The 72,089-nt window shown below is 31.2% G+C and overlaps 5 protein-coding genes and 1 non-coding gene across 8 annotated transcripts in view; 2 read left to right on the top strand and 4 right to left on the bottom strand.

Moving 5' to 3' along the window:
* LOC106766428 (transcriptional corepressor LEUNIG) overlaps window positions 1-13,604 on the top strand; it is a 15,488-nt gene extending 1,884 nt beyond the window's left edge. Inside the window, exons 5-18 of the mRNA XM_022783671.1 lie at window positions 1-39; window positions 152-233; window positions 328-403; window positions 1,807-1,856; window positions 2,225-2,524; window positions 2,630-2,794; window positions 2,876-3,073; window positions 9,694-9,793; window positions 9,901-10,010; window positions 10,164-10,313; window positions 11,044-11,196; window positions 11,580-11,696; window positions 12,913-13,116; window positions 13,228-13,604. The exon at window positions 1-39 is cut by the window's left edge and continues 53 nt beyond it. Of these exons, the coding sequence (XP_022639392.1) occupies window positions 1-39; window positions 152-233; window positions 328-403; window positions 1,807-1,856; window positions 2,225-2,524; window positions 2,630-2,794; window positions 2,876-3,073; window positions 9,694-9,793; window positions 9,901-10,010; window positions 10,164-10,313; window positions 11,044-11,196; window positions 11,580-11,696; window positions 12,913-13,116; window positions 13,228-13,383 (1,900 nt within the window). The 3' untranslated portion in view covers window positions 13,384-13,604. The remainder of the gene's footprint in view (window positions 40-151; window positions 234-327; window positions 404-1,806; window positions 1,857-2,224; window positions 2,525-2,629; window positions 2,795-2,875; window positions 3,074-9,693; window positions 9,794-9,900; window positions 10,011-10,163; window positions 10,314-11,043; window positions 11,197-11,579; window positions 11,697-12,912; window positions 13,117-13,227) is intronic.
* A 761-nt stretch (window positions 13,605-14,365) lies between these two features.
* Window positions 14,366-25,316, bottom strand: LOC106768389 (ABC transporter G family member 32). The gene is made up of 24 exons (XM_014653532.2): window positions 24,850-25,316; window positions 24,524-24,644; window positions 24,346-24,434; window positions 22,897-22,981; window positions 21,981-22,140; window positions 21,825-21,901; window positions 21,690-21,743; window positions 20,610-20,700; window positions 20,224-20,525; window positions 19,853-20,134; window positions 19,247-19,563; window positions 19,003-19,163; window positions 18,817-18,920; window positions 18,519-18,678; window positions 18,276-18,395; window positions 18,111-18,202; window positions 17,700-18,032; window positions 17,327-17,617; window positions 16,907-16,990; window positions 16,669-16,802; window positions 16,313-16,540; window positions 15,739-15,910; window positions 15,393-15,647; window positions 14,366-14,881 (listed from the first exon to the last, which is right to left on the bottom strand). Exons 1-24 carry the CDS (start codon window positions 25,122-25,124, stop codon window positions 14,612-14,614), a joined length of 4,257 nt encoding a protein of 1,418 aa, XP_014509018.1. The 5' UTR covers window positions 25,125-25,316; the 3' UTR covers window positions 14,366-14,611.
* Window positions 25,317-33,969: 8,653 nt separating this feature from the next.
* LOC106765841 (protein PGR) lies at window positions 33,970-37,514 on the top strand. The gene is made up of 5 exons (XM_014650598.2): window positions 33,970-34,269; window positions 34,356-34,469; window positions 35,114-35,336; window positions 36,632-36,880; window positions 37,094-37,514. Exons 1-5 carry the CDS (start codon window positions 34,127-34,129, stop codon window positions 37,223-37,225), a joined length of 861 nt encoding a protein of 286 aa, XP_014506084.1. The 5' UTR covers window positions 33,970-34,126; the 3' UTR covers window positions 37,226-37,514.
* A 1,511-nt stretch (window positions 37,515-39,025) lies between these two features.
* LOC106767930 lies at window positions 39,026-39,685 on the bottom strand. The gene is made up of 2 exons (XR_002668414.1): window positions 39,542-39,685; window positions 39,026-39,359 (listed from the first exon to the last, which is right to left on the bottom strand). It is a non-coding gene; the product is annotated as an uncharacterized LOC106767930 (transcript).
* Window positions 39,686-42,725: 3,040 nt separating this feature from the next.
* On the bottom strand, window positions 42,726-46,816 carry LOC106768956 (serine/threonine protein phosphatase 2A 57 kDa regulatory subunit B' kappa isoform). Of its 2 annotated transcripts, XM_014654366.2 has the most exons (4): window positions 46,649-46,816; window positions 45,979-46,463; window positions 43,753-44,935; window positions 42,726-43,587 (listed from the first exon to the last, which is right to left on the bottom strand). In XM_014654366.2, the coding sequence occupies exons 3-4, from the start codon at window positions 44,911-44,913 to the stop codon at window positions 43,210-43,212; spliced, it is 1,539 nt and encodes a 512-aa protein (XP_014509852.1). In that variant the 5' UTR covers window positions 44,914-44,935; window positions 45,979-46,463; window positions 46,649-46,816; the 3' UTR covers window positions 42,726-43,209. The 2 variants fall into 2 exon arrangements, with proteins under 2 accessions (XP_014509852.1, XP_014509853.1); XM_014654367.2 differs by having other exon boundaries at window positions 45,979-46,816.
* An 8,599-nt stretch (window positions 46,817-55,415) lies between these two features.
* Window positions 55,416-59,888, bottom strand: LOC106768841 (palmitoyl-acyl carrier protein thioesterase, chloroplastic). 2 transcript variants are annotated; one of them, XM_014654198.2, is made up of 7 exons: window positions 59,506-59,888; window positions 57,983-58,489; window positions 57,675-57,808; window positions 57,244-57,357; window positions 56,727-56,898; window positions 56,563-56,631; window positions 55,416-56,037 (listed from the first exon to the last, which is right to left on the bottom strand). In XM_014654198.2, the coding sequence occupies exons 2-7, from the start codon at window positions 58,472-58,474 to the stop codon at window positions 55,768-55,770; spliced, it is 1,251 nt and encodes a 416-aa protein (XP_014509684.1). In that variant the 5' UTR covers window positions 58,475-58,489; window positions 59,506-59,888; the 3' UTR covers window positions 55,416-55,767. The 2 variants fall into 2 exon arrangements, with proteins under 2 accessions (XP_014509684.1, XP_022639391.1); XM_022783670.1 differs by having other exon boundaries at window positions 57,983-58,486.
* Window positions 59,889-72,089: the final 12,201 nt, after the last annotated feature.

Genomic DNA, 72,089 nt, shown 5'->3' with positions numbered 1-72,089 from the left:
GTTGAAAGCGGCTGGGACATCTGGTGAAATGGCTTCAGGGTACCTACCAATTATTTTCTTTGATGGGAAAATTCATTGTTCATGTCATCTATTATTGATTAATTATCTCAATTTGGGCTGAATTTGCTAGTTGTCAAATTTCTGTTTGCAGGCAAACATTGCTCAATTCTCCTCCTGGCATTTTACCGGGGAACCTTCCATATCTGAACCAGAAGCTTCCAGGGTCTACGCAAGTAATTATGAACATCTTTACTGTATTGATTTGTGTACAAACTCATTCCAACTTTATAATATTTTTGTATTTACTTGTCTTGGGTCCTTAAACAGGACGTAAAGAGTGAGATGAATGCATTGGAGGGGTCTCAAGATGATATTTCAGAAGGATCCTTTATTGGTTGTCTTGGTACGGATTTGTTTTCTTTAAATTTACATTCACTATTCGAAAATAAGAAAGAATGGAGAGAAAATAAAACTGTCTATTCAATATCCGAGTGTTTACAAGTGATCTCAAGCTTCTGTTTACAGCAATTATTTGTGGACTGCAGAAGCTCATCTAACAAATAATCCTGACAGTGACATCTGTAACTGAGAAACACAAAACAGAAGAAGATAGCTATAATGAAGTAACAAATTACAACTAAAACTCACTCATATCTCATTCACTTGTTTGTTTTTAAATATATACTTGGTAAGTTCAATAGAGAATTGACTTTGTAATTAAGTTCAATAAGGAATATTTAAATGTATTCCTGTTTACTATAGATCATTGTACATAATATCTATGCCCGCTAAGAGTTTACTTGTAACGTTTCTTTCATGAGGATATCAATTGTGTTTGGATGCTAAAGAAATCCAAAATATTTTATTCTTATTGGGTATGGATGCATCGCTATTATAGAATAAAAGAATGAAATAAAGTACTTTACTTTGAATACTTTTATTTGTTTCTCGTATTTGTTGAAAGCTTTTTGTCAAATGTCAGAAATTTGTTCATGATACAAAGCTTTTGAATGGCTGAGGCAATTGAAGCATTAGCTTAATAGCTTCAGATCTGTGATTTACTTCAACTGCCTCTAGTTTTCTTTTGTCAACCAACAATGTTGTAAATTTGCCTCCTTGTTATCACTAACGTAATTTGATAATTATACCCTTTGGCTATTGGTGGCATGGTTAAAATTAAAAAAACAAAACACATTCTAAGAGTCTGGTACATCATGCCAGAGATACAAAATCATTCACTGGTAGACCTTCCCCTGGCAACCTAATATTTTCAGTGATGTGGTGTTTTGATTGTTAGTTCTTTTATAAATGGTTATTACTAGAGTAGAAATTATGATGAAATATGAAAGTTATAGAGTCCAAAGTTAAATTCATTTATCTTCACACATATGGTTCTTGAACCTTACAAATTGTAACAGTAAATGGACGTCAAGGAACTTTACTTATCCAATGACATGATGTTATTTTCTAAGTTAAAGAATATTATAAATATAATTATGTAAGAATAAGATGTGGTGCATGGCTTTTATGTTCCTCATTACAATGAAAATGCCTTCCTTTTCTCTTTAATGAACATCAAATCACTTGAGTGTCTTGCAGACATTTCTATGTTCTTTAAGCTATTGGAGTGGATACCTCAACACAAATATGTCAGCTTTGATATCTTGAAACATTTAACATTTCCTACTAGGGCTCATAGTTGCTTTAGAGGCCCTTCAATAATGACATCTCTTGATTATATTGTAAATTTAATGGGTTAATTTATGATTTGCATTTGACTTTTCATGATAATCATTGTCATTTCAGGATCTAATCCAGGTGCTAGCATTTTGACTCTGAAAGGATGGCCTCTAGCAGTAAGAGTCACATTGACCTTATTCTCCCTAACAAAATTAAAATTACGATTCTGGCTATATGTTTGGTTTACTGAATCCATCTTTCTTGGATCATTGATTTGTCACTTTAAAATTTCAAACCATAAATCTGAATATAAATAGGAAATAGTATGTGCTGTTAAGGTAATCTTTTTTAGCTGGTTTGGGTATAACTTTACTATTGGCCTCTATTGAAGTTTTAACTTATAACATGAGATGTACTTGTAAAATAAAATTGCCAAGATAGCTAGTGACATTGATATTTTTGGTAATTTAGGTGCATCAATGTTCTTTCTACTGTATATCACCATATATCAATCCTATATATGATTTAGTTGTAATTGTTTTAGGGGCTAGATGAGCTTCGTTCTGGCATTCTCCAGCATAATAGTTTGATGCACTCTGCACAATCCTTAAACCAATTTTCTCTACGGCAAAAACTTATGCTTCAGGCACAACAAAATTTGATTTCACCTTCTGTCATTGATATGGAGAGAAGAAGACTTGATATGCTTTTTAATGATCGAAATATGAGTCTTGTGAAAGATGGCCAGTCAAATTCCGTAGATGATTTGGTTCCCAGTAATGGATCACCTTCACAAGTTGGTTCCCCAATGTTGCCCCATCCAGACTCAGATGTGTTCTTTAAGGTATCATCTGGACACTTAATCCACATTAATAATTCAATAAATTGCTGCCTTGGCATTTACCAAATTATTTGCGACAATTTGTATATATTAAATTGTCTTTCACAGCAACAAATTCAAAATAGTAGCCAGCAGCTTCAACAATATTCTCAACATCATCTTCCTGGCCAACCGTCTGAGAATCTCCAGCAGCAGCAAGAAAAAATTGGTCTTGGTCCTGGAAGCATGACTATGGAGGGAAATGTGTCCAATTCCTTACAAGGAAACGATCAGGTTTAAATCTACTACATTTCTACAGTATTTATGAGCTTCAGTGCATATCTATGTATTTTAATCAGCTTGTTTGTATTTAAGGCTCCAAAAGGTAAACTAGTGCGAAAGCGAAAGGCAGCATTGTCTTCAGGTCCTGGTAATAGCTCTGGAACTGCAAACACCACTGGACCACCTGCCAGTTCACCTTCAACACCATCTACACAAACACCTGGAGAGATGATAACAGCGTCAACTCTGCAACAGAATGCTCCTTCCTCTAAGTCATCACAAAATCAATTGGTCAGAGACTCTTCATTCTTTTTTTTTTTAGGATAACTGAATATATCCTTTGCCCGATTTGAGATAAACATCTTTCAAAACTTGTTTGTGGTATCCTAATACTGCACCTTGTTTTGTTGATAACTAAACTATTGTTTCTCTCTGTCACATGAAAAATTCTTTTTATTTACTGTACTAACTGGACTAAAAATATTTATTTTTAAATGTTTGCATGTGTCTTACCCCTCAATAAATAGAACATGGGAAGATAAGTGCAAATAAATCAGTACCACTGGGTATTGGTCATCTTTGAGATTGGCATTCCTTTACTATAGTGGACACAAGGCCTATTACTAAAGACATAAGAGCAAAACAGACCCAACTGACCCACAGTCAGTTAGGTAGGCAGCTATAGTGTATAAATAGCAATGTTATTACTGTAATAAGGGTATTTTTGGAAACTCATTTTGGGGGAGAGCGGAGAGTCTTACATTCTCAGTAATCAATACAAATTCTGTGTTCACCTTTTTCGGTCTCCGTTACGTATCCAAGTAGGGAACGTAACAGAAATGCTTCCTCACACGGTCTCACAGGTAAAGAACAATAGAAAGTTGCTGAATAAAACCTCTTTTATTGAATGCAAATAACTGAATCAAAGGGACAAACAATAACTAGGAGCAGGATTTCCGTTAGTTATTTGAGAGCATAACTTCTCTTACAAAATTCACAAATCAAAAGCATACCTTTAACCTTAGACTCTTTCTTTATTTATACTAATTATTTCTTGTCCAAATGTACTGAATATTGTCTTAGAAAATAACCCTAATTGCTATAACTATCATATACGAAATATATTTACTATAATTAACTTATATCAAATATTCTACTAAGATATGGCCTAGTTTACTCTAATTATCCCTTGCTGAATATCCTCTCTCCTTATTACTCTAATTAGTTTCCCACCCATCCTAACCGGTGTGGCAGTTAGGATGCTTCTTCGTTGTTTCCAACCGTTCGGTTTAGTTGCTCCTTGTCTTCTGCCGCTCGGCCAGTTCACTCCCCGCCTTCCATCATTTGGCTTGGTCGCTCCCTGTTGTTCACCGTTTGGCCAGCTTGCTCCCCACCTTTTACCGCTCGGTCCCCTTCTCTCTCACTCCTATCTCTCCTTTCTACCGTTCAGTCCCCTTCTGCCTCACTCCTTTCTACCGTTCGGTCTCCTTCTCTCTCTTTCCTATACCTCCTTCTCTCATACACTTTCTAGTCCCTAACAGTCTCTATCTCTACCTTTGTGTGTTGTGGTGCAAATTCTTTTAATTCTTGGTACTGGTTGTATCAAATGGTATCCGAGCTTTGATCTCAGAGTTGTGAGTATCAAGAATTAACGCAAGTGAGGAAAATAGAGGACTTCAATGGCTAAGAAGAAAATGGACGGAAGAATGGAAGTTATAGAGAAAATGTTGGAATTTGAGTTGGAAATTATAGAGAAAAATGGCGCAGAAGATAGATAATCAAGTGTGGGGAAGGTTATGAGGCTTGAAGAACAACTAGAGGTGATAGGATCGAGTCATAAGCAGAGTGGGTTTGCCTGGCATTGCACGATTGCTGGAAACAGTCAGATATACCTTCATTTAGTGGGGAGGTACTTCCCAATTACAGGAGCCTTAGAGAACAGTAAGATGGAAGCAGTACTGGTTTCTTTTAAGCAGGAGCACTTAGTTGGTTCCTTTGGTGGGAATCTTGCAACCAAGATCAATTTAGATGGTTTTCAAGACTGCCACTGTGGACAGGTTTCAACCAGTTTCGCAAATTCCCCTTTTGCAGTGCTGTTAGGGCTAAAACAAGGTGGAAGTGGCTAATTTTGTTGATCATTTTGAAAAGTATGTGGCAAGATGTGTTCTTGAATTGGCCTCAGGGAAGATGTGCGTGCAGAAGTTGTGCTATATGTACCAAAATCATTAGTTGGATCCATAAATAAAGCATTTGTGGTAAAATAAAAGAACATGGTAGTAACCAAAATGATGTGAAATGGTGGGACTAGACTGACTAAATAACGCATTTTGCAAGATCATAGGCTGTTGACAGATGACTAGCTCGGATGGGCCAACAAATTAATGGGGTATGATTTTAACATTAAGTATAGAAGCAGAAAATATATCGTGGTCGTAAATGCACTCTTCAGGAAAATGATTAGTTGGTTATAGTTTGATGATTGGGAAGAGTGGGATAAGGAGGTTCAACTAGCTGAAAATTTCAGAGCTGTTATGCAAGATATGATTGCAAACCTGGATTCATATGTGGATTTTTGTGTTAAAAGGAGGACGGTTATTTGTTCAGGGGAAATTAGTTTTGTCCAAGCTATTTGTCCACGTCCCCTCTCTGCTAGCACAATTTCATATTTTTCCATGTGGTGGGCATTCTGGTTTCTTCAGAATCTTCAAGAGGATATCCTCAGTTGTGTAATGGGAAGTAATGAGAAAATAAATAAAAAAGTATGGTAGCAGTTGTGAGGTCTGTTGACATTAAAATAGAGAAATATATTTCTAAAGGGTTTAATGGGCCTTTCTCATGTTCTACGATTTATATTGATAAAGAGTTGATACAATAGGGAGATGGAAGGTCAAGGAACTGTCCTAGACTGCTAGGTACAATCATTAGAGATAACCAACACATTACTCCCTACTTTAGTCTTACTGACTACACTAATATAGGTAGACTTAGTAATTATTCTACCATTAAGCTCATACACACAGCTCACACACACTAACCAATAATTCTAACACTTCCTCTCAAGCTGGAGCATACAAATTATATGAACCAAGCTTGGAATAGATAAACTCAATTTTGAACTAGATGATTTGTCTTCAAGAGTGTGAGGCAAACAGATGTGTTATCACATGTCAATGAACAACTAACAACAACTTATGAAACTTCAAAAGTGGATGACAGAGAGCAGTGGTGGACAATGACAAACTGCAAGGACTGAATCCCCATCTTTGAGATGGATGGGTGATGGGGCCTGTAGTGGCTGAAAGCTACAAAACTACAGGGACAACCATACTTATGTGGCTTGAACTCCCCATCTCTGAGATGGATGGGTGATGGGGCCTGTAGTGGCTGAAAGCTACAAAACTACATGGACAACCATACTTATGTGACTTGAATTGCCATATTTGGCTTGCAGTGTCTTGGAACCATACTTCCCCTCACTATGAACGATGGAAACAGTGAAATTGTTGACTGGAATTGGAAGCATCACAATTGCTTTGGGTAAACACACATAAATGAAGTCGACAAAAGAGATTGACGTCTTGCAGCAACAAACAACAAATCTGCAAGGACTTAACTGTCCTGATCAGCAATAAATCTGCAGGAAATAACTATTCTGCATAGGCTTAACAGCAACAAGCCTGCAAGGACTACACTATCCTGCAGCGGCTTAAACTTTCTCCCCCTCACGACTAAACGACATGATCGTGAAGGTGGAAGAACTGGTGAGAACCAATCTGTATGAGGGTTTGGACAAATCTGAAACCCATAACTTCGAAAGATTCAATTCAATGGGTGGTCTCAAAGAACAACTCCAAATGAGCTGTTACAACAAGGCATATGCGGTGCAAAGAGCTTTTCACATGAAAACACCAAAGATTGGGACTAATGGCATCAAAAGGCCAAATATAGGTTGGAGGTCCAAAGTCCTTTGCTGGACAACTCCCAACAGGTGATACTTAGTACTGTATCACAAGAAGTATGGGTTAAACTTTGAACCCAAGAAGAAAGTGACAACTATACAAGAAGGAGGTGAAGCAATAGCAGTAGCGTTGAGAGAGGTTTGTTGGGATACTCATAACGTCATTGTTGAGAACAACAGTACCCTGGTTCGGTTTCTTGAGAACAAGTCCGAATAAGAAGAAGAAACCCATGGCAGAAAGCCCTTCAGGAGAGGCTACACAACAACAATACTGGTTGCTTTATAAGATTTGGGGTTTCAATATTAGAAGCCTCATGCGAGACCAAGATTGGCACATGAGAGAGTTTGCAATATGAGTTTCCTTACTGGAGAACAAAAAAAAAAAAAAAAGAGAATATGGCAAAGTGGAACTGAGAGGTGAAACCCAAAGAGTTGGTTTGGTTCCTCTCTTCCCTACGGTAGAGCTAGATCGTCGTCGACCCGCAGCGGAAGCATGGTGCGGATATTGTGATATGGGTGCGAATCTAGGCGACAGTACATCGGCGACACAAGCGTTGGAGACAACGGCAAGATGGACCGATCAGTTATGCACAAGAAAGGGAAATAGAACCCATTGATGGTGACAGAAGCCAGAATACAATAACCAGACGCACCAAACCAGAACACAGAAACGAGAGGTCCGATGATGCGGAAGCTTGCGGCGAGAAGACAACAATGGCTGCTATGGAGGGTTAGAACAGAGAGAGGAGGCCCGGGCGACAGCTATGGAGGTGTCGTGGTGACTTTCTGACGAGCAGAGGGCGGCGCATGAACTTCACGCGCCTGTTCGCGGTGCACAAAGGAGCGGCGCGTGGAGGAGAATTAGACTCCGGCGCTGGTGGGGGTGGTCGTCGCGTGACGAGACGAACCAGATCCAGTGGTCTCCGGACGAAACAGTGATGGTGGCCGGCGGTGGACGGTGGTTGCTGGCGGCGGACGTGGCCGGCGATGGTTGGCAGCGGAGACCGATTGGGTCGTGGCTGGCGACAGTTGGTTCAGTGGAGGCAGTTTCCTTTCTAGGGTTCCCAGAAGACTTTTGGTCTTGTTGATTCTGGGTACAGAGGAATGGAAGCCAATGAGAATGGCAATGTTTGGGCATTAGAGGACTCATTCTAATTTTACTGAGTCAAAGTCTGGGAGAAGACCTTCTTTAGCTGTTAGGAAACAAAGTGTTGGTGATATTGGAGAAAGGCTAAGTTAGGCAGTAGAAGCCTCACCTTCTAGCTGAGAAAGACATAAGTCTTAGAAACACAGGCTAAAAGACTAAACTTTTAGGGGGCCGTTAGCGGCCATAATGGTCGGCCGCCGACAAACAATTTAGGCAGGCAATAGAGAATCAGAGAACCTGCTTTGATACCATGTTGAGATTAAAATAGAGAAATATATTTCTAAAGGGTTTAATGGACCCTTCTCATGTTCTACTATTTATATTGATAAAGAGTTGATACAATAAGGAGATGGAAGGTCAAGGAACTGTCCTAAACTGTTAGGTACAATCATTAGAGATAACTTAACACACTACTCCGTACTTTAGTCCTACTAACTACACTAACATAGGTAGACTTAGTAATTATTCTACCATTAAGCTCATACACACAACTCACACACACTAACCAATAATTCTAACAAGGCCTGCCAAGGTAACTAGCATAAAGCTGTCTCCTGCTGGTTTATTACAACCTTTGCCACACAACTATGGTAAGATATTTCAATGGATTTCATTGGGGGCCTGCCTAGAGCTAAGGGAAAGGGCTCTATTTTGGTAGTGGTGGATAGGCTTACTAAATACACTCGTTTTGTTTCCCTCAGCCACCCTTTTATTGCAGCTGAAGTTGCTGCCACTTATATTAAATGAGGAGTTCATTTACACAGATTTCCCTTAACTATTGTATAAGATCGGGATTTATGAGCCAATTTTGGAGACAACTCTTCAAGAGAGAGCAGGAACACTTTTGAAGTGTAGTTTTGTATACCATCTACAAACAAATGGCCAGGCTGAAGTGGTTAATTGATGCTTAGAGACCTATTGATGGTGTACTGCAGGAACTAAACCAAAGGCTTGATCAGATGTCAAGTTAATAAGGTTTTTGTTCAACACTGCATCCAGTGCAATGACACCTTTCAAGGCATTGTATGGATGACATATACCCTTGTTGAAAGGGACAGTCATTCCTGCAAGCATGCTGGCTGAAAATCCTCACCAAAAGCTGTCCTCGATTTTATGGTCCTTTTCAAATTTTGAATAGAGTTGGTTAGGTAGCCTATAAGCTGAATTTACTAGAGGATTGCAGGATTTATCCAATATTTCATATCTCTCTCTTTGAAGAAGCCTTCAGCTCACCACAGCTTGTTCAACCTCTACCCATAACCTTGGCTGGTGATAGCTCCAGGTTCAACCCGCAAATGTGTTGGATCAGACAAGCAGCAGCAAATGATTTATCTGGTGGTACAACCTCCCTCCTTGTGAAGATAGCCCGAAGGCAGCATCTACTCTACAACAAGCCTTCATCATTTTCGGCATGAGAACATGGTGGATCTTTTAGGAGGGGGAAGCGTACGGTTAGGAATACAATGCTTATTACTTAAGTGTACTCTAGAAGAAATAAGAGCAGAACAAATCCAACCGACCTACAAGTCAGTTAGTTAGGCAGTCATAGTGTATAAATAGCAATTTAGTTTACTCTGTAGTAAGGGGTTTTTTGGAAACTCATTTTGGGAGAGTGCTGAGACTCTCAAATTCTTGGTAATCAATACAAAATCACATTTTTGCTCTCTTAACGTGTTATCTTTGTATAAATTCTGTTAATTCTCAGTACCAGTTGTATCGTAAGGCTGTAAGCATAGAAATATCTAGACACAGTCTAAATGGCAATATTGAGACATTCTTATCTCTTGATGAATCACCCTTTTGCAGGATGATATGGATCATCTTGTGGGTGATGGATGTTTGGGTGACAATATTGAGCCATCCGTATCTCCTGATGACAATGACATCAGAGAAAAAGTTGGTAAAGGTATGGTAAATCTGATAGATGAACAAATGCTTTGTGGTTTGAATTTTCTTATATGACTGTATAGAATAGCCTAAGAATTCAAATTCAAATGATTGATTGTGCACTAGGATTAATTTTCAAGGAGATCAAGCATATAATGGCAGGTTCACATAAAGTTGAGTGTTGTCACTTCTCCTCAGATGGAAAACTTCTTGCTACTGGTGGCCATGATAACAAGGTAAGTGCTAGATTGATCTGACTTAACTATGAAATGATCTCCATTTCAATAGAATTGTTGCATTTGGTGGTTGTAGGGAGAAGCTTTTGTTTTTATTTGAACCAGCCAGGTAATAACATTGATGAAATCATTTTTCTGCTTTGTCTGGTTCAGGTTTCTCTGTGGTGCACCGAATTGTTTAACCAGAAATCTACTCTTGAAGAGCACAGTGAATGGATAACTGATGTTCGATTTTGCCCAAGCATGCTTCGTGTTGCTACATCCTCAGCAGACAAAACTGTTAGGGTTTGGGATATTGATAATGTAAGACAATTTTCTCTTCAACCAAATAAAACAAAATTCATGTTTGTTGTGTGTTTTCTTTTCTCTTTCATTTTTCATTGTTAGAAGTCTCACATTGACTAAAGATAAAATCAATTTACAGTACATAAATAAATGTAAATTTTACCTTACAAGTTGATTTGTGAGTTTGAGATAAGTTTAAAGTTCACTTCTTAACATCTAAAACAAAACATTAGTCTAATTTCACTTCTTAGATGTCTTACTGTAATTAAACACATTACACCCTATTTTTTCCATCAGCGTTCTATTTCTTTAATAACCTCCAGTGTATGAAATGCTATGGCCTATAATTATTAATGAATTTGATATGATAATTTGTTTGGATCAATCTGAGAATTAGGTTATGGTCATAGATGATAAAAAGTAGAGGAAATAGGTCAAAGATGGGGATTAGGTGTCATGTTTTCTATTAAATTGTTAGAGTTGGTCCCTTGCCATTTCCTGTATGTATTTGTTTTCTATTAAATCTTCTTTCTGGGCTCCTACTTGTATGGGAACTTAGATGGGGGAATTTTACTTCGCCAGTATTAGTTGAAAGTTGACTAGCTTAAAAAAGTAATTCTTACGTTTTACCATTTTTTTAGTCTAAAGGGTGCATCAAAGATTTTTCTTATGAGTTTAGGTGCTATTTAATTAGGTGATCCCTTCTCTTTTCTCAGATATGTGATGGAATTTTGATTATTTTTTGCAGCCAAGTTATTCTCTTCGAACATTCACTGGACATGCTTCGACTGTGACGTCGCTAGATTTTCACCCTAGCAAAGATGACCTTATTTGCTCATGTGACAATAGTGAGATAAGATACTGGAGCATTAAAAATGGTAGTTGTACTGGGGTTTTCAAGGTACGAAATCTAACATGAATTGTGAAGCGCGTCTCGATTCCCATTGTATTCTTGCAATTTGGTTGAGAATAACTTTGATTAAATTACACTAACACTATCGAAGTTTTCTCAAACTAAACTGACATCTTAATTTTTTAAAAATTCTATATAAATCTTCCCATTGTTTTGAAAACATTACATTGTTCTCCCTTTTTATATTACACATGCACCCCCTTGAGTTTTAAGAATATTACACATGCACCCCTTTTTAACATCACAAATGCACCCTCTTAAGGGAGGTCATTCTTATGATGAAAAAATTTGGGGTGTATGTGTAGTTTGAGAGAACCAGGGGGGCATGATTGTAATTTACTCAATAACTTTATTGTCCAGTTTTTTATCAGGGTGGTGCAACTCAAATGAGATTTCAACCTTGTTTGGGAAGGCTTCTTGCAGCTGCGGTTGATGATGTTGTATCCATTTTTGATGTAGAAACCCTGGGTTGCAGACTTAAATTACAGGTTTGCTGTGAATTTTGTATTTACTTGTATGTCTTACATTTTAATTTCTAGTATACTGCTCAAGTTTGTATTAACCGTGAACACACGCTGTAACATTTTGATAACTATTGATAGCAACTCTTTATTCACATATACAATCTCTCTCTGTCGGATTATTTTGTTCTGTAAGTAAAACTTTAAGCAGATCAATGAGTGACATTTTTTACCTAGATTTAACGTGGCTGAACAGCAAAAACTCTTCTATGCAAATCTGCCATTAATTTCTGGTTGACATACATGTCATCATTGTAAATGAGATAGTATGCCGTTGAAAGGGTGACCAGAAGAAGCAGTAGTATTCTAGAAAAAAGGAAGGAAAGACAAAACGTAGGAAGAAAGTTCGTTTAATTTTTGGACGGTTTTGATGAGTCAAAATTGATAGCTGCACAAAGTGGGTAAATTTTTAATGATCATTCACGGTTGCTCTTTTATGAATATCCCTCTGTGGCTTTTCTCTTGTTTTCTTTACCTTTGGCTTTTATCCACCAAGGAAGACTTCAAATTAGGTGACACCATTAAAAGTGATTTAATGTTAAATGATATTGCTGAAGGATTTATTTGACAAAATATAATGGCATCATTAATTAGTATAACAACCCCAGTTTGTAGGAAATGCCTTTAGTTTTTATACTTATATGAGAGGAAATTCAATACACAGTTGTTGGTTAAATATAGTTTTGCCTGTCTTTTGTAGTACAATAATATGGTCAATAATTGGAATTTTTATGTAATTTATGTAGCTGTTGGTTTGATTGGCCTGTTTGAATGAAACAGAACATGACTTGCATTCTTATCTGTTTGGTATATATTTTTATGAATAAAACTGAACTGCATTTAGACTTAAAAGAATGGTTTGGTTCCATGAAAAAGGGTGGACTCAGACGGAATAGAATAAAATCAGTGCATTAATTTTTTTTGCTTCGATACCATTTATATCTTTCATACTTTTCTGCCTTGCCTTGTGTGATTTCTACTGCATGTTGAAGGTGTAGTGATACTGGAAGGAAAAGAAATAAGAAGGATGAGTAATTACGGAAAGAGAAATAAAAATGAAAAAAGAAAACAATAAAAAAATGTCATCCATTAATTTTACTTGTTATCAGATCTAATGGTTGAAATTGACTTTCTCACTTGGTGGGAGGACATGTTTGAATCTTGTTCTGGTGCTTCATTTTAGGGCCATAATGATGTTGTGCGTTCTGTGTGCTGGGATTTTTCTGGAAAATATGTGGCTTCTCTGAGTGATGATATGGTTAGAGTATGGAATGTTGGAATTGGCAGCAAAGGGGAAAGCATTCACGAGTTGGCTGCATCGGGGAACAAATTCAACACCTGTGTTTTCCATCCCATCTATCCTTGGTTGGTCATTGGCTGCCACAAGGTAAGTTGTCTTCTGTATTGTAAGCAATCATAGTATCAGAATAAAACATGTTAATTATCATCCTTTCTTTTTTACTTGTAACTTTTGTATGTGGAATCACGGTAATTGCAGACTATTGATGTGTGGGACTTCGGTGAGAACAAGACATTGACCATGCCTGCACACGAAAAGCTTGTATCTTCCTTGGCAATATCAAATGCTAATGGCTTGCTGGCTTCAACTAGTCATGACAAACATTTGAAGATCTGGAAGGGACCAGCATTTTAGCCTTTTGTTACGTAAATAAATAGATGCTGAAGGATTTGTTTTCCCCGTTTTTTGTGCCTTCTTATATTGGTCGCCCTCTTTCACAGTAAAAAACATGTTTTGGATTTTGGCCGTCCTTTGTTGCTATATAGGTCATACAACTTCTCTGGAACGTTTCCTTAAACTTTGATTTAAGAATAAAAAAGGGTATTCAATGAAAGTGGTCACACTGATAAATGTTTTGAAGATTTTGGAAATATTGTTTTCTGTTTTGCCCCTGCATTCTTGGTCGTGTTCATATTTTTGTACGTCTATAAGAGTGTGCTTGAGAAAGGACCATTGCTTTCTTTTCTATTTTTCATTTCTTCTAATATGGTATTAGAGTAAGATAATGAAGGTAGAAATCACATGTGTAGAAAAAATGAATTATTTTCTTCCAGCTAAATTTCTGAAATATTCGACAAAATTTGGAAACAACACAAATGTTCGTATTTTGGGAAAATGCCAAATTACATATACTGTTTTAGTACGCAGATAACATTATTATAAATAAAATCATTATTATTGTTGTTTTTTCAATTATAATTTTGTTATCATATATAGAATTTTTTTCTTACTTTTCTGCGTTTGAAACATAGACTATGGAGGAATGAAAATTTACTGAACCGTTATGCTAACATATAATTATTTGCTTAATTACTAAGCTTTCAGAGTTGCTTTCTTACCTTGCTATGAAGTTGAGATATTAGTATTTTATTTATAAACTTTGTTATATCAGATCAACAATGGTCTGCATCTTGAAGAATCAATTCTTAGTGAAATCAGGTAATTAAAATCTTCAATCACTTTCGCAGTGGTATTCGAGGATGTTCTTTTTATTTCATTGTCTACATCTTAAAAAAAACCTCACATCCTCAATATACAAATGAGAATAGAGTTCTTAAAAGCATTCAATAAGAGATTAAAAAAAGAACAGAAGTATAAGATGTAGGATAGGATCAGGTGGCAGAATAAGGAAATAATTATATAAATTTATTGTTCACTTTCACCAAAATCTGTCTTTACCAATGAGTAATATCGGATTCTATATCTAACAAAAACCTTATGAACCAATAATAGGTCACTTTACAATAAATATGTCCCTGAATCATGTAAAAGCAGAGGCTATTAATGCTATGCTATGATTATATCGCTATACAGATGTCACGCTTATTTTTTGAGGTATTAAAAAACTAACAAGTCTAACCCATCATCTCCTTTGGAAATTGAAGGATTTAATTGCGAAGGCAAATATAACTGCGAAAAATATGCAGAAACCAGCCACCATAACAGCTGTAACACACAAGAAATCATGTTTGTACCCAAACACTGCTTCAAGTAATTGTCTTATGCTCATCTTGTTCCCATCAGAGAGCTTCACCAAATGATTGTCACCACCGTACTGTGACGTCAGGAGACCATTAAGACTCCAGGCTACTGGATTTGCCCAGTAATACCATCTCCACCAAATAGGAATTCTCTGAGAAATTAAACCAGAAAAAGTTTATACATGACAGAATTTAGTGCACAAGTTGATGGATTTCTAAATACACATAAAAATTTCATTGTAAAAGGATATGAAAGCATGGAATAAATATGCCTACGTAGAGTCGGATGCTGTCTTATTGCAGTGTGAAATTAGATCCTTTGTTTTCGGGTGGAAATATTTTGTTAGATTAACGAGTTAAAACCTAAAAAACGTTAACCATATAAAACTCTTAGAGAATCACAGAGCACATCATGTTAATAGTCACTTTTAGTAACAATTTTTAAACTTTTTGGTATATCAGTTTATTTGAAAGATTTTACTGCAATGTAATACCCGACTATATATGTTTGACTTCAGAATAGTCCAGAAGTTAATTATTCATTGGGTGCAAATAAATCAATGCAATCAATGTAAACAATTTATCATTTGATATTATCAATCCTTACTTCGAATACTAAATTTAGTATTGAGAAAGATAGCAATGAAGTATCAATTTCCATACCTTACGAGGAATCATAAAACCACTGAAAAGGTTCCACAACATATAAAATGGAGCAGCGATGATGGCAGCAACATTATGATTTGGTGTGATAGCCGTTGTCATCATTCCATAGAAGGTAAAATATAACATCGTAAAATACATGAAGAATAAGTACCAAATGAACCTATCAACAGTCCAGATAAAGGAACCCATGGAATAGAATATGGAAGAGTATATAATAGCCTGTGCGAACACATAAGGGAATTCAATAACCACCTGCACATCGTAGGATCACGAGTGAGTTAACTTACGGAAACCTTCTATTCCCGTACACTAATTCTAAATTATATTATGTCTGAAAAAATACCTGAGCAAATGCAAATGATAATGCCGAATACATCCCTGCAGCTCTTTCTCTATAAGAAACAAATCTTTCCACGGAAACAACAGGCTGAACAGCTGTGCCATTTGTAATACCGATGAAGAGGATTGCCGAATACATGGATCCCATGGCATTAAATATATCTTGCTGCGTCTCCCTGAAAAAGAAAAACAAGGTTCTTACATAAAGTCTGATGGTTAAAAAACAGAAAAATACGTCAGATTCAGTGACAGTATAAATAAACTAAATTTAGCATATAGTCTAACTACTCCGATAATCTCAAATAAAAAATGTAAAGTAATCTACTTGGCACACCAACTAAAACTAATTCAACAAGAGGATAGATGGCTCTGTCAATAGCTAATGTCTAGCAGGGTTTTGTCAATACAGTTTACAAACGGGCATGGGTCCATACCTCTAGCAGGGAAACATTGCAGCGATGTACCAAAAAATTAGAAAAATTGGAAAGTGTACGGCTCCCCAAATTTGAAGCATATGAGCCAAAATGTTACTTGAAATCGAAGATCCATATAATAAAGGAAAAATGAGAGGAAAAGACCTTTTAGCACCAAATCTCCAGCATATCGTACCGAGCATCAATGAGATGATGACGGTGTAAAAAAAGCGAACAGCAGTGTACTGAGGGTTACGCCAGTAAGAAAGATTTTGCTTCCACAGACAAGTTAGGAACTGCTCAAAAGGTGAACGACTGTACTTGGTTGGAAAATGTAATTCTTTTGAATTACTACTTGGCTTGCTCAACCTTTCAACCAACTCTTGGTTATATCTGAAGAAAAACATGATATGTTTATATAAAAACCAAACAAAAAAAAAATATGAACAAAATTTACCATAATATATATATATATATATATATATATATATATATATATATATATATATACACACACATACTGGTACAAGCTTGATCCTCTGTAGATTTCGGCAAAGTCCACTCCCAGTCGGTTTTCTTCAGCCGACGATGTAACCTCTAGCATCCACGTAGCAGGGTTATATCCAGGCCTGATCTTTGGAACTCCTTCTATTGCCTACAAAAAATATAGATATTATGAATAATTGAGGATTATATTGCTTCATTACCATCCAACCATATACCATATGTTCAGTAAGAGCTAAGAGTGCACCAGCTTACTTCAAAATAACTGATCAGTTCACTAGATTTAGGACCAAGTGGACCAGCATAAATGAGCTCTCCTCCCCTTTTCATACACAGAAGCTGTAAACGAAGTTGGGATTTCGTCAGACCAGTGAAGAAAAGACTGTTAAAAGAGAAGGTCAAATAGAAAGATAAAATATGATGCTCCGTTTTAGAAACCATCAATCTTTTCGAATTATAGACATGGTCGGGAAAACCAAAATATAAAAATTAAAAGGCCAGGCCACCTTTTATACGCACACGGCCATAATTGAAGTAAATTACGGTATAACAACAATATAATAATGTCAGCTAAAAGTAAAAAGTTGGTTGCTCCATGAGAGAGAGGATATATTTCCTATTGATAAAGTAAACTTCCAAGTATCAATGCTTAAAATACCCTCATAAAGAGAATACCTCATCAAATGATTCAAAAATGTCAATGCTAGGCTGATGGATCGTGCACACTATTGTTCTCCCAGTATTAACTATATTCCTCACAGTTCTCATCACAATGGCTGCGGCACGGGCATCCAATCCAGAAGTGGGCTCATCCATGAAGACTATAGAAGGGTTGGCAACCAGTTCCACTGCTATAGTCAACCGTTTTCGTTGTTCAGTTGACAAACCATCAATTCCGGGTAGACCCACTAGTGCTCCACGTAACGGGGTGAGTTCCACAAGCTCCATTATCTCCTCAACGAAGGCCTAGCCGTCAAAAGGGGGAAGTTATGTACTTATTTTTATCAAAACAATACAAGAAGGTGTCTATAAATACTATGTTTCACACCTTTTGTGTCTCCAAGTCAACATCTGAAGACAATCGAAGCCAAGCAGAGAACAGTAAGGATTCCCAAACAGTCAAACAAGGAGAATGAACATCAGTCTGCTCACAGTAACCAGAAATTCTTGCAAAAGTGTCTTGTCTTTTGGGATAACCAGATATATATACACCCCCTTCTATGACTCCACCAGTTTTTCTTCCAGCTAGTACATCCATCAGCGTCGTTTTTCCGGCACCGCTTACTCCAACCAATGCTGTCAACACACCAGGTCTAAAGGATCCAGTAACATTAACAAGCAGCGGTAACCTGTCCTCTAATATCCCTTGCTGTTTCAATTCCTGAAGCAACAATTGAATAAATTAGCATTTACCGTAAATTAAATTTTACAAAATAAAAATAACGATCATTTTACATACCAAAGGAACATCCACATAATAATTGATATTGCTGAAAACCATGGATAGTGGTTGAAATGGAAGAACCATTCCTTTTTGCTTAAAATGCTTTCCTGGGAGAATATGACAATTAGATGAAATGACACTATTCAACACACACACGTGAACAAGTTATAATTTACAAACCACTTGATGCCGATCGCTGCAAGTACTCTCTCAGCTCAATAACAACACTTTCACCTATTCTTCTCTTTTCTCTTTCTTGAAGCTCATCCTTTGAAACTACAGCTTGTTGTCTTCCCATGGCTGAAGTGAAGTTTAGGAATATATCATAAAAATATTACTAAACACAAGTTCATTTTGGTCTATAAAGCACCAGAAGGCACCGTAACATTAGAACGGGATTATATGGAGAATGACGTGTCTTACGATTAAGGTAAGCCAAGAATATTGTAAACAGAACGTTGAACAAAATTGTGTATCCAACCATTGCCCCAAGACCAATCCAATACCAATAGCTTTCTGCATACAAACTCCGCTGTTTTAGTACTTCCAAACCCAATGAGTGGGTCGTCTGATTTCCAGCTTTCTGTAAGAAGATTAAATAGTGAGTACATTTTCAAATGCAGTAAGAAAATTAACATTATTATCCTCGTTTTGCAACTAGAAAAATAGTTACAATGGTTATCAAAGAATCTCGTTCCTATAATCACAAGAAGGATTATACCTTATCCCAAGAATGTCCAAGAAATTCGTTCACTGAAGCTGAATTTTGTGCATACATCAAAGGAGAAATCCAAAAACCCCATATCCACCAAACAGGTATACGGTCTGCCCAAAAATAAGATAGAAAGTAAGAAAAACTACTTTATCAAATCGACTTTAGAAACATGAAAATATACTCCCGTTCAACCTCTTGAAATTATATATCCGCCAAGAGCCATTACAACCAACATGGCAAAGGATCCAAAGGTATTGGATACTATCATATTTCGGCCCAGGGATCCTATCAAACGAAACAGACCTATAGACATCTGGTGCAGAAAGAAGAAAAGCAAGAACTGCTGAAAAAATCTGCAAATCCCGAAGTAAACAAAAATATCAGGTAAGAGAAACACTGAGAATAAACGAAATCACTGAGAGAATATAAGAGTTACCTAGTAATCGAAGGATCATATCCAATTGCATAGTATGTGACAGCCACCCAACATCCAGCCTCTATCGCGGAAGTTGGGATGCTAAGGAACCAAGAAGGCAGTGTATATGCCCAGCTAGGATAGAAGTGCAGATCTCTGTGCTTGTAAAGAACTGGAAGTTTTGCAACTAACATTGACACCTCGGTAAAACCATTGAAAAGAATAATAACCATAGAAAAGTACAGTGCTCCAAGATATAGGCCCCCATCGTCAATTGTATTATGGTGCATTGTTGTTCGGAAGAAAACACTCATTGTAATTAAGGCCACCAAAAGTAGCTGAAAATAATACATACGGGTCAAGATCAGCTCCATATAATCCTTACATTGTTACATATCCATCTTAGAACCAATAAAAAGTCAAAATTTTCCACAGCTATGTACAAAAAAAAAAAAAGAGAGAGAGAGAGACTACGATATATGACTACAACATATTTTCACATCAAATTAAACGAACAATTATCTAGATTAAGGGACTACAAGACTTATTGTTTTATTTTCTTAGCTCATTTTTTTTATCACGAGAATTGCTTTAAAACAATCATAAATTAAGGGACTATAAGATTACCTGAACAAACTTAAAAACATAGATAAATGAATTCCGTTTCATGAGAAGCTTCTGCCACTGATAATTAGTCTTGAGAAGTTCAAGCCTTTTGGCGCCATAGCTAAGAGTTGCCAAGGCGGCTGGATGATTACGGCGTCTATCGAAAGGTATATTTAGTTGCTCAGACAAAAGCCTGCCCTCACGATATAAGGAAAATGCTTCGGCGAACTTTCCAACAGGTACATATCGGTAAGGGCGATCGAGAACAGACCAGTACTGCTCTTGGTCCTTCTTAGACGTTACCTGTTCAGAAGAATTTGAAGTCTGAAGTGAACCGTCACTAAATCAAATATAGCCGAAACATAAATTCCAATATGGTTACTAGTACTCACTTCTTGCAAGAAATCTGCTACATTTTTCCGCTCTGGACAACTGAATCCCATTTGTCTGAAAAAATCAACAGCAGCTTCACGGGGGCCTTGATATACAATCTGACCCTCGCACAAAAGAATAACATCATCAAACAATTCGTAGGTCTCGGGTGCTGGTTGAAGAAGAGATACAATTGTGGTCGCATCAAGTGCACGGGTTGAATGCTTAAGATATCTGATAATTTGATAAGTTGTTGAACTATCAAGACCAGTTGATATCTCATCCATGAATAGCACTCTTGCTGGACCAATTAATAATTCACCTGTAAATCGAACATAAAATGATTATCATATGTCAAACACATCTAACGTGCTACTACACACGACAAAGTGATGATGTCTTTAACCTGTTGTAAGACGTTTCTTTTGCCCCCCTGAGATGCCCTTGAGCATTTCATCTCCCACCAATGTGTCACCACATATGTCCAAACCTAATATCTTTGTGAGAAATATTTTAGTATTTGTTCAAATCCAAAAAGACTACAAAACGAAAAGAACGATATAATTCAGATACAAGACGCGTAGTAGATAATGGTGGCTTCATTGATATCATTTGTTGAAAACGTTAAACGAGGTTAGCATCTGGCCTTAGTGAATAATTTTGGACTAATGGTTTTAATTTTGCTTGACAAAACAATATATAGTTTATATGACAGGACATTTCTCGCATACATGCGTTAACAAGTTGACAAAATTAGTTTAGTAAATTGATAAAATAACCAATTTAATCTAACAAAGATATTTTAACAGACAATACTAAAGCAAAAGTATACAAGAGACCAAAAATTTATTCTAGTCATTTGTATGTTCTATCTAGACCAGTGTATGAAAAAGTTAGGCATGTCTCTTTCTTTGTCTATTTTTTTCCATCTAGATTCTCAGGCTGCAAGAAAATTCAGATCATTTCACCATGGTTACTTCTTTAGTAGAACTTCCTTGCTTTGTGGTCCTTTATTATAGTCCATCGTTATTTTTGTCAAACATCTTTCTTTTTATTTTTTTTCTAATTTAACATTCATCTAATAATATATTAACACGTGGATTTCGTATTTTCTTGTGCATAATTTTTACAGTGATAGACTTAACGAGAGTATTTTAGTTAACTTGTCGCGATTTAGTTTACGAGTCGTCTCAATAATATGATTCAAACATCAGCGTAGTCCGGCATTCAATTTTGGCGTGTAATCCATGGCAATAATCCTCTATTCTTTCTCTAATTCTTCTTATGCGGGGACTTTCTCACTTCAAACACACTCAAATTGTATCCAACAGAATAATTATTAGGCATAACGAACCCCATTAATAATAAAAAAAAATCAAATACAAAAAAAATTCAGGACCTCAGGTCATAATCACAAGAAAAATCGTTGTGCACTCTAGAGTAACAACTTTTTTTTACAAGAGTAATATAGTTCTTAGATTTGTACCTTCATGATGTACTCCACCACAAGATTTGTTTCTAGTCCCCCAAGAGCAAATGACTACAAAAGAAACTAGAGTGAATTAATTTATATCCCTGAATGAAGTTCATCAATTTCAGAGAAAAAAAAATGCAAGGGTACCTTCATGAATAGATCAAGATCTTCATCTGGTTTTATTCCAGCATTCTTTTCTCTTCTGGCAAGTTCTAGTAACATATCTGGTAAGAGTCCACGATTTAGTATTAGCATATAAACTTGCAAATTGAACTTGTTAAGACAATCACATAAGAAATATACCAAATTTAAATCCAACGCCTTGACAACGACCAGCAAACTGGAGAGTTTCCCTCACGGTCATCTCTGCCACATGCCAATCTTGTTGGCTGATATAAGCAGCAGTCCTCTGGGGAACAAACTCTTTCAGACCATGTCCATTGTATGTAATGTTCCCAGACATCTTCAAACGGCATAAATACATACATGAGATCGGGGAAAGAAACCAATATATAAATCCAGAGTAGAGTATTGGCTATTTGGTTAATTATGTTATTTATAAATTATCAAGTATAAATCAAATAGAGAAGGCATTTATCAGCTTTTTTTCTATCCATTTCAGTATAATTGAAAACAAAATTCTGTTTCTTTAGAGAAGAATAAAATTCCATTTATGAAAAAAGTATTTATTACACGATCTAAGATAACAGTGAAAAAGTCAACTTTGAAGATAAATTCGACAATTTGATTGTTTACTTCTTTGAAAAAAAAAATAAGGGAAAAAAAAACGTCAAGAGTGAGTTTGTGCCAAAAAAAAAAAAACAGTAAACTTGAAGACTATACTTTAAAATCAACTTTTACGTTATCAACTTACACCATACAAATCAATACTTTAGTAACTACTTATAAATAGTGGACAAGATTTTATTTTCTTTACATCCATTTATTATGGATAATGGCGCCAAAAACGAAAAATCTCGAGTATGGATAATTCCAAACAGAGTGCAGAAAAGCCTCCGAATACAGAGTTTATTACATTTTGGAAAGTTGTTCGTATTCATTTCGATTTCCAAGCAATTTGTGCCGATACTCGATCGGCATTAAGCTAAAACAGCACCTTGTCTGGCAAGAATTTTCAATAATATTGGCAAAGTAGTGGGGCGTCCAGACAAAAAGAAACCCCATTTTTAGTTGATAGAGTAATTTGAAAACTTAGTACCTGCAACCCGGGTCCTAGCCTACCAGCAAGTGCTAATAGTAGTGTTGTTTTTCCGGAGCTTGGCGGACCCAATAGCAACGTTAGCCTGCAAGAATAACAAGATCACAGTCTATCCAATGTACTTTCAAAAATTACGATTAGATTTTGAAAAAAAATTATCAAAGTATCATTTAATACATGACAACGATTTGTAGTCTTGTTTTGGGGTGTCAGTTCCTTCTCCCACAGGAAAAAAATAAAATAAACACGACAACGATATATTCGTCTGCCACTGTAACATCATGCATGAAACGAATGCGGTTTATAGAAAATAAAATTGGAAACATTCAACAATTTTAAATAAAATATAAGTATTAAACAATGTTTTTCGAATCAATTTATTCGTTGTAACGAGAAGGAGAAACTGATTCGTAAAATTTAGAATTTTATACATGTAAATGTTCTTTGAATGGGACTGGTAGTTGAATGTAAAAAAAAATGTCACTCTTTTATCCTTTTGATTTGTCAAAGTGCAGTTAACGCTAGGTTGAACTTATCCCTCAACAGTCAATGAAAAAACGGAAAATAGGCTACGTTGAACCTAATGCCAGGACTTATACCCTACCTACTGTTAATAAAAGCACTATCTATTTTCTTCTCACATCATATTATTGTTATACATACAATTCCTAGTAGAGGTGAAAAGTATTCAAACAGCTAGAAATTTAGGTTTGATTTTATAAAAAATAAATAATAGATTTACCAACCTTGACCCGTTTTCTAAGCTATAATTATAATCGGAAATATAAACTTGGTTTATTTAAAAAAGAAATTAAAGTTTAATTTTAATCATTTAACTTAATTATTTTTATTTATGAGAAGTTTTCTTTAAAAATGCTTGATAATAAATGTTTGTTTGAAAATAAATATATGTGCACAACACAAACATGTGGTACTAAATAGTAGATCAATGTAAAAAGAATTATGACCAGTTATTCACCGAGATTTTGCCTTGAGCTCGTAAAATGTGACTTTTTAGAAATGTAAGTAATCAATGTTGATCTCAAAACTTAATTTAATATTTAGTTATAAATTTAGAATCAAACATGTATAGTATCTATTTTTTTAGTTTATACATCTAAGATTTGCTCTTTAATTCTGTGCATTTATTTAACTCGTCTTAGTTATTATAGTATTTAAGCTAATTATAAATGTGTCAAGGTCCAATGCATAGCCTAAAACAAAAAATTGTATGAATATCGAGAAAAAAAAATATTTTTTTTAATTAAGGGTAAGATGATAAACATTCATTAACAAGAATAAAATTATTTTAAAAAAATAAATATATGTAGTTTTTTTGAAATAAAATAAAGTAAAAAATAAGTAAAACAGTATCAAATAAAAAATCATGTGTGTAAAAATATATTTTTCTTTTTTTCTTAAAACCACATTATTTATCTCAACACTGACCTTGAAGGTCTAATAATCCCACTGATGTCCGCTAGAATTGTCAATTTGCTTCTCTTCCTTCTGTATATCAGCAACTGCCTTAAAAGAGCCTAATTACACATGTTCCAAACAGGAAAAGCGTGAAAAGGAAGATATTACAAATAAAATTAGGGAATGAAAGGTGAGAAAAAGTAAGCACCTCTGTCATATTACAAATGAAATTAGGAATAGTTGGCAGAGCTCTGCTACCGACATGTACGTAAGTCTCAACAGTCAAGTTCTGAAATCGAACTTCAATTTTCGGAAACGCCAAACCTACTCTGCGGAGTTCAGCATCCAGTAAAACACATTCAACAAAATTTACCACCTACATTCTCATAATATTTAAACTGAAAGATCAAGAAGAAGCAGTAATAATTGTAAGCGAAGAACAAACACCGGTATTGTCAACTGTAATAGACTTAGAATCTCAAGTCCTGCTACTCGGTTACTCTAGAATATGGCAACAAGAGAAAGAGAGATTACGCGTTGAATCGACTTCTCATGCGGTGGAAGATGACCTCAGGATCATTGTCCACGCAGTCGACGAGCCTTTCAAGAAGAAGACGCTGATCCTGCGACTGGAGATCTCTAACGTCGATCTCCTTCATGTCACCAGTGAGATTCTTGAAGATTCCCCGGCGCGCTCGTTTATAAGTAGGAAGCCTCTCCAGCGCCGCCCAGCGTAGCGCCTCCTCGTCTTCCCCTTGCTCCCTGAAAGAGGCCGATCTGGCGAAGGCGTTCTCCGCAGAGTTCCACATTGCGCCCTCCCACCGCCACTGAAAAAAGTAAGAGAGTCCAGAATGCCTTGTGTGATTAGGAATGAATGAAGGCGCAGCACTTCTTCTACTACTAGTTGTTTGTTTTTAGCGTTGGATAGGAGGTAGTTGAGACTTGAGAGTGTGCATTAATGGCCGCACTTTCTCTTTCTTCCTTGTTAAAGTGCAGCATAATGTCTGCGTGCTGTTAGAGGACCCTCATTTAATAGCCGCGGGAAAGACAAGTAAGGGGTTCTCTGCAACTTCCACGCGCTCTCTTGTTTAAGAGGACACGTCTCAGAGGACATACTTGTAATTTCAACATCTTCATACTTACTATAGTTTATATCATAATAATGTATATTAGTGCTAACAAGTGATAACGTTCATAATGCCCCCTTTTCAGAAAACGGTTATACAGTGTGAGATTTATCGTTTTGCCCTTGAATGATGACGATCCAAGGGTGGATATAAAGTGATTCGCTATTGCTATTTTGGGAAGACACCTTGCTGCCGCTGGTTTCACGAGTGGGACTACCCTCTATAGTGTGACCCTTTTGCCTCCTTCAAGAATCATTCAGATTAATAACTTATTTTTAAAAATATTTTAGTTTTTCTCAATTTACTTTTGCTCCCGTGGTTATTCAAATTTATTTGGATTTTCTTATTTTTCGAATGAGAACAAAAAATCATTTTCCCATATTTTCTACAACTTCTATCTCTCCTGATAAAATAAAATGTTAAAAAATAATTTTATTATTTTTATCATCATAAAAAAATTTAACAGACATGTATATATGTTTTCGCTAGTTTTTATTGAGAGTAATTACAATTTTTTAAGTATTAATTTTGATAGTATAACTTTTAATAAATGTCAATTATTTTCTAATGTGACAAATAAAAAAATATTACTAAAATAAATGAACAACCAAATACGTTTTAAATTTATAATTATTAATTATAAGAAATTATATATAACCTAGAAGAACAATATTTAAAAAGACGTATATGTCCATCCCTTCTTCCACTTTTTTTTTTCCTTTCGTAAGTAATATTCTCTTTTCACAGTTTTTTTCTCAGATTATTTATCAAACTTTGTAGCAACAAATTTAATGACTAAAATATTTGAATAAAAAGTACAGACTCTGCCAACGGATTATGTTAATTTTAAAATGTTATTCTCTATTAATTTATTATTTGATTTGTGTATTTATCATATTTAATCAATTAAGTTCCTGTTGATGTTAGTGTATTTTTAAGTCTTCTGTATTTACTGCTTGGAAAATAAATAAACATAAAGTAAATTTATTTTGAATTATAAGTAAATTTGATTATGATTTATAAATTGTTATTATTGGAATTGTTGATGTTGTGTTTAGATTGGTTCTGAATTTTGTTATTAGTAATGGAATTGTTGGGATGATATCGTAGAATGTTTGGTTTAAATTAAGTATTATTAAAGTTTTAGTTGATAATTATGGTTATCAGTTGATTTGGTCAATTTATTTGTTTTGTAAGTTAATGGAAACAATTATGAATTGAAATAGTAGTCAATCATATTAAAAATTATGTACAATATAAGCTATTTTTTGCAAGTAATTATTAAGTTGTGCCTTTTTGTTTTTAATCTTTGGTTTTCTAAATTTAAGTTGAATTACTAAATTAATTACTTAAAGGGGATGTGATATAGTTTATCATATATTAAATACGTAAGTCATCATCAAATACTATTAATTAATTGAATGATCACGTGATGAATGTTGGTTGTTCACAGGTCAAGTTAATTTAATATCTATAGAAAATTGAAGTCAAAGCTTATGCCATAATAAACATGTAATCGATATCTGCAATCCATGAGTTAGTGATAAAAAAATACCACAAATATTATTTTGAAAATGTTCATTGATAGAAATATATAAAATTTTGAATTATACAGGAAAAATGTTTTGCCATATTATGTTTATCTTTTAATGGAATAACTTGCTACAATTAGTTAATGCAATGGCAACCTCCACAAAGAGGACATAGGAGCTGGAAAAGTCAATTTATCTCATGGTGTCACGTTGTTAATTAAGAATACACAGAACATTCACCAAGTGGTGGATTTATATTGGTTTTTATTTTCACATTAACTTATGAACTAAAATATTTAAAAAATAAATATTAAAAATATTATTTCAGTATATAGAAGGATAGATAAATTTATCTTGACCCACTTGAATGATGCATAGGCTGTTTCTAAATTGAAAAAAACATATGTATGGTTAGTTAGTTATGAGGTCTGAAAAATGTATGTAAGATGTCTGTTATTCCTTGAGTTGGGCATCTGTTGTGGACTATTCAGAAATGAGTTAGGTTTATTGGAGAAAAATATTTAAGAAATGAGAGAAAAGTAGTTGTGGCAAACTCAACTACTTTACGTTCTAAACTCCTTCTTCCTTCTACCCATTTTCATACATTCACATGCAAATAACTTTTACATTCACTTAGACACATTTTCTAGCTTCACTTTACAACACATTTATCACACAATAAGAAATCTACCCGCTCTCCAAACAAATATGCATATCGATCATTATATATTATGATTCACATGGATGGCATGTGTTTGCCTGTTTATGCAGTTCGCACTTTAACATCAAAATCTTGGGTTTCTTAGAATAGGCCTTTGACTTCCATATACCTTCTTTTCCTACGTCTCTCTTTTCACATATAATCAACTTATTTTAAATTTATTATATGTTAAAAGCATGAGATTCTTGTACAACAAGCAACCTCGCACATCAACACGACAGTCAAAAACTATAACAAAGACTTGCCAATGAGACTCGTATTGAAAACTAATTATTTCAATATTTTTTTATAACTTATTTATTAAGCATATACATACTAATGGATATATGAAGAAATATAAATCTGTTTTATAAGAAAATCATTAAATAACAGTATACCAAAATAATTAATCATTGTATTAACTAAGTTAGATATTATTTTTGCAAATTAAAAATCATTAACATTCCATGATTTGAATGATTCCCCTTTAAGTATGTTAATAATAGAAAAATAGATGTATATTAATAAAAAAGAAGTGTTTGGGTTGTTGGTGGGTATTTATTGTTATTGTTTGATTAATGAGAAGGGCCTCCACCGTAAAATGTAGGAACCCTAATTTCTTTTGTATAAACCATACTCCCATGCTTTAATATTAATAGCAGTCAATCAAAACACCAAAGTATTAAATGCATTGTCATGTCTCTCTCTATATTATGTACAGTGTAGTTGAAAAGAGTGTAAATATAAACACAGTGCAGTAGGCCTGCACTTTCATCACACATCGCTGTCCACAGCTGTGTTATCGATCGTAAGGAAAATTAAGCCTTTCGCATCAACTATGTTGAAAATCTAAACCTCCTACCTGTCACAAACACACTATTTCAAATTTACAACATCTCCGACCCATTTCCCCACCCTTTGCATACCCACCGAATTCTTGTGCAAAGTTTCACAATACTCATTTATTTTTGCTTTAAGGATAATTCTTAATATATATATATATATATATAAGTTTAGAAAATAATATTTTAGAAGAGATACAAATTTAGAAGTAACGACATTTAAAACATTTTAATATTAAATAGTTTTAATATAAATAATTTTGTTATAAATGAGTTTTATTATTTTAAAATATATCATCTCCTTAAAAAAAAAAAATTGTTTTTTCTTAAGATTTTTTCTTCTTATTTATTTGATTGAAGAACTACGATCGATCAATGCAATGAGCTCTTCAATATAGAATGGTCAATTTTTCTATTTAAGTAAGTTGAGTTTTCAACCCTTTTCTTTAGTATTTTCTTATATCTATTGCATGTGCGCTCCCTTCACCTTGTTTATGTCCTTTGAGTCTTTAGTTTGATTTTCTTTTCATGGTTTTTATGTTTGTTTGAGTTGTGTTTTGTTTGTTCTGAGTTACAAAATGATTAATGTGATATTTATTTATGCTTACTAAATAGTGTAATTGTGAATGTGACTACGAATTATATGAGATGTGAAAGGAATCTTAATGAGAAGTCCTGTGTTTGAGAAAGTTGTGGGTATATTTGATAGTGACATTTTTTAAAGGAGGTATTCAGATATTCTACTAATCATTTAACTCATGCAAAGATCAACGGAGTGACAAAGATAATAGTAAGAGATCTTTAACCTAGACTTTGGAGTCTTAGGAGTGAAAGATTAACCTCATAAATAGTAAGTTGAGTTACCCTTGTTTATAACTCCACAAAGTATAAATACTACTATGGGTGTAAATCTTCATTGAAGTCTATGTCAAAGGATATTATCCGGATAATTGAATTTAGAGTCAAATGCTTATATGTTTATGTGATTGATAGAATTGCTATAAAGGTTAATTGATATGTGATATTAAATTGTGTATGAAGTTTTCTTTTGAACACTAACTCACCATATTGTCTCTTTATTGTCTTTGGTGTGATGTATTTCTTCTGAAATGATTACCTTATTAGAAGAAGACGAGAGTTAGGTATTAAAATATTTTTGGTGAAGGACAATGATATTGCAAAAAAACTTCTTGGTGGTCAAGTGGTTTTATTTAGTTCTTTTAAATATGTTTATTATTATAATTATTTTCTTTTAGATAACCATATTAATTCTATGAGATAAATCTGTTTTGTTTTATCAATTTTTTTATAAAACTTTATTTTATCAGTAATAAGCTGCTAAAATTTTAATGTTATATATAGACATATTAATTAATTTATTCTATTTTATATCTTCTTATACAATAAATAAGTGATGATATAAAATATATTATTCTTTTAGGTTTAATTAGTATTTCGATTTCTATACATAAGTTTTTTTACTAGTTTTTATTCTTCTATATATATATATATATATTTATATTTATATATTTATATTTATTTATTTATTTTAAAGCTAGTCTCTATTTTTTTTAAAAGTCTTTAATAATATTTATTTTTCTAAAAAGAAAAACATAACGTGATTTCTTTCATTAATGTAATTTAAAAATATCACATATCAAAATTTAAATTTGTCATTGTGTCAAAATCTTTTCGAAAATGTCATATGTAAAAGTCCAAAAAAATTAAAAAAATAACTCCATCTTTAACATATTACGTATTTAGATTTTCACACATGTCATATGTTAATTCCAATTTAATTAAAAGTATCACATGTTAAATTCAAAAGGATTTTAAGATAAAAAATCATTCAAATTATAATAAGTGACAAATCTAAATTTCAACAAATGTCATATGTTAACTTTAATTTAATTTTTTTATAATTTAAAAGAAAATATTACATTAATTTTTTCTTATAAAAATAAGAATTCAATCAAATTAAAAATAAATATACCAACCAAAAAAAATCTATTAAAAATATAAAAATATGCGTAGCAAATGTGGCAGATATGCAAATTAGTCCCTTTGTTTTTTTAGATGGATATGTTTCTTACGATAATCATTTTACAATAAAACTGTGTTTTATGATGTAAAATGTGAATAGAAATTAAAAGTTGACCCTTAACGTTTACATATATAATTTGAAGTTTTAATACTTTTTTTTTTCTTTTACGTTTATGCCTTTTGTTTTCTGCATTTTCTTTTCGAATTGATATTTATTAGGATGTTGATGGTTTAATTTTATTTGGGATGTTATTAATAAGGAAAGAAGGATGACGACACGCTTTTTATTTTACTTGGCTTTTCTTTCTATTTTTTTATTGTGCAATAATACAAAGAGAAGCTGAAGCAAACATAAGATATACACGTGAAAACAAACTGTTAGAATCAAAGATTTTGTGGTGAAAGTGATTTCTTCTGGATATTTTAACACTATTTTTTATAACGTGGTCGGATGATTTCAAATTAAAAAAAACTAAACTAATAATATATTTGGAAGAAAAAAATTAAAGTATTTTTTTTAATTTAAAATCGTCTAATCACATTTTGACACGTGTGCATTATCAAAATGGTGCCAAAATATTTAAAATATCATTTTCCTTCGATTTTATCCGTAACACCGTCGACAAACAGTATTGAACTGTAACAATCTTAGCACAAATTTCTGGCTTCTCTTATGTAAGCATGACGTGAATAATATATGGTCCGCTTTTTAAGTCTGTAGTGCAATCATTTTCTTTTAACCAATTTAATGCAACTTTAATTTTTCCAAAATTAATGCAAATCACATTTCAATAAAGTAGAATTTTAGTTAAACAATGAAAGCAAACATTAATTCAGTTTCACAGTAAAAATAGACTCAAATTTTACTCACTCCTAAAACTAATACTTTCGTTTTAATTATATTAAAACAAAAGGGATTTTAATCGATTACAAAATTATTTTAATTAATTAAAACAGAATCAACATGATAACTTTCAGTTTTAAATGATTTTAACATATTAAAATGTCATCTTAATATATTAAAAACGTTCTTTCTTGTATTTCTAGCAAACTTAGGAACATTTTCATCTATTACAGCATAACTGTAACTGCAAGTCATAAAGGACTACACAATATTTCCAACTTAATAAATGATTAAATCAATATTAAGGAAGTACTTACAACACGATTAAAACAAAAATTACAACTTAAATCTCAAATCATACACAAAAATGTCATTTTCAACACTGCAAAAACTTAACATATTATGATTGAAAACATCAAATGTAATCTTCAAACTTATAATCATCAAATCTTTAAATTTCAATCCGCAACATTGAATTTCAACTATTTCTTTGTTATGACTCAAGAATTTGACTTGAGATTTTATATTAATATTAAATAATAAATATTAACCGATTTATTGAAGTTAACAATTATATCATAAAACCAATACCAGAAAGTCAAACATATAGTATTGTATCTTCTATTTACTACATAAATATTAACTATCAACGACTTTACAATAAACTGTGAGTGACTGTTCACATCACATCTAATCAACTTTCCTAATTCTCCTAATTTTCAAAAATAGATTTCTCATGTTCAGTTCAGGTTAAAAAAAATAAAAGTATAGAAAAACTTTTGAAAAAGAATTTGGTAATACGTGAATAGAATTTTTATTATTTTAAATATATATATATATATATATTTAATATGATAAATAATTCTCTTTTTTAATAAGAATAACATATCACTCTTTTATTCCTGTAAAAATTTATAAATATTTTATATCAATTAAATAAAGCTCTTTCTTAATTATTTTAAGAATCATAATAATAAATATTTATGATTTTTTATTTTCTCAAAGATGTCAGTTCATAATAATAAAAAACTAATTATTTATTAATTGTAACATATTTGGACTCGGGACAACTAAAGAATGAGGTTAAAATGGCTGGTGAACATTGGTTCTAATTTCGTGGATCCATGGCCCAACTTATACGAGCTCTATATTTCTAGGATTTCATGCTCAGACCCAAAAGAAGAAAAAATATTTGCGTTTAAACAATAAATAAGACTATTATATTTATTTGTGGAAATAAATTTAAAAGATTTCAAATTTTTTTAATTAGAAAAAACTTTGTAAGAAGGCTTTGATTTTAGAGAACAATTCTGAGAAATTCAGAAAAACAGTGTATTCCGAGAAAAACGAGCTCAAATGAGATTAGTTTTGGTAATTTATAATTTAGGTTAAATATAAACTTGTAATTTCAGTTTAATATGATTAAATCTATAACAACTGATATGCATGTTCGTTGAGATGAAACGGTTTAATTCGATCCAAATTAATTAAGTTGATTTTTTTTAGATTTGGTCAAACTTAATCTAATCCAATTTGACTCAATCTTTTATGGGTTGAGTAAGAACATTTTATATGCAAAACCTTAAATTGACCAAATTATTAAACAATAATAATAATCTAAACTATTCATTAAATTGTTGAATTCTTCAAATACTAAATAATCTAAACTATTCATTAAATTTTAGTAATTTAATATTACAGAAATTGAACAAATTTTTGAACATTGAGTAATTGATTAAAAAATTTAATACAAACCTGACGAATTTCTTTTCCCAATGCGTCTTCAACATCAATTTAACTATGTATGGTAACATTTGAGAAATTTTTAAAACTGAAAATAATACTGTTTAGATCCTTATTAAGTGGATAAAATGTAATTTTATTGTACTTATGTTTGGTATTGTGGTAAGTCTTCAAGCTTTTTAGTTTATTGGACTTTTACTAAAATTAAAATTAATCAACAGGTCTTTTTTTTTTTTTTTTTTTTTTTTTAAAAAAAGGACTTCCAAACGATAGACTCTGAAAGTCAGATAATCTTTCTAGATTATACATTTTGAAAATAAAATAAATTATTGTAAAATTAAACAACTTATAAATTATATAATTAAAAATAAAACAAATTTTCTAATTTTAAATAAGAGATTTTCATATTTATAAGAATGAAAAAAACGAAAATACAAAAAGAAATCTCTTTTAGTTTAATAAACATTTTATAAACGATAACTTTTTAAATTTAAGATATATCTCATTTAATATTCAAATTTACAATTATTAGTCAAATAAATATCAATTAATTTATTTAATATTCATATGATAAGAGAATAATGATAACGCTTAATTAAGTTTTCATTGCATTGCATATATGAGATGAGAGTCAGATTTATTTATGAAGAAAGACCAACATGGAAAATTTCACTCCATATCAATTACTTAAAATTATGATAAAATAAAATATTTTTGTCAAAATTAAAAATTATTATTAACATGTTTTAACAATGTTATATAATCTAAAATTAATTATAACCGGTATCAATTTACTTTTGTTGTCATATTATTTTATAAAATGAAAAGATTCTCCGAGAGAAGCTAAATCTGGTGGTGAACGGTTGTTGTGCGATGAGGGTGACCAGCCACTCTAAGTACAACAGTGTGAATAGTTTCATCAATTATTTTCACAGTTATGTTCTAAAATCAACTCCCTACACATAAATTTCTAATTTCAAATGGATTGGTTTTCTCAACTCTGTGTGGCTGTCTTCATTGCGTTCGTAATAGCATTCAGAGCTCACAGGAAGAAATCCCTCAGCAATTCTGGCGCTATTGCAGGGTTCTTCGTTATGGCTCTTCACATTTTTGTGGGATACAGGTTATTTTCTTCACCTTCTCCTCTTTTTGTTCTGGGGTGCTCCAAAAAAATAATCTTTGTGTTTCCTTGATTTGTGGGTCGTCAAGGTTTGGGGCTGTGCTGCTTGCCTTCTTCTTTTCTTCATCCACTCTCACAAAGTTTGGAGAGGATAAGAAGCGAACACTCGATCCTGAATTCAAAGAAGGTGGACAAAGAAACTGGTGAGTTCTTACTTTTTTGTCTGCTTGGAGGTTTTTGATTTTGAATATCTTTGTGAAAGGTCAACTGGTTGTGTGTTTTTCTAAGTTAGGAATGATTGCTGCCTTATTTGGATGGATTATTCTGTGGAGTTACCCATACGATGGTTGAGATATTTCTTTTGGTGTCACCAAGTTAAGGAAATGTTGGAAGTTTCACGTTTACCCGTGATAAGGCCACATTATTTAAGAGGTTGAAAACCTCTCTCTTTACCTGTTTTGTGAAGTTGACTTATGTTTAAAGTATCGTTTTCAAAACCATGGTTTACATGTTTTGTGAAGTTGAGTGATGTTTAAAGTACACTTCTTAATTGTATTAAAACCATGATTCAGAGATTATTCTAACTTTATTAGATAAATTGTTTCACCCGGTTGTTGTTAAACCATTCATTAATGCCTATCACCTTACAAGTGGATTTTACAGGACAGAGATAGGTTTAAAGTCTTTCTTTCCAGGATGGGTTTGGGGTTTTTTTCTTTTTCTATAAAATCTTTCACATGAAAATTTGTCATTTAAGTTTTTACCTCTATGTATGAGGATCCCAACGTTATCCCTACTTAGTTGTTGTCTTCCTTTTGACTAAATATTCCTTGTTTCTTTTTCTCAGGATACAAGTTCTGGCCAATAGTGGCATTGCCTCGGTTCTTGTTATAGCTATATGGGTGCTTACTGAAGGCCAGGATAAATGCTTGAACTCTAAAGACTCACCTTTGATCACGACTCTCATTGGTGCTGTTATTGGCCATTATTCCTGTTGCAATGGGGATACTTGGTCTTCGGAGCTTGGAATTCTCAGTGAAGATAAGCCCCGTCTAATCACAACCTTCAAGGTGAATAATGTCTTGGTCAAAGTCCTTTATTATTCGATCATTTTGTCCATATTTGGTGTTTTCTTCTTTAGTTCAACTTACTCATGAATGTTTGTCATTAAGTCTTAGGTATTGTGCTCAATTAATGTGTTTGGTAGTTGATGTTACAAGCTCCATTTCCCATAATCTTGGCCATTTTCTTGAAAGTCACCCTTGTTCAATTTGGATTAAAATTCAATTTCGGTCATCCTAACTATGTCAGACACACTCTCTTATTCAACACAAATAGACACTTGTATTCTCCTAACTTCATTCTGCAGTTTTTGTATTTTTGATACATATACAAACAAAAATAGGACGATAGAATTTTATTAGTTGATGCTAACTTTTAAAACATTGGTTGCTATCTTTTAATTAAAGATTTGTACTTAAATGCTAGTTTTATATGTTGCACTATGCCCGTGTTGTGTCTTCCAATTTCTAAATTTTGTCATATCCCTTGGCTCGTGTTTTATCCGTGCTCTCAGTTTAATCTTTTGTTGTTAATTTTTTTGCAATCTAGTTGCTCTCAGATCAAATTAACACCTATTAGTCCCTCCATGGACCACCTGATTCTGAGAAATATGGAATGTAGCCAAATTTAGCCTCATTTTGATATATTATTAGAATAGTCTTTACAAGGCTAAGTTTAGCTTTCTGTTAGTGATAAATTGCTAAATAGGGTGACATGTACTAGACGGACACTGTAGCACATGATTCTAATGATGATAGCTAGTTATTCCATCTGGCTCACGTTACTATGGAACTGAAGGATTAAATGTGAAACTTGCTTACCGGAGGGACTAAATTGAGACTAAAAATAGGTTAATGAGGGAAAATAAGACTTTTGTCAAATATTCAACCTAATCATTTCATGAGTGATGGAAGTGAGTATAACTGGAGGCTGTCCTTGGTGGGGGGCATTGGGAGCACTTAAAGGTGAGCAATGATGTTACAATGTCATTCACATTCACATTGCAGGGTAATGCAACAACCCTGCCCTTAATATGTCATGAATAGGGATGTTATTCTAACACCCATATCAGTTCCATTCCTAGAAATGACAAATTCGTGAAATTTATTTGAGGTCTGAAACCTCAAGGGGATTTTAAGATTCTGAGCCTCCCTAAATTATTTCTCACATTCTGTTCTTATGGCATCCGTGTAAAAGGCATGTGGCTTATTGCATAGTGGGTCTTTAAGTAGAAAATTCAGATAGAATGTTGCTACCGAGTTTCAGAAATTGTGGTTACAAATTCATTTCTTTTGATTATCAGCATGTGAAGAAAGGTACAAATGGTGGGGTGACAAAAACAGGAATTCTCGCAGCTGCAGCAGCTGGAAGCTTCATTGGATTGTCGTTTGCTCTTCTGAGTTTCTCAACTACAAGATGTGAGTCTAGTACAGTTTTTAAGCAACTACTGGTCTTACCCATTGCCACCNTTGCAGGACTATGTGGAAGTCTCATTGACTCTCTCTTGGGTGCAACCTTGCAATTCAGTGGATTTTGTTCTGTTCGCCGCAAGGTAAATTTACTTACACCACCTATAAAGAATACTCTTCACAATTGGCATAATGCTTGAATTTGTATATTNTTGCATTGAGTTTGTTGAGCAAATCTTNAAATTATTTGGAGATGATTACCACCGGGGCAAAGTTACCCTGATAAAAGGCACCACGAAACCCTCCTATATTAATTTAGATATCTGATACTTGAAATTTCTCACACCATTTTGCAGGTTGTTGGAAAGCCAGGACCAACAGTGAAAAAGATTTCTGGTTCCAATGTTCTTGACAATAATGCAGTGAACTTTGTATCAATACTGCTGACCTCATTTTTTACTGCAATCGCTTGTTGGTACATTTTCTGAAGTCATCAAAAGAAGCAATTGTGGCCAAAAGGTCCCCCAGAGTTTAAAAACTTGTGACTCTGGTGTTAGACTATATTCTCATTCTTCAGTCGGTAATGTGGATTGCATCAACATTTGATTGACAACAATATATGATTCTAGAATACAGTCAATGTTTTATTTTCGTTGGTGGTAGGACACGACATTTTTAGCATATGATAGTTTATTATTTAGCGTCCATATCAAAGAAACACTTGCCATCGTGAAATTATTTTGTTGTCAGCAAAAAGGGTCATGCATTAGTTGGTTATTGTGGCACAGTTAAACAACATGCCTTGTACTTATGTATATAGTTAGAATAGGTTTTTTATTGTGGTAACCAGAAATAGAATTAAGTAACTATTAGTAAGATTATATTCTTCATCTTTATTATTCTCACTCTTAGTAAAACAAAATAATTTTCAAGAAATATAGTCGATGGTAGTACGTAGTCGGCAGTTTCTTTTACTGACCCATAAATTTTATTTTATTTAGAGGATGTATTTTGAAACGTAAATTTTATATTTAAAATATAATTTTTTGTATTTTAGAAAGTATAATTTGAAATATAAAAATTGTATTTTGAATTTTACAATGTAGGATGTACTTTTAATCTTGTATTCTGCATAATGAAAAATATATAAAAAATGTATTTGGATGGTATATTTTGTAGTACAAAAATTTATGGGAGGTAGAAAACTAGTGGTTTATATGAGATATGGTTAATACTTTTTATTTATACATCATCTTATTATTATTAACTGCACTCTTGTAAAAAAAAAAAACTAGAATAAAAAAGCTTCTTCTAGAATTTTTATTAATGAATTACACATGTTTCAAACAACTTAAAATGCATTTTATATGTTACGAGAAATTTATTCTTACAATTTTATTTTAGAAATTCTATTTCAAAAATTTTCTTTCAGAATCCTGTTTTCGAAATTCTAAAAGCAACATTTCAGAATAGATAAATCAAATATTCGAAGAATAACATGATTATGTTAAAAAGTCCTAAGAAGATGTTAGAGTTCTGTTTAAAAGACTTCCTCTTACGAAGCGTTTAAGACCTTGCAAGAGACAAAAGAGACTAAACTTCTACTTAGTGTTTTTCTTTTCTTTCCTTCTTTTGTCATGCATTATTAATATATTTCTTACCTGTTAAAAGTCATTTGATAAAAAAAATGGTAGAATGCAAAAATAAAAGTCATTTTAATAATACAATGAATTGTTTTCATTTATTTTGTGGACCTCACCTCTAAACAAATATTATCTATTTTAAAAAATAAATATTTTAATAAAATCAATTCAAAATTTATGTCCATTTTAACCTTCAAAACTACAAAAAGACAGAACTTCTCCTCCGGGTTATTTTTTATTATCGTATTTTTCATCTCCTTTCCCTACTCTTAATCTCTAAAATTTAATATCTAAAAACTGAAACTAAGAAACAAACACACCCTTACGTTCTCCCTCCAACTACATTAAAACGTTCTTTAGTTTTCCACATTTGGAAATGTTTACCAAACATATGGAGGCATGCATGCATGCATGCATGCATGTGACAGAACTTCTAAATATAACTACTTGATGAACTCCGTAAGGGTTTTGCTTTACTTTTCTGGTCAAAAACAAATAAGCATTGTTCTGCCACTAGTAGATGTAAATTCAAAGCTGAACTCATAGAAACTGTTGAACACCATGCCTACTCAATTTTGGACCCCAGTTCATCACTCTGCTCAACAATCACCATGCCTTTTCCCGACAACATAACACCATAAAGGGTCCCCAAAATATTCATACTTTATTCTTCATTTATAACCATTACATTATCACTGGAGTAACTTCCGCTATAGATTAAAATATTCAACATCAAAAGAACACAAAAAATGGTACTTGTTAGGTCTATGCCTCTTTGATAATAAAGTAATTTTCTAAGGAAAAACCTTATCACAACCGTAAGTCAAAAGTAACACACTCATATCAGAAAGTCTCGTCTTCATCTGTAATTATTACTTTTAGATAGATACACCTTATCTAGGGGCAGCAGCAACATAACACATCCAAACAGCACTCACAGCTCTCGTAGCAGCAGAAGCAGCAGCACAAGGCGAACAAACTGCAAGTGCAAATCCCAATGAAAATTCCCACCAGTCAAAAAATGACAGCAAAAAACAAAATAAAATTGAAAAGAGAAATCATCAAGTGTCGAGAAGAATGAGAGCAACATGATGAAAATTGAATGATCTGTGTGGTAGAGTGACAACAGCAATGATAAAAAAAAAATATAAGTATACAAACCAAGCGTAAAGGCATCCCTTTTCTTGGTGGCGTCTGCGAACGTGTTCCACATAGCTTGTTTCTTGGTACTGTGGAGGTGCATACATTTTTCCCCTTCTGTGATGAAATTCTGCAGAATTGAAAATGTAAACTACATAAAATGTGAAACCCTAAATCAGCAATTTATCGGTATCAAAAAGGGTTTGGACAGTTGGTTAGGACGGTTATCAACTAAGTTTCTTCTCTGCCAACTGCCATTCAATTAATTTCTGTTCCTTCTGTGAATGTAGGGTGATTTCAAAATATCATCTTATTATTGAATCCGAGCGAATAATACTGAATAAATAAAATTAATTTAAATAAAAAACTATTATCTGATTAAGATGATAGATTAAAATAAGTTTTATTTTTTATATGATATTTTTCTTAAAATTTACTAATAATATAAAATCATAATTTATTATAATAACAGTAATTATCAAAATCATACATGTTATTTCTTTTACATTAAAGATTTATTATATTTATCTTATTTATTCAAAATAAAAAATCATTTTCTTAAAAAAATTTACTTAATAGGAATTTGTAATTTAAATAATCTATAAGAATTAACTGGTAACTCAAACAATCAAAATCCGACAAATTAAACAATTTAATACAATTTTTGAAATATTAAATTTAGATTATATTGAATTAGTTATATTTGATTCAAATCTAATCTAAAACTTAAAAGATACTTAGATGTAGCTTTGACTTTGAAGTGCTCATTGAAATATTAAATGTATTTTTGTTAAAGTAAAATATATACATTTTTGTAACGGATTTATCGGTAGACATGCACCTAAACACCACATATGCAAATAATATTAATATGTATAAGATTAGTTTACATGTAAAGTTTTTGGAGGAAAATAAATTTTACACCTATATACATATATGAAACTAGTTAAATTAAACTAAAATCCTCTAATATATGCACGTCTTATCTGTGTAGCATATTATCGTAGTATGTAGAAACAATAATAATCCATCAGTGTAAGCTAATATATTTAAAATGTTTAGGATCTCACAAAATTTGTAATAAAATAAGAGCATGTCAATCTCAATTAATTTCAAAAACTTCATCTATTATACATATACATACAACTTTACTGACAATGAATTACTACTTTTGAAAGAATCCAGCATCGTATGAAACTAAGATATTCTACACCTATAATATAACACTTAATAAAATTTTGACAATTTTGATTCAAACTCTATTTTATCCATAATACGAGGACCTAAGTCCTTTTCACATGAAAAAGTTAATTCACTATAATATATACTATAATAAATCTATATAAAACTAGAAACCTGCAAAATATACTAGTTTGCTCAATTAACTCTAACAGGTGTTTTTATCTATTTTTCAACAACACTGGCAATGAATTCAATTCAAATTGGTATGTCTACTCTCAAATGCAACCCATTCCATTTACATCAAAATGTCTTAATTCAACAAAACAAAAACATAACCCACAAAAATCATACAGTTTATTTAAATAACTAGCTCCTCATATGTTAACACCACATAAATACCTTGTTACCATAATCTTAACACCACATGTACTCTTCATAGTGCAACTCCCACATGTAGTTCTAACTAAAAAAAAAGATTAATAATTTGAACACATCTTCATAACTATAAAAGAATAAAGATTCACTTTGAGCTACTTAAAGTGATATGTGAACTCCATAGAGACTACATGTTAGAGATTAAAATAATGACTCAAGAAAAAATTTAAAAATTAAACTTAATTTATTCACATTTCTGATAAATTGATTGTATTGTTATTTAAGCAAGAGGTAATAAGATGAATTTAAATATTCAAAGAGAATAATGTTATCAAAATCTTAGAGAGATAAAAGAAGAATTTAAAAAAATTATTTAAAAATATAATGATTTTTATATATAATGAACTCAACTACTAAACATTTCTAATTATAGTTTGGCCTTTTAATAATATAATAATTGAGAGTCATCTAGAAAACTATTATTACTATTTTTTTTCTAATTTTTTTTTTCAATCCCCATAAAAAAAAACTATAACTTTTATTCCTTGAAAAATTATGAACAATTTTACACTTTTAATTAAATTTATAAATTTATAAATAAATACCAAAGAAATTACAAATCCATCCACTCATTCGCGTAAACAGTAAAATCCACCCAAACGAGCATAGTCTAATCAATGTGTAAAGTGTTTGATTCTATTTATTATTGCTGGCTGGGGTCTTGAAAAAATATGACTAATCTTATATCATTCTATACTTTTACAAATCTCAGCTTTTATAAAGAAAAATTTAATTAAAAAAATTAACATGTTGTCAATGGATACGGAATGTTAACATTTTTTATCACAATATCAATGAATTATAAATGATTTTTGTAAAAGTCAATACCCTTCCCGTATAATGTGCACATAACAACATATTTTCTGGTACATTCAAAGTCATAATAAAAATATGAGAAATTCAATATTTATCTTAAAGGTGTAAAATATTCTATATTATTCATAACTCGAAAATACAATACAAGGATTTTTATTTCATGAGTAAACTTGGAGAAAAAAATGTAATTTGTATAAGAAAATCTTCTTTCTCTAACAAGGGCTGAAAAATGAAACAGTGTTGATGTTATGTTAGAAATAACAATGTAGACGAAATAGCAAATGGGAACAGTGTATGTAATGGCAGAAAAGGAAATCTGTGAATCCTTAAAGTCAAAAACTTCCATATCTGTGATGCAAAAGTTAAGACATTAATTATTGAAAAAGAGAGTTGAATATTGATTAGTCGAAACCAAAGAGGAGACTGATAACAGTGGGCATTAAATCTAAAGTGAACTTTTTGAGCTTTCATTGCTTGCAGTAGGTAAGTAAGATGAAACACCAACACTAGTTTTATTCCATTCGATAGTTGATTACAGTAATGAAATAAATACTTTTGTATAACTAATGTATGCTTTTAAAGTAGAGGTTTACATCATTCCCCGCAAAAGAGGTAAATCTTTTGGCTGTCTTGAGTAATGTGTGTGATGTGGGTGAGTCATTTATTAAAACTGACTTTGTTTGATATGAAATTATGAAGAATGAGAAAAAGATAGGTAAGCCAAAATAGAGTGTTGATTTTGATTTAGCAGAGTGAGTGGAGCAGGTAAAAATAGATGTAACTCATTTGGTTTTAAGTTTGCATAATAGGGAGAGAGGGTTAGAATAGAGTGTTGCAGAAAAGGGACTAAGGTGGGTCCTAGAAGGTAAGAAAACTGAATAAAAAGAGTCAGGGTTACGGTGCTGACACTGCAAATAATTGCACGCACGAATAACCCACCGACACACACACCCCCACACCTGCTCTCTCTGCCATGCTTTCTCTGCTCTTTTCTGCTCCTCCTAACAACAATACAATAATAAAATAACACTCCCTACTTTCTTTTCTCAATTCAAATAACCATCCTTCTAATATATCTATTCTCCCTCACTCACCACACTTTCTTTAGGCTACTAAGTATGATATGTATTTGTGTACATAAATAAATAACTCAAGAACCACACCACTATTATGTAATTTAATTAGAACCTTAATTAGGCTTACATAATCATCATCACAATATCATATCATATCATAACTCAAACCAGTTAATTAGCTTAGCATGCCACTGAGCATGTAGCAGATTTTACTGGGACTAAAACATCACCACCACCTACAGAAGAAGATTGAACACTGCCAGCAGCAGCAGCAGCAGCTTCTAGGCGTTCCCATGTTACTCTCCTCCTCTCGGCTGCAGCATTTGCACCTGAATCTTCTTCCTCAATCTTTCGTTGGCATGCTAGTACCAGCTCCTCGTCCATCTGTGACAGCATCTTCCTTATGTTCTGAGTCAGGTTCAGCACTGCTTGGTTCCAGTGACTTTGAGCATTATGTACAAGTGCTGAGAACACCATAGGCAGAATCACCTGTCGGTTTTGCGTTATCAGATTCAGAATGTGCTCATTGTTCCATAGCAAATGTGCTCGTTCAGCCACCTGAATCATCAATGTATCAATAAATAAGCTCATAATCATACCAACACAACACAACCATGTTGCATGACATGATTCAACTCACTCAGGTAAAAAATGACTCCATCATTTATATTATAAAACAACCATTTCACCTGTTTACAACAGAACCAGTGCAGAAAAAACTACCTGATAGTGAGAACTATTAAGGCAGTGAGCCATTCGTCGAAAGAGAGGGATCATGATCTTTTGAAACTCTGCCATGCTAGTCATTTCCAAAATCTCTTCCAACTCACTGATGAACATGAGCTCCTTTTGGCTGTTTGTTACTGGCCAGTACTTCAATAGTCCCTTTATAACCGAGCTGGCCAGTCTTTGATCCTTTTCTATGAACTGTACAACGCAATATGTTAACTGCTGGTGATAAATGCCAACAGATTTAGGTTTGTGCAGAGGAATTAAAGCCCTCCACAAAAATATCTTATGCTCTTCCTTCAATGGCAAGGCAAATCCACTGATCACACTCCCAAAAATCTCAAGCATCTCTGCGATTCCGTTATGCCGCTCTGTCTCAAAAACAAACCGGTAGATGATGTTGCTAACAGATTTCCGTATGAAAGGCCTGTGAACCATGAATTTCCCATAGATTCTATGCAGAATTGTTTTCAAGCAGTCTCTTTCTCTGGGGTCCTCAGAATCGAAAAGGTCAAGTAATCTTAAAATGAAAGCATGATCTATATGTGTTTTTGCCACCTTCACATCAAGAGAGTTATAGTTGATGAATTGCAGGAGTAGATCATAAACAACTTGCAAGTGAGACCAGGCAGGATCAAACATAGGTTCCTCGTCTTCTGTTTCTCCACCAGCAGTACTTGTTCGAAACTTAGGTGGGAAAACCCTGAACAAATTAGTTGCACACATTTTACACAAAGCCGCGATTGCTGGTTCTGTGAACTTGACAGATCCAGAAGAAACAAAATCAACAAGCTCCAACAGCGTTTGTCGTTTGAGATCTTGTTCTGTACTGTTCTTATCAGGATCACTCATGTCATAAATTTTGCAGCAAAGGTTTAACTTACTAATGAACAGGCTTTGCTTCTGTGTGTTTGAGACATCTTTGAAGGACAGACACGGGTCAACTGCTTCCACTCCAGCACTCATGCTTGCAGGGAAAACAACCGAAGATACTCTCTTCACAACATTTAATTTGCTTGAAATGGTGCTTCCAACATTTGTACACTGAAAAACATTCCCAAAACTTGTAGAACTGCTTGAATCACTCCTCGAAGAATCTGATGACTCGGATTTTGGCACCTTCTTTGGCAATTTGCTAAGAATTTGCTTTATCATGGTGACTATCTATCAAGAACGCCTGCAACCAAATTATCACTCTCAATTAAAAGCTCAAAGCCCAAGAGTGTTCTTTCAAGTTGATTTGTCATGTAACCGTAAAATCAGCTGGTTTTAAAGTAATCATTCAACAACATAACAACAATGTAAAACAAGGATCGTTTACAAGAAATGGAAGGTGTAATCAGGACCAGCGTGGAGATTACACCAAAACTTCAAACATTTAGAACTAAAGAAAAATTACCAAATCCCCTGTAAGAAATAATATTAGACCAAGTATGAAGACTAACTCAATATGCTCCAGAAGGTTGATAATCTGAAGAATAATGCAAAAGCATGGGATATAAGCAGAGAGAGAGAGAAGATCAAGAGAGAAACACTGCTGTTTGGATAAGGTGAAGTGCCAAAGGAATTGAGGATAGTCAAAACATAAGTATTTGAAAGAAGGTACTTCGGTATGTCTTGCAAGAACAGTTAGCAGCATATTCTAGCCAGATCTACCAAAAGTTTATAAATTTGTATCCATAGATATTATTGAATGCGGTGCATTAGTATGAATCTCAGTAATTTTTCAACTACAAACTACAATTAAGCACCCAAAGATGTTGTAGACTAAAAACTAGTCATTCCCTGAAGCACCAGCTGAACATACTAGAACAAGTTCATCTCAGCAAGTTTCGGAATCAAACAAAATAAAAGAGGAGACTGGGAGAGAAAATAAAGAAAAGAATGTAAACGACCCGTTTAAGGCAAGAAATTGACAAGCCTACAGTGGACACAAAATTAAAGAGTTTGGAGAAGCAGCAACAGTGGGTGGGTAGAACCGAGATCTGGGTTTGAAAAATAGAAGAAGAAATAGAAGAATCACAACCACTTGAGGAACCATTAAGGACCTTGTACCTGACAAGATCATTGCCAGTACTAGAAAATAAAAATTAATACTTCAGTACATAAGAATTCAGTTAAACTCCAAAGTGAGTTCAAAACAGGAACCCCACCAAAATTAGTATATTTAAGAACAGNNGTTGAGAGAGAGTATGAGTAAAAGAAGCAGAAAAGACCAACCTGGTTTCTGTGAGACTGAAGCAAACCCTCTTAGGAAAGAGAGAGAAGGGAAGCAGCTAGTCAGAGAACAAGTTTAACTTTAACGGTTTGCATAAAGATGTAACAAGGTGCAGGGATAAGTGAAATGGGAAGAGAGAGAAGAAGAAGAAGAAGAAGAGGTGGTAGTGAGTGATTGTTTGGAGGTGAAGAGTGAGGAGAGAAAATGGCGTCTGATCCAAAGAAGAATGCTAGATTTGGAGAATGGATGGAAAGGGAGCATTTTGATGCATCAAGATGGATCCCTCCATGAATGGGAGGCAGGCAGGCAGGCAGTATGCTGAGAAAGAATTTCTCCCTGCTTATTTTCCTCGATTCAAGAGAACAAACGACGCCACATGTTGGTTTAGTTAATGTTGCTTTGTTACTCACAACACAACCGCATCGCAGGTACAACTACAACGCTCCAATCTCCACCCATCTTAATCTTCAGCTTACACTGCCTCCTCCTGCACAGTGAACTCAATTATATAAATATGAATCTAATTTACCAAAGCCAAAAATATTTGTTACAATTATATATAACAAACGGAAAAGTACACGACCACGTAGATACTCATGTAAATAACAAAATATACTGATTATGAAATGGTTAATTCGGTTATTGGTTTAGTTTTATGATTTATTTTATTACTTGTTTTGGTTGGACAAAAAGGTTCATAGGGCATAGTCCTACACAGGGTGATTACGTAAAGTGAAAATTGGAGATTTTGGATGCCCGATTTCGAGGCTAGATTTTTGGAGTTAGAGGGTTGGGAGTGACAAAGAGACAGAGAGAGAGAGAGAAGGTGGATGAATGAATGGATGAATGAATGATGAGTGTGCGATGGATGAAAACAAAATAGAGAATCACGAAAAGTAAGGGACAGAATCACCGCAAACACAGACACAGAAGAGGAGATAGATAGGGTAAAAGTTAGATATGGCAAAAATTATCATCATTCAACACCAACACATAAATTACCAATGTCCTGTTTCAACTTCTAAAAACAAAAAAAAAATTTAAGTGATTATATATATATATATATATATATATATATGTATATATATCATTCAATTTAAAATTTAGATAATAGGCTTTGTAAGGAACATATACTAAATTGAATATTGTATGTTAATGTGGTTTGAAATTTTACCTCGATAATAAAAAACCGTTTGTTCAACCATTTATATCTCCCCAACAAACATAGCATACAACCCATTAAAATAAAGAACACCACAGATTGATGACTGTGGTTGCACATATAATTATTAGACAACTGTATTATATTTTCTTTATTTTTTAAATTTACTTGTGTGTACACATGATTATTCCTAATGACCAAAAAACCAATAGAAAGGAACAAGACAAAGCATAAAGATTGTGTTATTAACTGTCATGATGCCTAAGTGTTACAAAGATACTGCATATGATCCCCAGATATTTCAATAAATGCTGAAATTCGTTGAAATATGAATGTTTGAGAAGTATTTACTATAAAGATATAACAACAATAATAATTTAGCTTTTAAAAAAAAAGTTAATGTTATCTTCTATTTAAATTTGTGAAGTCTTTTTATACTTATTAAAAAAATATATATCAGATTTGAAAATTATAAAAAGTTTTAATTTTTTATATCGGTTCCACAACGGTATAAAAGTTTTTATTAAGGTTTAATATTTTTAGAAGTTTTTATTTTGATCCGAAATTTTAAATAGGTCTTTTTTTATTTTTCATATCAATTGAGTTTCTTTTCTTGTAAAATTGATTCAATTAGAAATATTTTGTCAAATTCAACAAATAGTGTTTAAGTGTTGATTGTGTGGCATAGTCAGAGTATACATTAACCACACGTGGCACTACAAACGAATTTTGTATTAAAAAATTTGAATGCAGAGAGATGTAATCAACTTTTTTGAAGGGCAAAGTGGAAATAATTAAATCACGCTTTTTTGCTCCTGGTATGTCATCTTTCATCTTCTTCGATAACCAAACCACACTTCTATGGCAGTCACTGTGGACAGAACTGCAAATTGCACGAGTTTGTCCAATATTTTCACCACTGCAAAAATTCCCAAATAAAAAACCAAAAAAACTCTAATCAGAATACTAATGATTTTTACTTGAAGATGGCTCTTCAGATTATACAAAGTAAGCCCTAAAATCCCCATGAATTTCATTACTGTTTTGGGTGTTGCCTTTGCAAAAAAAAAAATTAGCTCTTGGAATCATTCAACTAATGAATCATGAAATAGGAAAAGACAAGCAGAGAAAGAATAGAAAGATGAATCATTCACTAATTGCTACCTCTAATTTCCACGAAGCTCAAGCACTCCAAATTCAACCCCTTAACCTATGAGGATTCTAGCCACACATGTCAACGCCAAATCTCAAATAAATCAAAACTCTAAATCCAGCACTCTCGGCCGAAACCATAAGCATTAGTGGTAGTTTTTCCATTAAATTTGTAATATGTATCACAATGCAGACCAAAATGGTTCAACTTTTTTAGGGTGAAAGTGAGATCTTTCAAGCGCACATTCATTTAGCAAAGAGGCATAGTCTTAACGGTGAGAGAGGAGACCAGTCCTCACGACTCCGACCGGTTATTAAGGACGGCGTTGGCGGCGGCGATCCTGGTTCTTGTCGGCGACATCGCAGGGAGAGAGATTTCTCTCTCGCGCGAAAAGGAGGATGAAGTTTGGGCTACTCCGTCTGAAGTGGGTGGCGTCGCCAGCGACACTCTTGTCGGGCGAAAGGAAGGCATGACGAAGGGTAGGGACTGCCGCGTTGGAGGTTGAAGGAAGCGGCATTTCTCTCTTTTAGGACTTTAGGATTCTGAAGAAGAAAAGGGGTTTGCCCTTTTTGTCCTCGAACAGATATGATTTAACCTTTGCTCAATTCATTTTTTAATACAAAAATTAAGGTTTAAACTATTTAGTTGTCTTTATTTTCGGGAGGTTTTCCTATTTTGATCCTCGTCTTATTCGAATCCCCAATTCAGTTCCTATAAGTGCTAATTTCAATCAATTAAGCCCCTGTCGTTAAATTTAGTTAACAAGATTAACTTTTTTGCACAGCTGGGAGGATGACCTGTTAATTTCTATAAACGTGACCTATTTAGAGTTGAAACGTGGCATGAATTGAGTCCCATAAGTGCTAATTTCAATCAATTTCAACTCTAATTCATGCCACATTTCAACTCTAAATAAGCCACGTTTACAGAAATTAACAGGTCATCCTTCCAGCTGTGCAAAAAAGTTAACCCCGTTAACTAAATTTAAGGGCAAAAAATTAATTCAAACTTAAATCATACCATGTAGACCAAACTTAATCAGTTATTGAATTTGATGGTAGGTCCCTGATTGCTTAAATTTTACATAAAAAAAGGACGCAATTGATACGCCGAATAGAAAAGGAGCCCAGACCAAAATAAGCGGACATTAAACCTTTTATTAAAAGTTAATTTTTTTAAATCGATTATAGAAAGTTATATTTTTTTTATACCAGTTAAGTCTATAACTATTATAAAAAGTGATACTTTTTATACAAGTCAATGGTTAAGTATTTAACCATTATAAAAAATATTATTTTTTATATTGATTGTGATCTTAACCAGTATAAAAAGTAATTTTCTTTTATGATAAATTCATTTATGCTTCCTACACCACATACAAAATTTACATATAATTTATCCATAACAACTAAATAATAGATGTTTTTATTCAATTTAATGTTTACATGAAATACAATCCAATGTTTATATAAAATATAATACAATCCTAATTGCATGACTAAACATTTAAGATTCACATGAAAACTCATGAAATATTTAACATGATCTCATATAAACACTAAAAAGAAACGAAACTCTCAGCTCACAAACTTCTTTTAAGACTCCTTGCTCCATTGGAGATACGTCATTGAAAATATATACAACGAATTATTTGAGTCAACAATCTTCTAGTGATTGTTAGAAACAATAATACGAATTATAAATTGTACATATTACCATAACTCATGAGTCAATAATATTTATAGGTATGATTCTATGCATGTATCTCAAGGTATAATATTCACGCTTATAGCTTTCGGATCTAAGTGAATACTGCAATTTAAATTCATATAATATAATAAATTTGACAATTGTATTTCAATTATTTGAACTGTAACTTCTTTGTAGAAGCTATTTGTTGTCCCTACAACTTCAAATGAGTATCAACTCTGTAAAAGTAAATTAATAAAAGAATTTACACTTATAATATACTTTTAATTGTCAAAGTATTAAGTTTTTTGTTTAATAAACATAAGAAACTTTTAAGAATTACTAGCAACTGTAAACCCTACCGATTCAAATAACATTAAAAATACAATTAAATTTTAGACAATTATAATTTAATTTATAAAGGACATTCTTACGGGTGTAAATAAAGTGCTATGTAAATTTTCCCCCTATAAAATGTACTTTTGCACCTGTTTTCCTTTATTCCCAATGTCTTGAATGACAAATAGGTTCAATAGAAATTTATATATGTGGTCATTATTTCTTTTACTATATCTACAATGTAAATACATTAAACATTAAAGTTAAATAATATTAGAATAACATATTAAATGTATTCAATCTTCATAAAAGTAATAAAAGTTTACTTGCAACAACAAAAATTGTATTTATGATATACACAGCATATCGATGCTATAAAGAACTTAAAAAACATCTCTTTCAAATGCATAAAAAGGGATGTTGAAGGTCTTATTTGTGACTTCGGATGAAATTTCTAATTGTATAGGTTGAAAAGCAATAGTCACTACCATTGAACCAAGTCATTTTAGAGTTGTCAATTATGGTGGCGATTCATTCACATGTTCATTTTCTTGTACTCCAATTTGTTATACACATTTAAAGAATTAAATAACATTACTATACACCGATATAAAAAAAGCATAATTAAAACAAGCAAGGACAATTACCTCATTTATAATTATTTTTACTAATCTAATTGGTCAAAAGATAGAATCTTGAGTGAATACATGAATTCGAACAACTTCTTGATTGTCTATAATCATCACCTCATTGTGTCATTCATAATGATTTTATGGTGTATAATTAATTCCAATATATATACATTTCACATAAGATGACTAAATAATATTTTTAAAATTAATCACCGAATATAATTAATATAATTAAGGCCTATTTGCATGAAATAAAAATTACAATATCCGAATTTTGATGTTGTGATATAAAATAGTTAATCATCACTTGTTTTATTTATTTATTTTCTCTCAAAAAAAAATATCAATAATGACTCAATTTAACCCATATATACTCGATCATGACATTCCTACTTTTCATGGTTAAAGCTATGTTTGAAAGCTTATTGAAGTAAGACAATTTTTTACCCTCCAATCAACAAGACAAAGCGAAGGACGGATCCATGTAATGTAATCATCACTACATTGCTCAGATAATATGAAATTTAAGTTTAGTTTGAGTTATGCAGGGCCAAACAAAATAAAAAATCTTAATTAATAATAAGTACTCATCTTTTCTAATTTTCATCCTAATCTTAACTAATAACACAATTACTAATTTGCTTAAAAGTGAAATAAATCCTTTTTAAATAGGTGTTTTAAAAAATTTGCCGATTTAGAAAGTAGACAGATTTGTTTATTAAAAAACATAAAACTGTTTATTTTTCAAAATAGTTAGACAAACACGTAAAAAATACATAAATCTACAAGTGTTCATGTTAATTAGGAAAATGAATAAAAGGGATGAGGATTGATTAAAAACTTTGAAAATTAAGATTGATGATGATCAGAAGCAAACTAGAGGACAGAAAATGATTAAATGAAAAAAGGAAAAAATATCTCTCATTTGCTTCAACATAAAACAAAGAGAAAAAAAGGTGTTTGAAAAGTTTCATGGGATGGACATAAAGAAAGTATTGGATTTGAACTGTCAAAAGAAAAAACAATGGAAACATTTTTTAATTATATTTAAGAAATATTTAATATATTGGATTAAAATGATTCACTGAGTATTCATAATATGGTTGAGTATTTTAAAAAATAATAGATAAATTTCAAAGTCTGCAAAATGAAATAAACTAATCCATTTTTTTTAGTTTTTTAGAATTTGAATCGACTCAGAATAAATACACACACTTTTAAAATATTAAATAATATATTAACATTTTCATACTATATACTCACAAATATGATAAAAAGAATCGTGTAAAAAAATTATAAATAGAATGCAAAAGCAGTATCACAGTCAGATTAATCCAAAATTTGAAATTACCAAAAACATGACACTTCCAATATTCAGTTGCATCTTCCATCAAAGGCCAAATCTGTTCCACTTTTACTATTTTGTTTTATTAAATATTTTAAAAACTAAAAGATTCAAATAAAATTTAAGAACTTAATAAATGTTTTATAAAAAAATTAAAGAATCAAAATAAGATTTTAATCTTTCATATGTTATTTATTTAGTGAAGTGAACTTTTACAGTGGGTGGGAAAACCACCTAGAGTTTGAATCCTGGCACATGTCTGTCACCCATGATTCATAATTTTTTTAGGATAATGATATTTAGACAATATTTTTTTGATAACATTTAAACATTGATTACGTGTTAATCTATGATTGGTCAAAAATTACCCCATAATAATCTTTATAATTATTATTATTATTAATTGTGGAATCATTTTTTATCAATCACATATTGACACATAATCAATGTTCAAATGTTGTCAAAAAAATATTGTCTAAATATCATTATCCTTTTTTTAATCACAAATCAAATGGAGAAAACAGTATCAGAGTAAAGTAAAATATTACTGCTTCCAACAGTATTAGAGCATATTAGGTCTCTAAAATTCAGTGTTCTATTACATTTCTAATACTGTTAGCCATAATTGGCTTTTAAGAAGATAATTAGGGTAAGATTAGGTCTCTTAATAATCTTTAACAGTTATAATAAACCAGGTAAAAAAAAACTGTTATAAGCACCATAAGTTAAAAATAATCTATTTAATTAGATACTGCACAAACATGTAAAAGATATACTAATTAACATTATTTTTTTCTTAGTATCATAAATAATATATGATAATGAAAAACTATTTTATTTTTAGTATTTTGAATATGTTCTATTTTAGATTATAGACTTTGTCTTAGTTTCTTCTTATTATAAATACTAAAGAATATTTTTTTTCTTTATCATAAATCTCATTGCATGATATATGTCCTATTATCTTAGTCATGCAAACAAATTATTTGTATTTTATTCACATTAGACTGCCTAAATAATAACAAATTAAGGGTATATAAAGACAATTGCACAACATGTGTTGTATCTCTCCAATTTATACTACTTTTTATTTAGATGTTTTTTTTTTCTTTTTATCTAAACATACATACAACTTGGCTTTGAAATGTTATAAGTCAAAGATTTGTTATACTATATCTTATTAACTCTCATAGCAATGTGTAACTCGTGTTCTATTTGATTTATATAAAATATTAATTTTTGTTAATATCTTGTATAAGTAAAATAATATATATATATATATATATATATATATATATATATATATATATATATATAAAATTTGTACTTATAAACTTCAAATTCATCGTATCATTTTATGTTAAATTCATTAAACTTTTATCATTTTATGCCTAATTCATTAAACTTCTATATTTTATTTGTATTATATTCAAATTTGTATGATCTGTTATTATTTTTGGATCTGTAAATCTTGAATACCATCTGGTGACTATATTAAAAAAATATATTATTATCCTCATTATTCTTACTTTCCTACGTTATAAACAATGTTTTTTTTTTATCTGAATTCTGTTTTACTTTCACCTTACATGTTTATAAAACTAAACATATAATCTTATCATCCCTCAGCTCATCATCTAAATTAAAGTTAAATATGTTGGTTTAAAAAAATAAAATATTTATATAATGAAGTCCTTTATCTAATTACTAATTTAGAAAATAGTTCAAGCATAGTTTAACTTTAAGCCATAACAAATATTAATAAAATATTATTTATATATACATACATAACCATCAATGTATCTTAATAAAAATGAAATTGCAAAGTTAAAATATTAACCAGATATTTTATTATTACATACATAGAATCATTACATTTGTGAGAAAGTAAAGTGACAATGAAGTTAGAATACTATGTATTCTCAGCAGTAAAACCCAAAACAAGACTATAATATCCTGATCAAATTGTTTTGATTTCTTTTTATCCAATTATGCATAACTCAGATTAATTAAAAAAAAAAAACAAACACACACAAAAGATTTGGAAAAACAACACATTTTTTAAGTTCCACATACCAAAACCCCATCACTGTCTCACACAATAACATTGATGTAACAATTTTCACAAAGAAATTTATTTCATGCAAAGACTCACTTTGGAAAACTTGAAATCGTAATACCACCAAAATCAAATGTATTGCATTATTCATTTTGCATTTCTTAGGGCAGCTTAGTTGCAATTTAGAATATGATGCTAAGACAGGCTCTTGGCTTTAAAATTTATTCCAATTTCTCACTATTATTTACCATATTAACACTTATGTTAAATGTCTACAATGACTTCTACTTTAACATATATTACTTATAATAACACAGAATGATAAAGCAGTTTTAAATCATAAATGTTGGGTGAAAATCTTATTTCAAGTAACTGAAAATGTATATTGACAGAAATGCTATCATATCTTCTATATAAATTTGAGAGTTTTGTTACTTTGGTTTTTTAAATTTTTTTAGCTTTCGATATCTTTATGTTGTTGGAAAATTAATAAAACAAATATATCATTATCAATTTATTGTAGTGCATTGAATAAATAAAATAAATGTTATAAACAATATGATAGTTAAACCGAATGAAATAATATAAAAAAAAGATAACAGTGAATAATAAATGAGTTAACTTACCTTGTTTCGGATAAGCAATAAGAAAACGTAATAGATGTTTGAAAAAATGACCACCAGACAGTGTTGATGATAAAATAAAAGTTGGAATGATGGACAGAAAATTAAAGATTTTGCATAGATAAAGGAAGAGAGAAATTGAAAGATAGAAAAGTGAAAGTTCTAAGAGACAGTAGTAGTGAGCCCAATTATAGGGTCCCAACAAAATGTGGACTACGCAAATACGTAGGACAGCACATGCATAGGCCCACACACATCATCGTGAGATATTATGTACAAATTATTTTAAGAGGCTTCGAGTAGGAGATGTTTTGCATTCAATAATTCCCATGTGGGAAGTTGGCATAATACAAGCTGGAGCATGCATTCTTGCATTCAGGCTATACAAAAATAATAACAATAATCATAATAATAATAATAATAATTATGGTTTCGTGTTCACAAGGAAAAAGAAAATTGCATCTTTAATTCAACCAAGAGAAAAAGAATAATAATATACATATCTAGCTATTTTTAACAAGCAATTAAATATTGAAGACAGCCTAGCAGTAGCGCATTAAGAGATGAAATGAAATATGGAGCAGAATGAGAGAGAAGAGCAGTAGCTAATTACAATGAGAATCGATTTACTACTGCTTTTCCCCTTACCCACCAGAGTAACACAGATTAGAAGGTATCTATATATATATATATATATGAAGACACGTAGATCGGACAGACAAGCAAAACTCTCCATGTAACCATAGCAGGGAGACTGATGCAACTCCGACCATTAACCATTTCAAAATCTTAGGTGCTTTCTGCTGGAACCTCGTTCATAAAACCAAAGTTGTTCACAGGTTTGGGCCTCCACTCAGTCCTACCCCTCACAATCTCAGCACCATTTTCAAGTCGAAGCAGGTGTTTGCACTCAACATGTCCGCTGTCAGCCAGATTGCCAATGTTGGCACCAGATACAGCGGTCAGGGAATCCAGCACACTGTCCCTACCACACTCCCTTCTGTACTCTAAAGTCATGGAAGAAAGCTCATGACTCTCCAAGATTGGCTGTGGAGCACTCTGCAAGAATCAAATGTCCTTTTTTTGGTCAAGACGCATAACAAAAAATAAATTTAACTAACTAAGCTATATCTCCAAGAATAAATCAACCAGCAATAACTAATAAAAGGAGAATATAAGTCCTTTACATAAATATCACCCCTATTGCCCAATTATATCACATTATTTTCAAGCCGCCACCACACTTTGCTCCTCCGTGGGCCACAAATTAATATCGTATCAATAATTTCCATGAACCAGGAAAGTACCCATAATCTGATACCAAATTCCCTCCCAAGAAGACTCACTTCACAAACAATCAATTGATTAGATAGACTAGAGTAGGGTTCACCTACAGGGCAACTGGGTGTCTGACTATCGTAACCTGCAATTGGCCCGATTCTAACCAGATGACAATTTTTATTAATAATTCTACCCTGAATTTCACATGGTCTTCCCAAGCTTGTGCTACAATAGAATGTTCCCAACGAAGAATTGAAGAGACAAAACAGGAAAGTTTTTTAGAATGCAAGTGTAGAAAACTACCTCCAGAATCCAGCCAATATACTTCACATTGTTGACATGCTGGTTGACATCAAGGTCACTCCATCTAGGCTGAATACGTTTTGTCAATTGATTAGAAAAGAACATATGAAATAATTAGAGAAAATAGCTAATGACAGCGATCACAAATAAACTAGTTGACATACACTTAAACCAGTACGAATATAATCTGCTGTGTTGTCATCAAGTTTAGTCAGTTTTCTGCTATCCTCTTCCAGAATTGGATCAGAATCCACAAAGTAAGATCCTATCTCCTCTCTGACTTCTTCTGGAATTTTAGACAGCCTTCTTGTCAGCTTATTCATCATGACCCAAACGCTGTAGACCACCAAAACCATAACAAACTGTTCAGAAAATATATGATTCTAACTACAAACTCTAGGGGATGAATGCGTACACATTATACTTAATAATAAACTAAGATAAAAGGTTATGTTTGTTCAATTAGAGGTTTTCACCTGCAAAATACACTCATCGATTACCTCAAATTTCAGCTGTGACAAATTTGACTTAATCAGAAAAAAGTAAAAGAGAAGATTGGTTTTCCATAACTTTTGAAAGGAGTTCGAAAGATCCAAAATTGTGCCAATCACCAGTCGTGCACATTCAGATACACATCTTTAAATTAGCTGGAAGCAGAAGGAAGGGGAAAATGATTTCTACCTGGAGGCTCTTGTCAGGATTTCACCAGTTTTGCAGTCACGTAAAACCCAATCACGACGCATACCATTCTTCCCAGACCCAGAAACCCACGTGTCTACTTGAACGATGTCACCCCTGAAGCAAATTTTGACACCAACTTGATGATTAGATTGAGAACAACCATAATAATACTCACTAATAGCTTGTCTAACTGCAACCCAGCCCCCAAGAAGCCAAAATAACTGCGTACTTTATACATCTAGTTCTCAAAAATAAATCAACAACAATATGCCACATAAGGCTTCCCACAGTACATTTGGTCTAAAAGCTCGTGTTTAAATACCATGACTGTATTTATAGTGATAATTTCTTATAAAGATTAACTAAAAAAGAGACAAATAGCTTTAGCACGGATATATTCAAAATCGCATATGTGAATCTGGGTGACATACCAGGTAGGATAGCGATCAACCACAACCTGCATACGAGTGACTACCCATATCAAGTTCTTTTTGCACATTTCTGGAGTAGAACCAAATCCATCACCAAGAAGGCCAGCACTCTTAACATGATTCAGTGCAGTTTCCTGTTAAACAACTAGTTGAGATAATTCTAGAATGAAAAATATTTAAAAGAAAAATTATATTATCTACATTTGAGTTTCAATTCTGCACAGTGAATAAATATTCAACCCCATCTTAATTATAACATATTCATATCTGAAGATTAAAAGAAATAATTGGCATGAGAGCGACCTTACCTGCAAATGGTTCATTACTGTTTCTATAGATGCTGTTCGATCGGCACCAATCTCATATGATCTGATAGAAAAGTTTTCACGGAAGACGAGACCATCCTGAACAATTCTTCCTATCCCAAAGGGGTCAATAAGCATGTCAGGTCGCCTTGGTTTCCAATCAAGCATCATCCACTGCTTTTCAGCTGCTAAGAAAATTGTCGTGATGGCAGCAAGAAGCATGCTCCAATCAGGTAACTGATTGATAAAAGTCCTAGGGGGAGGTGAAGGTAAATCATCCTCAAGCTTCAAGCTTTCTACAGATGTAGCAACTGTGCTTCCATTAATTTTTGAAGGGGCTTGTGCCTTTGCCTTCAAGCCACCAGAAGTCACAAGTTTGGGCTTTAGTCCTCCAAGGTTAGCTTGCCCACCAACAAGCTTGTTGCCTGCTCCGCCAGAGTCCGGGGAGGGAGAAGGAACAGGAAAAATTGATGAAGTAGCTGCAGTTGCCACCATAATGAATTTCTACTACTGCATGCAAGAGTTTAATAAAGTTAGAAAGAAAAAAAGCAAAACATGTATATATATATTCTCTTCCATCTCCCACCGAATGGGGATGACAGATAAATAAGCAAAGAGGCAAACAATAAAAATGATATGATATAAAATAACGGAGTATCATCGACAGACATATGGAAGAGGCTAACCACTTCAATAAATTTCAGTATCTCGACATATTAGTCTGGTTTGACTGAAAAAAATACCCGAGTTCACCCAAAAATTACAGTTCAACCCATACAACAAAAAATAACAGCATTTATATGAGAACAAGAGGAGAGTGGTAACAAACAATTTTGGCAAAAGCAAACTTGTTTCTAAAATTATTTATTAAAAAAAATAGCAACTCCATACAGCAGCTCCAATTTCAGAACAGATCTATAGAATTATCTTTTTCATGCCTCAACCCTTTATATTTATCTCATTTGAACTTGAACCAGCAACTCCAGCCAGTCACGAGTCTCAATTTGCAAAATGACCAAACGGAAGAGAAAATAATCCATTTACTAAAAATTGAATCAAGCTTTTATCAGAAAGAATCAAAGCACATAAAGGATTATAACCACTGAAAAAAAAGTAATCGAAAGCACTTGCATAAGTGATCGTTAAAAATATAACTACAATGTTCACAGTTCTACTTCAACTAAAATAACACGCGTATTTTATCACGTGAGAGATTCCAGAAGCGAAATAAGTAAATGAACCAAAGAATAACGAACAAGAACAAATTCGTCGGATAAACCGGTGCAGATCTGACTCGGAATCCTCAAAACACCGCTAACCCAAAAATGCAAAAACGATGCGGAGGCTGAAACCGCTTCCAAAATTAAAACAAAAATGGCAAAGTGCAAAAAATAAAGCGGAAAGCAGACACCAATGCAATCCAGTCCAGTGACTCGAAATTGAGAACATGAAAAAGTACGCACGAAGCTCGCATTACTTTCTGGAAAAGACGAGTGATAATAAAGTTAAAGGAAAAAACCGAGAACCTTGTGTTGAGAGTGTGGAAACGTAGAAAAGGCGGGATTTTGTGTATTATCTGACGGTTGGATCTCCGAAGGTTGAGAAGAATGAAAATGATAAGATGGATTGAGTGGGGCGTGGAGGTGCAGTTCGTGGACACGTAGATCAGAGAGAAAGAGGATTGAAATAGCAGATTTGCAAGTCCGCGAGTGAAGCAGAGGAAGGAAAAGAAGAGAGAGAGAGAGAGAGAAAGAGAGAGAAGGCTTCAAGAAAGAAGAAGAAGGAGAAAGAAGAATAGAAGAGAAGAAGGGCTATTGCGTAATTTGGCGTTTTCTCTAAATTTGAAAAAGAAAAGAATTGGAGAAAAGAGAGAATAGTGTGTTGTTGTGTGTTGGAGAGAGAAGATAAGAGATTGCCATTGTAGCCTCTTCCTTTTATACTCTCCAGCTGGCCCTCCTTCTTCCTTTCACCGTGTCTCTTCTCAATTTTACTATTCTACCCCTCCTTCTACATGTCCCATTCTTCAAGGATTTTTTATTCATTTCAAATATTAAACTAAACTATAATTTATCATTTTCGAATACACTATTCCGTTTCTTCTGTAATGATTCAATAAATATATAAATTATAATATTGAAATATTTTCACCTTGATTATAATTATGTAATTAAATTTTGTAATAAGTCTCTAACGTATTTTGGACGGAAAGTTTAATCTAAATAGTGAAAGTGTACGTTAAATAGGGAGGAGAAAGATTAAAATAATAAAATAAGTATAAAAAAAAAAATATAGTTTAAAGAAAACATTGTTGCAAAGAAGAAAACAAGGAAAGTGAAAAGAGGTTACAAAATCGAAACTTTCTTTGATTTGTTTTAGTTTGTCTAAGCCTCACATGACATCATAATCAATGGCTGGAGCGGTTCGTTGAACGGTATTTCCCAGGCCCTTCTCCGGATCTATAATTTTCTTCTTTTATTTTCTTCATTATCGTATAATTATATAGTTAATTACTCAGCTTAATTAACTCGGACTTTTTTAAGTTCTTACTAATTAAGATACTCATTAACTATTTAAAAAAAAAGACTATTAAAAATTGTAGAATTTCTGTTGAAATCAGAATTTATCAACTCGTTATCCCATTAAATTATATGTTTATGTTTTTCTTTGTTCGTTTTATTACTTTGATGGATTTTAATATGTTAATGGGTTATGATTTATTAAACCTGATTCTGCTGTATATTGTGAGAAGAAGAATAATACAACAATCATTTATTAGAATAATGCTCAAAAGAAAATTAGGAAAAAACCATATATATTATCACTTTTTTTTTTATAAAAATAACATCAGTTAATCAATAAAAAGATGTACATGGTAACATAATTATAAATAAAATAAAAAAATTCCCACATTGATAGTAATATATGGAGTATGTGTACACTTTTACATATTCTAAATATAATGAAAAGCGTTATTAACACGAAGTTTTAATTATGATAATTACATAATCTATTGAATATAAATTATGGGAATACTTAAAATTTTCTAAAGATATTGTGATTTTCAAATATGCTATTATAAAATAAAATTAATATTTATTTATTTATTATTGCTGAGGACAAGTCTTTAAACACACAGACAATTAAAAATTTTGAGTAAACTTTTTTTTTTTATTTTGAATCTTTAGTTTTGATTTAACCTTTAAATTTAGAGGTTGATTTACTTATAAGTGGAAATATGCTTACATTTAGTATTTACTATTTTAAATTAATATTTTATTTATTTAGCTGATAAATGTATATCTGTTTTGATTAGTGCAAATTCATAATGCAATTGTGGGTATACGAACACATGAAATCCAAGTCAAAATTGATGATGTACTGAGACGCTCACAGATTGATTTTGAACCCATCAGTTTCAAATAGAATATATGATGTGTCATTTTGAATTTACTTTTGAAATATACCATATTAAATATAATTCTAATCAATGTAGTATATTCTGTACAAGAAAAATTCAAACATATATTAATTATACATGTTTTTATTCATAAATATTAAAAAATGTATAACATAATTATATATTAATTTAAACTCGTAATATAATTCATGACGAGAAAGGATGTAAAAGCTGCTATTAGTAATGATATGGATTATACAATGAAGTGTGAATGTTTACAAAAATATATTTTTTAATATTTACAAGTTAATTATATATTATGAATGCAGTACATTCTTAGGTTTCAGTACAGTAATCCGCACTAGTTGTACCTTTTCTTTTATCAATTTTAATAATATTCATTCAATAATAATAAATCTATTTTTTCTACACACTAAAATGAACAAAAGTCGTTGAATTCAATTCTGCCTATTCGTTTCAGGGTAAAGTACTAAATATAAAGGATTATCTGAGATAAATGTTTGAAAAGAAAAAAAAAATATTTTACTTGGTTTAAACTTAAAAGTAGGATTTTAGCATCTATATTAAACTTATAAAAATAAGTATTGCAGTAAATATTTTGATAAATTGAAAAGAAAATATAAAAAAAAAATGAATTAAAAATATTTTGGTGGAAATATAATTTGAAAGGTATGGGTTGGTAAACTGTGTGTATGTACGTGGTGGTGTAAAGTTTGACCTTTTTGGGTGTCTAGAATGAACCACCGAAATCACAGGAGAATGAAGAAAATAGTTATAGCCTTCAGCACGTGGGAAGTGCCTATCTATGTACTAATTAATTAATTACGTTTCATCAACCACACAACACAAAACAGTTGGAAACTATTTACACCTATCTTTTAATTCTTCCATCTCTCTACATTTCCCAAAATTACTTTTACATTAGTTCATCCATAAGTATATTTAATTTAGGGTTTGCAATTCATCCACAATAAAAATAATTAGTTAACTTTTTTAACCTTTATTCTTATGTTCTTTAAAAAATTAATAAAAAAACTTTAAAAAATCAATGAGATTGTAACTTATTGTTATTAAGTTTAATTGACTCTTTTAAAATGATAAATAATTGTATTTGTAATTAAATGACTTTATTAGTTTTAATTATATTGATTAATGATTAAAATTATCATTGACATGTATATATCAATGCATGAAATTTGTTAATACCATATATTATTTCCTTGTTAAAATCTTAAAGGTCACCTTTCTTATAAAAAATGTTAACATCTCTAAGCTTTGACTTGACTGTAAAATATGTCTTCTTATTTGTTTTTCTCATTTCATGAGACAACATAAATTTTTTTTTTTTTATTTTTCAGAAATATAAAAACTAATTATTCTTCCATAATTACTAGTCATCATTATGGTGAAAAAAATATAACACGAAAGATGATTAATTAGTAAAATCTTAAAAATAAATTAGGACTATATAATAAAATGAATTCTGTTAGTCTAAATACTTTTTTCTAATAAACTCAAGAGAGTTTTGATGACATATATAAGACTATATTAAATATAATTTAATTAAAAGTATTTAGATGGTCTTATGACTATATTATTATCACCACCAGATAATTTTGCAAATATATAAATATAAGATATACAAATTTTCAAATTCGACTACTTGCTTAATTTGCAGTTTTAATATTAATACAAAAAGAATTTATAAATTTTAATAACTTTAATTGTATTTCTGGTAAAAAAAATTCATTGAAAATTTAAAATTTTTATATTTTTCAATTAAGTTCATCTTTTTCTTTTTCATTAATTAAGTGATATAATGTTATATTACATTACCATCTTGTTTATATAAATTATAAAATGTAAGATTTTGTGGGATAATATAGAATGATACTATGATTTTAATTAATATTGTGATTAATATAAAATAAAATTTTATTTACTTAAAGTTGTGTTATATAAGAAATAATCTTATCAATAATGACGATAAACCATTCCTTGAAAACATAACTTCATTATGTTTTCAAGAAAGTAATAAAAATTACTCGTTGTTTTTTAACTAATATAATATAATTTTTATATTAATCATATAATTTCACATCTTTTAAACCATAAAAATAAATAAATGAAATAACATAATAATATAACAATCATGGCTAATTATTAAGAAAAAATTAAACTGAAAAGACTTAATTAAAAAATATACATATCTTGTTCACTTGATAAAAAAAATTAATAAGAACTCAATTAAAAATACATAAATTTACGAATATCTTAATTAAGTCTAAAAGATATTTTAACATTTATTTTGGGTTGACCTGAACCATTAACTTTCTGTAGAGTATCTCAAAAGTAAATTATTTTAAAGCCTTATTTATTTATAAAAGCATTGTTAGAAAAGTTGTTAAAATTCTTAATTTGAAAAATAAGATATATTACAAACATATTTTAAGATATTAAATGAAACGTACATTGTTTGAATACTATCGTATTAGTTGAGTATTGAGATAATAAAATCATCTTTACTTAAATAATACATTATTTAAGTTTTGAAACAATTAAAATATCATCTATAAACACAACTTAAATAATTGTTAAGTATATTCATGATTATAAATATGATTTAACATTATTTTTTTACAGCGTCTTACGTTGTTTTAACAAAAACTTAACGAAACCAGTTTCTTCTATTTTGCTTTTACTAAAGACTAAAAAATACATTTTTATTTGTAAAACTAATAAGATTGACCTATTATCAATCCTTATAAGCACTGGGAATAGTATTAAACACTTATTTTTTAATATTTAGAATTGTTTTGTTTGTTATAATATATCAAACATACTTTTTAATTTAACCTTCTTCATAAAATAATTCAAATCAATGGAAGAGATGTACAGTTTTGTTTGAATTATTTGACTGATTTGTATTGCATACTTGCATGCGTGGAGATTCCCAATTCCCACGACTCATGGTAAATTTCTATTCTCTTTTTTTCTACTTTCTCTTTTACAATGTTTTTCCCACAAAAAATGCTCAAACTGTTTTCCAGCACCACTATGACACTAGTTTTCTTCATTAATTATAGGTTGATAAGAGGAATATATTTAAATAAAATAAAATAAAAACTTCTAAAACTATAGTTTTAAGAAGTTATAATAAAGGGTTAAATATGTTTTTGTCCTTTAATTTTCAGTAAAAATTTGAATGAGTTCCTCTTCAAAACTTTGGTCTAATTTAGTCCTCAACTTTAGAAATGTATGAATATAGTCTTTTTAACTAAATTTTGTTAGGTTTATTTGATATTTCAAGCACGTTTCATAATAGCATTTGAGTTGTTTACACTGTTTGACCCATTTTTGCTTCAATGTTAACTGAGAAACGCGTTTGAAACATCAAATAAAGTTAACAAAATTTGGTTAAAAGGACTAAATTCATACATTTCTAGAGTTAGAGGACTAAATTAAACAAAAATTTTAAAAAATGAGTAATTCCAATTTTCATTGAAAGTTAAGGAATCAAAAACATATTTAATCCTAACAAAAAATGAAAACATGGTCAATTACACCCATTAATTAAAAAAAAGGAATATGGAAAAGAAATATCAAAGAAAAAGGGGGAGCTGATAATTTGGTAGAAAAGACACATTCTTCAATATTTGTTAAACCAGACAATTAAAATTTAATTATATATTATAATATTAAAGTAGTCATAATCTTAAAACCAATTTATTAAATGAAGTTATTCAATCAATATATAGAAGTCGCACTTCAAGATTTGAGACTTTCCAACAACCACCAATATAAAGTAATAAATTGTAAAAAAAAATTGTAGTATTTACTTTTGCCTAATTAGATGAGATCGAACAATGAAGTTAATAACAAAATAGATTGTGTGAAGATAAGGCTGAGTAAAAAGGATTAGTTATTGGTGTGACATATATGATGTTACATCCATTGAGTCAATGTTGATGCAAGTCTTCCAATAGTAATAATGATGGTGATACGTATAATGAGTTAGTAAAGTTTCTACAGTTAACAAAATCGGTACGTTGAAAGATAGATGTTTTAAAATTCTTTCTGACATAATTAAGGTATTTGGTAATTGATATAAAAACAATCATTTTACGTGAATCATCTATTAAATAGATGTAAATGTTAATTTCTAGATTAATTGTTAAATAATTAATGTAAAAATCGGATTAAACATCATAAATTTGTGATACGCCACCACTAACACGTACGTTGGTTATGTAAAACTTTAGTTCAAATGGAACATGGTATTTTGATATCGATGTAATTTAGTATCTATAACATTAATTAGGTTTGTGCATGCATGATAAAGTTGGCACATATTAAATGACAAAAATTCAATTTAAATATCGGTTAAGAATGTTTATCGTCTTACTGTATTGAGACATTGGTTTTGGAAGAAAAACATATATGAGGCAACATTCCTGTTTAATATTTTTGTTTGTTGCCGTCGAAGTGCAAATAATTGAGAATCTAGGACTGTAGATTGACATAGATATGGTGTTAACGTAAAAGAATTACCCAGTTTACTCACATATGACGGATATATGTCAAAATCATACACGTTTGCCTACACATGCTTAAGAAAGAGATACAATTTACAACAAGATAATGATATTTTAATTATTTTTTTTTACAATTTTTTTCTTATAACAGAACATGAATCATTACTTTATTAGTCTGTTTGAATTTATTTTAAAAAAATATTTTAAATGGATCAATCATAAATTAACACGTATACGTTGTAAAAAAAGTTATTAAAAAAAGTTGTTGAATAACCTTTTTTCCTTTACAACAACACCTTGTGTACACAAACAATTTTAACAAACCAACTACTATAGTTAAAGTGAAACCAAAACTAGAGAAATTGTTACATTGCAAAACCTGGTTTAAAATATATATACTAGGTATTACTTCCTAGACTAATCCAGAAAAAGAACCAAAACTTATAATCATGTCTCATAGTCTCACTCCATAGTTAAACTTATAATATTAGTTATTGGAAAAATGTTATGATTGATGGCATCATATTTAGTATGTAACCTAATAACAAATCTGTTTAGTTTATAAATTAAATTTGGTAAACCTAACACGCGATTTATAATGTTTAGTATATAATACCAACATTAAAAGTTTGAAAGGTTACAGCTCAATTATTTTTAATTATCTCACTGTAGTCATTACTTCAAAGTAATTTAATTTAGAATTGAGACATCTGCTCACGTTTACAAATTGAAAAGAATCTAACTTAATGCTTATCTTTTTTGTTTTTATTATTTCTTAAAGATTGGTTAAATATTCTCAATTTTTTAATAGTTTATCTTACAGTTACTCTTATATCTTGTCTCTTCGATCTTTAAGATTTTTTGTTCGTCTAAAATTACTTGAATGATGCATGCAAAAAATACATAAAGTCAATAAGTGACTAATTGAAAGGACATTAAATGTTGTAATGCATGTGTGTTGGTAATCATAGTTTAGACTTTTATTTATAATTGGTGTTATAAATTTTTACATTTTTGTTGACTTAATTACAACTTAATTATATCTTAATTGTCATTAGTTGATTAATTGATATTATTGATTAAGTGTTAATATGACATTTATTTCGTAATCCGTCAATCTTATCAAACTTCAATAGACATGTTAAGAAGTGAACTTTAAACATAATTCGATTTCACAAAACTATCTTATAAGATGAGATTTGCACTCACTTATATATTATAAATTAATTTTATCTCTAACTGATGAATGACTTTCAACTACCTAAATCAAACTACTCTTTAGTAGATCATTATATCCTTGTTTACAAAAAGATATGTAATAATATTTTTTTAAAATTCTACTATTGATTTTCGTAAAAACTAGCAGCTGGTACATTTTATTTTATATTTTAAATTTAAAAATATAAAACCAAACGGATATATAGTATATTTGTTTTACCACTTAATATTATATATATTTCCGTGATGGGTGGAGTGTGAAATGGATAACGTGGTGCAATTAAGCTTACCTAATTTTCCTTTGTATATAATAATATTTAGTTTGGTTTGCTTGGGTGGATATCTTAGGCTAATTTGTACATCTAAATATTATTAGCTGTGACAGGCAGATAATAAATAGAATAAAAAGGGACATAATAAATGAATAATAAAGCAAAATAAAGTTGTACATAACTTGAGAAATAAACTTTTCTTCTCCATTACTAAACTATAGAAAACTTTGATGGTGGTGAGAGGCAGGCACGTTGTACAATCATAGTCCATGAATTTGTGGACAAAATTGAAAACACCTCCACCATTAATGAAATACGGTTGAGAGAATGAGATAAATCATGGCCACGTAACAAAAGACAGACACTAATGTAAACTAAATGAAATTAAATTGCCTTTTTGATCTTACCATAATAATAATATGAGTCAAAAACATTATCCTTTTACTCAAAGACATTGATTTGTTTGTTTCTTATGGGGCTCCATAAAAAGTAGGTTAGTTTGTTCAACCGTATGTAGATATGGAGCCCTTTACGTAGATCACAATACAAGAGTATGTGATGAAAACTACTGTTTCCCATACTCATTTGATTTGACTTGACTATTACGTGGGTATTCGTGAGGACCACCATGTTCATGCATGCATCGTAGTTTCATGGGATACTGTTCCAGAGTATATATATACGATGAATAACTATAAACCGATTAACCCCCAACTAACTGCTGCTCTAAATCAATTCTTCAGCGTCTTTCTTTCTTTGATTTCGACCCTTTTTGGAGTTACGTGTATGTTGAGCATATATATGTATAACTTTTTTAATTATTAATTTTAATAATTATAAAAATTAATTGGATCTATATGTTCTGGTATCTGACTCTTTAGGAAAATGATAACATGTGTTATGAAGACACATGTTCAAAATTTAATTTTTTAGTACTTAAAAATACGTATTTTGAAACGATTTTTTTAATGGAAAAATATGTTTTAAATCTGTACAACATAATCGAGTTGTCATATTATTTTACGCATTTCATTTAAAAAAAGTGGTCTCATTAATTTGTGAAAGTGATATAAGCCAGGGTTATAAGATGTTCACTTTTCTCGATTTTTTTTGTCGTTATCTGGCAATTCAGTGAAGACATTTACGCATTTATACAGATGGCTATTCTTAAATGCACTTCTAAAGAAAATGTCTTCATACAATTGTTTTTATATAAAATAATGTACTATTCAATAAAATTCAAACCTACAAATATTTAACCCTTTTTTATTTACACAGACTATGTTTTAAAAGTATTAAAAATATATATTAAAAATATTTAATATCAATTATGCGATAATATATAAAAACATAATCATCATCTTCAACTCAAAATCTTAAAATTACTTTTACATAAGAAATTTCACAATTTAAGTTCATCTCAACTTTTTTTTTTCTTTTCATTTTTCAATTGTTTTGTTTAAGTTACATTGATTGAATTTTTATTTTCATGTTTGATCAAACATTTCAATAACCACCAAATGCTGAAAAAAAAAATATCACATTATTGTCGATAATATTGTTAATATTTTTTGTTTGTTCTTTGTCTATATTACTTTTAGAGCAAAAGTTGACAAGATTTTTTGAATTGATATCGATATAATATTTTTCTATTGGCATTAGGTAAAATTCTTTTAAGTTAATATTAATAAAACTTATTTAAACAGACATTATTAGAGATTAATTTTACGATATTGTCGATTGAATTTTTTTCTTCAACTTTTTGATTGATGACAATTGGAAGGTTTCCCCCATTGACATCGGCCAAAAAAAAAACCAAAGTTGATGTTGACTAAAACTTTCTCATTTAATTCTTAAAATAAATCTTAACAAAATTGTTGGCAAAGAAAATAACGTTTGTGTTGATAATAAAATAATAATCATTTTACATATCAATGAAGTATAATCATGATAAATGTCAATAAAAAAAAGTACTGTCCTTAACATTAAATAAAACATTCTACCAAAAATATTAAAATTGTATTGATCTATAACAGCAATAAAAATTATTCTAAAACTCCTAATCAACATAAACTAATAAAGTAATCACTAAAAGGTGTTAGCTTTTGATGAAGTTGATGAATGCAAGTCTTTTGAAAGACGTTCGGTGTGGCAAACTATTTTTGAATGATTCGTGTAATCTTGAAAGTAATTTATGAGTAATTTGTTTTAATATTTTTGGAATGAGAATGATATGCAATGGTTTGTTAATTGTTTTTAATTATTAAATAATCTTATATATATGTATGTAAGATTAACCTAAGCCTTCTAATTCTAAACAATTTTTAAAGGTGGGATAAAATTAAAATTTAACACAATAACTCTTTAATTGCTGTATTTAATTGCAGTATTTCTACTTTATTTTTTTCCTTTTCTCAAGAAAAGCATGATTCGTAATGCATTTTGACTGAATCAACACAAACTTCATGATTGTAAACCTCCAGTCATGTCATGTATTTCATGTCACTCTATTACGACCAGATAAAAAAAAAATAGTAAATTTTTATAACTTTTTTGTTAATCCATTATGGAACTGATGGATCATAAATAATTTAAAAAGTTAACTTTACTTTTTATATTATTTAATTCTCATAAACATACGTTAACTTTACTTTTAATTATTATAATTTGATACATAAATTAATAAAAGATTTAATTTATCCAATTAAAATATTAACTAGTTAATTAACTAATAATTTTATAAATACTTATATAATTAAATATATTTCTAGAGTATATATTAGAAATAAAATAACCGAAATACAAAATAAAAATTAAAATCAATTAAAATTTTCAATCGAGATAACGGCTATTAAAAAAAATTGCATTTGGAAGGGAACTAGATTTTGCTTTTTCCTCTTCAACAAATAAGGTTGACTTCGTCAATCTACTAAACTTTCTCGATTATTTATTTTCTGCAAAACCAACCTAAGTTTTTCCCATTTGGAAGCCTATGATTTTAACCTTTTAACATTTGATCATTATAAAGAAGTTCTTATTTTTAATTTTTTATAAAATTTTGAACTAATCTATTTTTTTATTTTTAAAATTACATAAATTTAATTTTTTTTAATCAAAATTTGTTAAATTTATTTTATATTTTATGGATTATTTTTTATATATTTAAGAAAGTTATTTATATAATTTAACACATTATTGTTTCAATTGAGAAAGATTAAATTGTTTATATTCTTTAACATGTTTTCGTTCAATATTAATGAACAAACATAAAATATATTTAAAATATTAAATAAATTTAATAAAATTTGATTAAAAAAATTAAATTGTATTTATTTTGAAAATAACTAATTTTACTTAAAGTTAAGAAAAAAATATTTAATCCAAAATTAATATTAAAAGTTGTATAATTATAATTAAATTATATAATTTTTGTTGTGAGAAATAAAGCAATAATTAGCAAATAAATTATATATTAATTTTTTCTTTTACTATTCAAATCATCAGGAAATAATGTTCAATGAATACTTAAGGTAAAAAAAAATGTAATTAGGAGCATGATAATGTTACATATTATTTTCATTCAGGTCTTGTTCACTTGAGTGGATTTGAGGGAGAGTACTTGAGTGGATTTGAAGATAATTTTTGTTGTTGTTTATTTGAGTAAATTTGGAGATAAACGAGAGTGGTTTTGGAAGTAAAATTTATAAGAATTAGCATATGATTTAATTTATGTGACAGATTAAAAAAAATTACTTCCAAGTCGCTCTCGATTACTTTCAAATTCACTCAAATAAACAAAAAAAAAATTATCTTCAAATTCACTCAATTACTCTTTCTCAAATCCACTCTAGTGAACAATGCCTCAAACTCTTCAAGGTTAACATAAATATGAATTTTCTCATCAAATAAATATTTTCTTCTCATCTCACAAGTAACCTTGAAATTTTATATTACGTTGAAAATTGAGTTATTTACTTATCTTAGCTTCTCATCTAATAGTAACTTTTTGGTTAATAAATTTTTTAATTCATAGTTATTTTTAATATTTTTATTGAAATTTGTATTAATTTAATAATTTATTTGAAAAAGTATCTTCTATTAATATTAATATTATTTGTTATTATAAGTCGAATATATATATGATGATGAATATGGGTTGATTATGGGAATGGTATTAATGGACGTAATTCTATGATCCTCATGGAAAGATTACATGGTGGTGTCCTGTGTTGTTGTATGAATGTGTGGAGCTTTATACGAGGAGTTTATCCTTATGCTCTCAATAACCTAACTCAAGTAGAGGTGGTTGATTATGTCGTAGAGAATAGCAAGAGGTCCAATCTAGAGGCTATATTTTCGCCAAAGATATTTACGGACTAATCTTGTATGGTAGCTTGGAATGGACCAATTGTATTACTATTACAAGTGCATAAACTATCCTAATTCGACACTTGTACTATATCTGACTAGGTCAGGCATAAGGTTGTGTCATCATTTTATCGGTCTATTTAAATTTATATTTAAAAAATATTTAAAACGGTTCAATCACAAGCTGCCACGTATGCGTTGTCAAAAAGTTGTTAAAAAAGTGTTGTTAAAAGATGTTTTTCCTATAATGTATGATTGAATTTTTAATATATTTATGATAATTTGTTTTATCACTAGTT

The sequence above is a fragment of the Vigna radiata genome, chromosome 7, assembly GCF_000741045.1.
Source record: "Vigna radiata var. radiata cultivar VC1973A chromosome 7, Vradiata_ver6, whole genome shotgun sequence".
Lineage (NCBI taxonomy): Eukaryota > Viridiplantae > Streptophyta > Magnoliopsida > Fabales > Fabaceae > Vigna > Vigna radiata.
The sequence above is the reverse complement of the archived record's forward strand: the minus strand, read 5'-3'. Positions and strand labels throughout refer to the sequence as shown.

Bases quoted from the DNA above. Each gene is read 5' to 3' on its own strand.
- LOC106768389 (XM_014653532.2), bottom strand. From the start codon at position 25,124: ATGTGGAACTCTGCGGAGAACGCCTTCGCCAGATCGGCCTCTTTCAGG. The intron at 21,902-21,980 runs GTATATTTCTTA...GACTCTTACCAG, and splicing joins AGGCGTTGGATTTAAATTTG to ATATGTTACTAGAACTTGCC. The intron at 20,701-21,689 runs GTACAAATCTAA...TTTCTCACAAAG, and splicing joins TGGTGGAGTACATCATGAAG to ATATTAGGTTTGGACATATG.
- LOC106768956 (XM_014654367.2), bottom strand. From the start codon at position 44,913: ATGATAAAGCAAATTCTTAGCAAATTGCCAAAGAAGGTGCCAAAATCC. The intron at 43,588-43,752 runs GTAGTTTTTTCT...TTGATGATTCAG, and splicing joins TTAATAGTTCTCACTATCAG to GTGGCTGAACGAGCACATTT.
- LOC106768841 (XM_014654198.2), bottom strand. From the start codon at position 58,474: ATGGTGGCAACTGCAGCTACTTCATCAATTTTTCCTGTTCCTTCTCCC. The intron at 57,358-57,674 runs GTATGTCACCCA...AATTTGCTTCAG, and splicing joins GTTGATCGCTATCCTACCTG to GGGTGACATCGTTCAAGTAG. The intron at 56,899-57,243 runs GTAGAAATCATT...GGTGGTCTACAG, and splicing joins ATCCTGACAAGAGCCTCCAG to CGTTTGGGTCATGATGAATA.